This window comes from Camellia sinensis, chromosome 5 (assembly GCF_055761805.1).
Source record: "Camellia sinensis isolate YWXY chromosome 5, ASM5576180v1, whole genome shotgun sequence".
Taxonomy (NCBI): Eukaryota; Viridiplantae; Streptophyta; class Magnoliopsida; order Ericales; family Theaceae; genus Camellia; species Camellia sinensis.
This window is the reverse complement of record NC_138965.1, coordinates 82,830,682-82,902,770: the sequence shown is the minus strand read 5'-3', so window position 1 is coordinate 82,902,770 and position 72,089 is coordinate 82,830,682. Positions and strand designations below refer to the sequence as shown.

The 72,089-nt window shown below is 35.3% G+C and overlaps 2 protein-coding genes across 10 annotated transcripts; one reads left to right on the top strand and one right to left on the bottom strand.

Annotated features, from left to right (window-relative positions):
• Nucleotides 1-36,661: 36,661 nt before the first annotated feature.
• Nucleotides 36,662-46,576, bottom strand: LOC145791497 (uncharacterized). The gene is made up of 5 exons (XM_082871852.1): nt 46,242-46,576; nt 38,125-38,269; nt 37,830-37,948; nt 37,240-37,635; nt 36,662-36,719 (listed from the first exon to the last, which is right to left on the bottom strand). Exons 1-5 carry the CDS (start codon nt 46,574-46,576, stop codon nt 36,662-36,664), a joined length of 1,053 nt encoding a protein of 350 aa, XP_082727978.1.
• Nucleotides 46,577-51,681: 5,105 nt separating this feature from the next.
• LOC114293530 (agamous-like MADS-box protein AGL62) lies at nt 51,682-62,349 on the top strand. Of its 9 annotated transcripts, none has more exons than XM_082869165.1 (5): nt 51,693-52,321; nt 52,651-52,817; nt 52,916-52,970; nt 55,256-55,321; nt 61,563-62,349. In XM_082869165.1, exon 5 carries the CDS (start codon nt 61,565-61,567, stop codon nt 62,222-62,224), a length of 660 nt encoding a protein of 219 aa, XP_082725291.1. In that variant the 5' UTR covers nt 51,693-52,321; nt 52,651-52,817; nt 52,916-52,970; nt 55,256-55,321; nt 61,563-61,564; the 3' UTR covers nt 62,225-62,349. The 9 variants fall into 9 exon arrangements, 7 of the variants coding, with proteins under 7 accessions (XP_082725290.1, XP_082725291.1, XP_082725293.1 ...); XR_014329696.1 differs by lacking the exon at nt 61,563-62,349 and adding an exon at nt 56,300-56,609 and having other exon boundaries at nt 51,704-52,321; nt 52,719-52,817; XM_082869166.1 differs by having other exon boundaries at nt 52,198-52,321; nt 52,719-52,817.
• The last annotated feature ends 9,740 nt before the right edge of the window (nt 62,350-72,089 follow it).

Here is a 72,089-nt window from a genome sequence, read left to right as displayed (position 1 = left end):
ATTTTATTATTTTTTAAGACTCTATCCAAACAAATACATATAATAATAATAATAATAATAATAATAATAATAATAACAAAAAAAAATTTTCTTTCACTTTCTATATTCTCTGTCTAGCCAAACTGAGCCTAATTGAGAAATTGGATAAATATTTTACAAAAGAAATTATAATTTAGTGAGAAAATGACATAAATATGTACTAAAGGTTGAGAATCTTCTCAAAGTGTAATTTTTGTTGTATTTTTTTACACCAAAAGATTTGTGCCCCATGTATTTGTAATTATTTTTTTATCATGTGTATAACATGATATATGTATAACATGCTTTCTTTGATAGTTTAAATCGGAACATTTATAAAAATATAAAAATATATATATCGGAAAATTATGAAAAACCTGACTTTTTAATTATTTCAATTTTGAAATAGTGTCAATTCTAGCCATTCATATGTATTCGTTAATTTTTCTAATTGCAAAAGAAATTTGTTGTATACATGGCGTTTGATAATTCACTCATTTAGGGAAAAGGAGAGAGAGTGGCTATGAACAGGGAGGATATTTTTCAAATACTAATTTCTTATGACACTATCATGCATTGTAACACTTGTACATTAAGAATAAAGTTTTGTACAAAATTAGTGTAATGAGAAAATTATTGTACAAATAAAATAGAAGGAAAAAATGTAGTTAAATTATCAAAATTGTCCATTTTCCGTTTGTATAACTACGGATATAGACAGATAGTTAGAATTGCTATCATTTCAAAAGTTGGGTGTTTAAATTGAAACAATAAAAAAATCGAGATTTGATTTGTTACTAGGGTCAAAACCTGAGGATTTTCTTGTAATTTCTCCAAAATATACATTCATTTGGATTTTATTATTAAATTTAAATAGTCCTCATGTAATAGTCCTCCTAAATTCATATAATTAATAATTCCTACATATATTGAATCAACTGAACAAAATTAAATTAAATTTTGTTTTTTTTTAAATGGAGTTTAAAATGAATAAATTAACTTTAATGTGAAATGGGACCAAATTTCCCCGTATATAATCTTTCTATATAATGGAAACTGGACTAGTAATCAAATCCCATAGAGATGCTTTACCCTCAAATTGGACACCACTAAAAATGTCAATAGAAATAGGAAGTGGGGACGCCGCTGCACAGCTTGCGGTAAAATGGGTCCATTTTGGAGCTTAGTTTGATAATTTAAACCGTTTATATTTTAGAATACATTAAGTAGAAGATGCCTGTAAAAAATTCAGTTAATCGGATATCGTTTACCCATTTATCCACTCACATTTGTATCTAAAAAAATTAATAATTGTGATTTAAAGAATTAAAATAAATATAAATATGAGTGGATGAATATATAAATGATATCTAATTAAATTAATTTTTTGTAAGCATCTTCTTCTTAATATATTTTAAAATATGAACAATTTAAATTATAAAAATAAACTCCAAAATAAATCCATTTTACCGCACAGCAATCGCTACTACACCAGCTATGCAGCAACGTCCCCACTTCCATAGAAATAATAGCAACCACTCATCCAAATCCGAAAGTTGAGGGGTGAGGTCTCATCTCTTGCCAAAATATCATATAGAAATAATTGCAACCACATAATAATATAATACTAATAATACGTTATACCCAAATCCTAAAAAATTGAGGTGACGCTCTCATTAGTTGCCATCATCAACCACAAAAAGAGAGAGAGAGAGCCTTTTGGAATTGTCCGAGCCAAAGCTATAATATACATAATTTGAATAAATATTTTAGAAAGTATTTGCTAAGAACATCATTTTTTTTTTTTTTGATAATTCAGGTATCCCCAATCCGTTGATTTTAAGGGAAGCCAGGACTAATCCTGAGGGCCCTGAAGTTAACGACCGGGCAAACCTCCAGTGGCCCCAAGGGGTGACTCGAACTCGAGACCTGTGGATTTTATCCTCCAGACTTTACCATTCGGCCACTTGCCTTGGGGTTTGCTAAGAACATCATTGTCAAGTTTATTAGAACATTTCCTTAGTTATTTTGTAATACAATCATAGAAACATACTTTATCAAATTCAATTCTTGACTAGTTACTTTGGTTCCACTACCTCCATGTAATTAGGGAAAAATGATTCAGCAACTGATTTTAAATAATAAAATATTTAATACATTATATTTGTTTATTATATTTTATTTACTATTTAATCAATTATTACTCTATACTAATAATAAACACGAGTGGTGAAATCATTTAACTAATGCAATTGTAATACATGAGATAAAAAAAAAACGCACACACACAATTTGATAAATTAAGAAAATTTATTTATAAACAAAATTTGTATAAAAAAACTAAATCAAAATGATATAATTGTGTTATTTTTTAAAATATAAGTTAGAATAATAAGTATTTTAAATTGAGATGAACAGAGTACAAAGTGTCAAATCATTTTGAATTTTAAATTGAGATGGACAGAGCATAAATTGAGATGAATTGAGATGAACGGATACAACAAACCATACATTTTGAGATAATTAAATCAACCTCTTTATTAGTAAGCTTAAAAGGATCAGAATGAATATAGGTTAGTTTTTAGACTTAAAGATAAATAAAATAAAATAAATATTCTAACATAAAAAAGATGACAACAATCACTTTTTTCATCCATAAAATAAAACTAACAAATTATAGAGAAAAATTGATTAACTATTACGTAAATTAAAACCTTAAAGGAGTATTATTAAGTGTTACTTTATTGTATTTCTTCAAATTTTAAGAGATGTGAATGTAATTTATTATATTATTTATATATCACTATTCTGAATAAATGTGATCATTTATTATTTTAATTCTCTTTTAAATATTAAATTTGAAATTAGAAAATAATAAAATAAAAATAGAATAGAGTAAAAAGTAGAGAATTGTTGGAGAATATATTTAAAAAAATAATTAATTAAAATAGAAAATTAAATTTTTATTTAACATTTAATTAAAATTTTAACTAGTTTGATGGAGATTCTGGGTAAATAAACCCCACTGATTTTTATGATTGCTTACGGCCATACCCAACACGTAAAACTTGAGTGCAACCCCAAAAATGTTATCGCTTTAAGACTTCAAAAATTTTAATTTGATCAAAGTCTCGGTCAAAATTTGTCATCTTATGCATAAATTTTCATAACTCAAATCCACCCAAATTCAGTTATTACTTTCTCCGTTTTAAAATATTAATTTTTTATTTTTTATTTTATTATTTTAAAATATTAATTTCTTTTCAAAAATAAAAAATTAAAATAACATGAATTTTTTATTTTGTCATTCTTTTAAATCTATTAACATTAATATTTTTAAAGTGTAATAATTATACTACTAAAAGATAATTTTAGAAAGTTAATATTTTTCAAGTATAATATTTGTACTACCAAAAAAAATTTCCAAAAGGAACAAATATTTTGAGACGGATGGAGTATTACATAAGATAAATTATAAATACACTCCTTCAAATTTGCTTAAAATACAAATTATCTTTTATAATTTTAAAAATTACAAATACCCCCCTTTGTTAGAATTTTTTATTTAACAGAATTAACAGAAAAAAAAATTCTAACTATTCTCATACACAATAATAAAATTACCTAAATTGTTAATTGAAATAAATTTCTGACATCATTAAAAACTGAAAAATGTTTAAAACCCTAATAAAACCCCCCTCAATTTCACCCATAATGATGTTGAATGATAAGTATCAACTTTTAATTTGTGACATGTTGATGGAATTCATGGATGTAGCTGGTGTCATATAGAAATAATTGCAACTACATAATAATATAATAATTTTCCGGCAACATGTCAATAAAATAAAATATCACATCTAATTCATAACCATTTTACTTTTTCTTTTCCAATCATCAAATTAATTATATATATTTAAAAAAATTATAAAAATAAAAAATAAAAAAAACCTGCCATCCCAAATATAACTTTCTTAATCAAACTAAAAAAAATCAAAATGTCAAATAGATAATTAAGATAACTTATTCTCAAATGGGATGTTAATATCAACTTGAACACATTTTAAAACACTATACACTTGGTTCAAGAAACTTATATGCACTCTTTAACTCTACATGGAAAATCAAACTCAAACTGGAGTGAAACTCGCTCAAAACAACAAACTAAACTTTCACATATTTTGAAAGTCAGTTATTCTTTTAAACTAAGCTAAGCCAAGCCCATTAGCAGGGATGGACTTAAGATTTGATCATCAGGGGGGCCAATAAATAAATAAAAATGGAAAGACAAGTAGGGTTAAGGGCAATGGATTTTCATGCAATTAACACTTGTGATTTTTCAAGCTATTAATTGGAAATGGATAAACTTTGTTAAATATTTGATATAACAGTAATACCACTAATCAATAAGAGTTCTTACATTACAATAGTAAGAAATAATGATTGGCTTAGTGAGATAAAAATTGTCTATCTAGTTTTATTAATCATTTTTTATCGGCTGAGATACTACTATTCTCATTTAAGTCTTCTATATTTTATAAAGTGAATAATATAATTATAAATATATTTTAGAATATAATATGTTAGGGAGTTGTTATGGTGTGTACACTTCAAGTGCATTTCGTATACACATTGTCACAATATGTATAACATAACTATAACAAATTGTAATTTTTTTCACCAAATAGTTCATAACAATTTGCACCACAATGGTTGTAACATTTACACTATACTATCCATGACATAACTACAATAATTCATAACTTTCAGTTTAGAGATGTCCACTATAAATTCAACTTTACCACAAAATAATACTACAAATATTTTAACTTTCATTGCAAAAATTTATATAGCATTCTTCTTTTATATTATAAAGAGATGTTAAAAAAAATATTAAAAACATGAGAATTAAATGGGAGGAGGTCCCATGTAGGAGAAGAAGTTGCTGGTATTGAACCAATTCTATACATAACAACCAAGCTTCTTGCACAAAGCAGGGGGGCCACGACCCCTGTAGGCCTACACTAAGTTCCGTCCTTGAATATATAGCTACTAGTATAATTAAAAGAAATTGAGGATAGGCACGTGCCTGTCCTGGTCTCTTCTTCCCTCCATCCTTGGGGGTGAGTATTGACACTCACCTGATAATAATCTCATTTATTCTAAGTAAACATGCAAGTGTAGAGTCAATTAAAAACATGCAATGACGTGCCCAATTTATGGATTAACTTACTTAAATCTTATTAAGTTCATCTTATTTATCAACCTTAAAAAAATGGTTCATCTTGTTTAATTAACTAATACCATAATAATTAAATAAATGAAATAATACTCATCAAGCTCACTTTATTTTATTATGTCACACAATATAATTAAATAAAATAAATAATACATGTCAAGTCCACTTTATTTAATTAACTCACACAATATAATTTAATAAAAGAAATAATGCTTATTCAATCTACTTTATTAATTAACTCATGCAGTATTGTAGACACCCCATTTTTGACCGTCCTCAAGACTTGGACGTCACCGTTTGAACACTCAGTGATCATCCTTGTTTGTGTTCGTCTTGAGTTCCCGGAGGTCTCGGCTACGCGCCTTGCTTCAGGATCTCTCAACTCGATTGTTTTGTGTCTGGTTTTGCACCAAACACTTGTGTTTTTGCTTTGGAGGGCAGGGAGTGGCTTGTTGGCCATCCCCACACCTCACCGGCCATGGCTTGAGGCTACCAGCCATTGGTTTGTTGCCATTGGCCAAATGTTTGGCCGACCGGCACTCTTTGTGGTCGACCGGCCATCTTTTTTGGTCAAATAGCATTTTTGGCTGGCTGACCACTGTACATCTGCTTTTGCAGATATTTTTATGCCAGTTGTGCTAGCTGGCATACACTTTGCTCCCCTCCATACACGTGTATGGAGGGATCTCCCTCTTGACTAGCTTACTTGAGAAGCTTTGCCAGAGTGAGCTCTACAAGAGGGAGCCTCTTCTCCCTCCATTAGGGTTAGACAAAAAAAATACGGAGGGAGCTCTGAGTTAGGGTTAGTTCATAGTTGTAGCTATTCTATCTCTATATCTCTCTCTTTAGTGCATAAATGTGTGTTTTAGTCTTACTATTGCACATAAACACATAGAGTTACACCTTCTCTTGGTTTCTGAGGGGCCAGAGAGCTGTTCTTGGTGTTCTTGAGTAGATTCAAGCTTGAAGAACCAACTGGAACATTGTTTGTGACGAGGGTCATCAAGGGTAAGAACTTCACCCTTTATTCCCCATTTTTGCATAGCTTTTTAACCAATCTTGCAACTGTTTTTAGACTTTGTACATAACTAATAAAAGTCTTGATTTTGAGTTCTTAACATAGTTGTTTAAGGTTGCTTTGTCGTTTGGGGGTGTTTGACCCCTCTTAGGCCTTGTTTGGCCTTATTTTTGTGCTATTTTGGTGAGCTCCAGGACCACTTTGTTTGGGCCTCCTCACCACTGAAATCTTGAGGGATTTCAGTGGTGAGGATGGTGCCTTAAGGTCCTAAGAAGGAGAGGGCCACCCCCTCTCCTTGTTATCATTGAAAATGGTCATTTTAGCCTCATGTGTGAGCACCATTTTTAAGTGCATTTTGGCCATGTCTTAGTTGTTATTTGTGCTTATTTTGTCATAATATAGCACTGTTTTTACTTGGTTTAGACACACCATGCTTGCCTTGCATACATGTCTTGTAATGCTATGATTTGCCTTAACATGTGCCTAGCATTTAGCCTATTATGCTTACTTGTTTTGGCCTAGCTTTGTGAAGCTTTTGTGCTTGTTTTAGCATACTTAAGTTCTGTTTTTGGTTGTTTTGGTCGACCATGACATGCTTAGTATAGCCACCTTGCATTTTAGCTTGTTAGTCTTAGGTGTGTGAGTGTGGAGCATGCTTTACTTGCCTTGTTTCAGTGGTTTGGAACCATTTGCCATGTCATTTCAGTCCTCATGGTATGCTTGAATGCTTACATTTGATGCCCCTTTAATGTGTTAAGAGGTTGGTGTTTCATGCTTCATGTTTGTGCTATTGTGTATGCCTCTAGGATTAGGTCATTTAGATGCCATCTAAGTGGTTCTTAGGGCTTACTTTTGTATGATTTAGCACTGTTTTGGTTCATTTTGGTCATTTGCTTCATGTGTCATATGATCATGTTTTAGGTCCTTGGGCTTGGTTGCATGCCTAGCTTGCATTGGTAGGTTGATTTGGCATCATTTCCTACATGTTCTCAGAGCTTATTATGTATGCCATATGTCCATGGTTATTCCCTTTTAAGTGTGCTTAAAAGATGCTTCTTGATGCTTAAGTGTTTAGGCTTTAACATATGCATGCTTGTGTGTGTTTTGCCTCTCATTTCCATAACATTTGGCCACTGTTTTGGGCCTAATAAAGAGCTGTCCAAATTAGTGTAAGTCCCTCCTTTGCATGTTGTGGCATGCTTACCTTGTGTGTTGATTGCATACTTGACTTACCATGTATTGTTGTTGCATGTTTAAGTGACACTTGCATTTGGCACGCATTTCCTTGACTAGGTTGCATAACATGTTGCATGCCTTACACATTTGCATGATTAGGTTACATCTTACATGTTGATCATTAGCATAGTTATTACATGCTTGCGTGCTTGCTAGCTTAGGTTGTGTGCCTAGCATACTCGTCTTCATGTTCATATTGCATGCCTAGTTCGCATGCCTAGGTTGCATTGCATTGGCATGCATGCCTTGCCTCTTGATCAAGTGATAGAGGTTGGGCCATTTGTTTGTTTAAGTGCATTTCATTCGACATTGAAATGGCACACTTGGTTTCTTGGGCCGTCACGCATTGAAATGCACGATTGATGGTCCGAGGATCGAGGACCATCCTCCTTTGAGTCATAAACATGATAAGGAGTGTGGTTGGTGCAAACATTGCTTAAAATGCATTGCCATGCCATATTTTGCCCTCTGCTGCTGTCAAAACAAGTTTCTGCAGGAAGCTTTGGCCGGCCGGCCATCTATACTGTCGACCGACCAAATATTTATGGCCGAGAGCTCAACAAATGGTCGATGACCATCCGGACATGGTCGGTGGGGTTTCCACTAGGTCAGTGGTGATCCACAGTGTCCATGGAGCATACCTTGGGAGTTGTGCAATTTTCAGAGGAGCAGAGCAGGGGAAACAGAGGCAAACTTGTGCATGGTGGTGGGTTTCCGAGCGGAACCGAGCGCGCATACATTGGGCCCTCTTCCCGATGCTACTTTTACTACTTAATTAGCTTAGTTAATTTGCTTAACTAGTTACTTGTCTGTAATATTTAGTTAGCTTGATAGTTAGTTAAATTGTATTATTTTTTTGGTCCCTCCGAGCGAGGGCAAATTTGTAATAAGTGTGGGTGTGTATGTGCATGTCTTCCAACCCCCATTTCTTTCTCCCTTTTACTTACTTGCTTTGATGGTTAGTACTAGGGCATATTTAATTTAGCATCCTTATGCTATGCATGCGTGCATCATTCATCGGTATTGCATGCACTGGGTTCGGCGCATCATACTAACTGCATAGTATTTCAAATCAAACTTGAATACATGCTATTTGTCGCATCTCACATGCCATTCATAGATTAGCCGAGCTTATTCTAGTGACATTTTGTATGAGATACATTAGCCACCTTAACATGAATTAGGATCATGCATATGATTACTAACTAGTTCACTGTTTTGGCACGGAGTACGATGTAAGTATTTATGCTTTAGCATCTCGCATGAGTGTGAATGTTAACATGATAGCATGCTTACCATGTGGCTATATGCTTATGTGATATAACTGCATGAATGCCTATGGGTGAAGGTTGGATTGTTTGAATTGGGATAATTCATCGAAATCCGTATTTTAGTCTACTCGTGAGTAGCAAAATTCAAACCATTTTCCAAACAAACGGAAATGCGATGCTTTGTTCCGACTTAAGCAATTTAGTCTATACTTGTTTTGCTGTACGCATCACATAGTAATTCTAGGCTAATAACCAGTATAAGAATACATAATGTTTTCAAAATAAGATATCATGGTTAGTAGAGGCCGATCTTCGGATTGGGCGAGAGGGGGTGCTCATAGCTGACCTTCCCCAATCGTACCCAAGTTCCCGAGCCAAGGCAACTTTGGTGATGACGGACACGTGGCCTTAGGCAAACGAGTCAGGGTTTCCTAAATTCCCCCATAAAAAATATTTAGGTGGCGACTCTGTATCTGGCAAAGCAGTCCATGTTTGGCACTTCCTTTCTAAAAATCTGTTTTCCAAAACGATTTGTCGGATTTAGACTCTTTGGTTCAGATTTAGAACCGTGACGATTTGAGAGTCCGAACTGTAGTGAGCCCAAAACGAACAGAACGGGACCTATCCTCCCGGGGCGTTCGGGGACGTCTACAAGTATAATTAAATAAAAGAAACAATTCGAAAACCAAATAAGTACTTGCCAACAGGGCCTCAAATTCTAGTTTATTTAATTAACTATGTTCGGTTAACTTAAAAAATAGCTTTAAAATATAATAACTACCAACAGGGCATACAATACTTGTCTTAAAGGTTGTAGGCGTCCTAGGGGTACGATAGTGCGCTCGATAGTTCAGACTTCCAATATTCGATATAGTCTCACTTAGGGCAGTGTAAAATAGAAAATGAGAGTCCAGATCCGAAAACTTTTATAGAAAATCCATTTTATTGCAAAACATTTGTTAGAAATATGCTACATTGTCAAATCTCAGAGTCGTCACCTAATCTTTTGAGAAAACTAGAAAACTCATGACTCGTGCCAAAGGCCAGCATCGGTCATAACCAAATTGTCTTGATTCGAGAAATTAGGTATGAAGGGGGAATGTCATGAATTGAGCACCCCTGCTCAACCGATCAGAAGATTGGCCTTTACTAAACCATGATATAAGTTTTATAGAGAATATATGCTTATATTTTGGTTATTTTGATAATGCTAACATTATTATGTAAAGCAAGCGAGTATAGATTGTGTCACTCAATTTAGTTACACTTTGATTTTATACATTTTGAAAGACCTTTGGCACAACTCAAACAAAAGTGAGTTCAGAAGCATAAGAATCAATATCATTCGAACTCAAGCAACACAACCTTCATCCACTGGTAGTCATGGAGATATATCACTGTAGACACACCATTTTTGACCGTCCACAAGACTTGAACGTCACCGTTTGAACGCTCGGTGATCATCCATGTTCGTTCGTTTTGAGTTCCCGGAGGCCTCGGGCGCGCGCCTTGTCTCAGGATCTCTTAACTTGCCTGTTCTGTGCTTGGTTTTGCACCAAGGACTTATGTTTTGTGCTTCTGAGGGTGGGAAGAGGCTTGTTAGCCATCCCTGAAACTCACCGGCCGTGGCATGATGCCACCGGCCTTGATTTTTTTTTTCTACCGACCAAATGTTTGGTCAGTCGGTATTTTCATAGGTGTATCGGCCTTTTTATGAGGTCGGCCGACCATTTATTTGGCCGGTTGTCTCTTTTTTTGGCCGATACCTCCTTTTTACCTTTTTCAGGCATTGTGCATGCCAGTTGTGCCAGCTGGAGTGCACAGACCTGTCCTCCATACACGTGTATGGAGGAATTTGCACCCTTTGCACCCTTTTGGTCTAGCTTCTTGAGGAAGCTTGGACCTTTGTCTTAGCTTCCTCAAGAAGCTTGGACCCCTGTCTCAGCTTCTTCGGGAAGCCTTGGCCCCTTAGCCTTAGCTTCTTTAAGAAGCCTTGACCCCTTTTGTTTTAGCTTCTCTTGGAAGCTTAGGCCTTTGCCTTGTTTATATAAGGAGACCTCTCTTCTCCTTTGAGAGGTGCAGCAAAAATCAGAGTTATATAGCATATATACACCACACTCTCTCTATACCTTCCTCTCTCTCTCTTCATTTATGTGTGTTAGAGGGCCTAAAAGGGTGTTTTGTTCTTAGTTTTGCACTAAGGCACCTAGTATTACACCATACTTGGGTTATTGGGGTCTTGAGAGTTTGTTCTTGGATTTTTGAGTTGATTTTGATCAGAAGAAGGGGCCTGAGGTTGCTGTTCTTCAAGTGTTCTTCAAGGGTGAGCATAGCTACTTTATATTCCCCATTCTTGCACTAGCTTTTGACCCACTTTGCATGCTGTTTTGAGCTTTGTGTATAACTGATAAAAAATCTGATTTTTCATGCTTAAGATGTTTCATTAAGGTCACTTTGGTGTTGGGGGTCGACCTCCCCCTCTTTGGCCTTGTTTGCCCCTTTTTTGTGCCTTCTTTGTTGAGCCTTTTAAACTTTCGTGTATTGGCCTTCTCACCACTGAAATCCAGAGGATTTTCAGTGATGAAGAAGAGGTTTTGAGGTCTTGCATAGGGGAGGGACACCCCTCTCCCTTTGTGTCTCATTTGTTTATGTTTTTGGCTCATAAGGGTAGCATGCATGCCTAGCTTTGTTTGGTCTTATTTCAGAGGTTATTTGGTGTTTTTTTAACATGTTTTACCTCTGTTCCATGGTGTTTTGTTGACCCCTTGCATGCATAATACACTTGCCTTGCATTCTTCCATGTTGTCTAGAAGTGCATCTTACGTTTGGACTACCATGCATGCATGCTTTGGCTTAACTTCATGAAGCTTTTGGTCATATTTCATCATGCTTGAGGTCTGTTGGGTACTGATTTGGTCATATTTTCCATGTTTGGTATAGCCTCTTTGCATTTTGGCTTGTGAGCCTTGAGTGTGTGAGTCATTAGCTTGCATTACCTAGGCTATTTCAGTGATTTGGAATCATTTACCATGCCATTTCAGTCCATATTTTGTGCTTACATGCTTGCATTTGTTACCCTTTCAATGCCTTGAAGAGTTATGGACTTGTGCTCCATGTTTGGGCCTTGGTGTATGCTTCTTTGTTCAAATCATTTAGAGGTCATCTAAGTGGGTTTTGGGGGTTATTTTGGCATATTATAACTTTATTTTTCATCACATAATCCATGCCATGTTTGGTTGGGGTGGGTGTAGAGCAATGCTCGCTTTCGTGGCTTTGAATGCCCTTTGTTTTGGGCCCATTTCTTGGCATGTTTTGATCATGTTCTATGCATGCTTTAGTCTTGTTTTGGAGTGCCTTTGGACTGTTTTAAGCCATTTTGGTCCTTTGGGGTTTGGTTGACATAGCTATGGTTTGGACCCCTTTGTTGGCGTCAAGTTTTGGTCATTATTGCATGCCTTACTTGCATAACATGGTTGATTTGGCATCATCCTCTATGCATTTTTCAGAGTTTAACATGTTGGTCTAATGTCCATGTTTATCATCTTTTGAGTGTTCTTGAAAGTTACCTTTTGTGCCTTAACTTTAGGCCCATTGGTGTGCATGTTTGCATGAGCATTTGTCCATTATTTGCATCATCTTTGGCCACTGTTTATGGCAAGGCTGAGGTCTACCCTTTGCGGTTTAAGTCCACCATTGCATGTTTTGACGTGTTGCATTACTTTGGTTTCATGCTTGCATTGTCTCATCTTTGCACGTTTGCATGTTGTTTAGCTAGTTGCATTTCATATCCTAGCTTACATGATAGGTTGCATTGCATTGTATCTTGCATGTTTGGCACATTGCACTTGGCATGTTTGTTACCTTAGCCTCATATTGCATGCTTGAGACACGTTGCATACTTGAGTCACATTGCATACTTGCATTACATTTTGCTTGGTTTGGGGTGTCAAACCAAGCGTGAGGAATGAGGGGCGTTCGTACTCAAAGTGACGTAACGCGACTCAATCCTCGGTCGCCGATGTCCTTGATCTCAACATGATAGGGCGTGTAGCACTCATGTGTTTTGTTGCATTCATTCACATTGAAATGCATACTTGACTTCTTGGACCATCACGCATTGAAATGTGCGATTGGTGGTCCGAGGGTCGAGTACCAAACTCCCTTCAGCCCATAGCATGATAGGGAGAGTGGCCATGCACACATTGCTTTGAAAATTCCATACCATGCACTGTCTGTCCTCTGCTACTGTCAAAACAGGGCTCTGCAGGAAGAAATGGCCGGCCGACCACTTTTGGTGCCGACCGACCATCAGTGTCCAGCTGGTGGTTCAATATTTGGTCGATAAGCCTATTCCCATGGCCGGTGGATTTGAATTGTGGCCGGTGACATTCCACAACACTCAGGAAGTGATTCAGAAGGATTCTGGAAACTTTCATAAATTTCAGAGGAGCAAGGCAGTGTAAACAGAGGCAACAGTGGCATGGTACCGGGTTTCCAGACGAGACGAACCGAGCATGCATCATCCCATCATTCCAAGGCGCGGCTGCGGCTACTTTCCTTCTGTATTTAATTTGTTAATTAATTAGAAGCTTTGTAATATTTAATTAGCTAGAGTAGTTAATTATTTGTTTAATTTGTATTATTCTTTTGATCCCTCCGGGTGAGGGCAATTTTGTAATAAGTGTGCGTGAGTGTGTGTATGTCTTCCAACCCCACGTCTTTCTCCCTTTTATTTACTAGCTTATGATGGTTAGTACTAGGGCATATTTAATTTAGCATACCTTATGCTATGCATGCGTGCATTCATTCATCAGTATTGCATGCACCGGGCTCGGCACACATACTAACTGCATTGTATTTCAATTCCAAGTTGAATACGTGTTAGTTGTAGCATTATCATATGCCATCTTAGAATAGCCGAGCCTATTGTAGTTGCATCTTGCATGTGTTGCATTAGCCATCTTAACATGAACTAGGATCATGCATATGATTATTAACTAGTTTCTGTTTTAGCTTGGAGTACTCGGTAAGCATTTATGTTTTAGCATCCTTGCATGAGTGTAAGTGTTAACATAACAGCATGCTTACCATGTGGCTATATGCTTATGTGATATATCTGCTTGAATGCCTGTGGGTGAAGGTTGGATTGTTTGAGTTGGAACAACTCGTCGAAATCCATGTTTTAGCCTACTTGCGAGTAGCAAATTTCAAACCGATTTCCAAACAAACGGATATGCGATACTTTGTTCCAAATTAGGCGATCTAGTCTATACTTGTTTTGCTGTGCGCATTACGTAGTAATTCTAGGCTAATAAACCGGAATAAGAGCACATAATGTTTTCAAAAATCGATATCATGGTTAGTAGAGGCCAATCTTTGATCGGGCGAGCGGGGGTGCTTATAGCTGACCTTCCCCAATCGTACCCAAGTTCCCGAGCCGAGGCAACTTTATTGATGACGGACACGTGGCCTTAGGCAACGAGTCAGGGTTTCCTAAATTCTCCCAAAAAAAATATTTAGGTGGCGACTCTGTATCTGGCAAAACAGTCCATGTTTGGCACTTCTTTACAAAAAATCTATTTTCTCAAAACGATTTGCCGGATTTGGACTCTTTGGTGATTTATCAATCTCACATTGCACATTGTGAGATCAGATTAAGAACCATGACAATTTGAGTCCGAATTGTAGTAAGCCCAAAAGACCGAAACGGGATTCCCTCCCGGGACGTTCGGGGGGACGTCTACAATCACTTAAGCATGTAGCCACATGTTAAGATGCTAGACATAGTAACGACATATACAATCGGGATGTTGAAATTAGAAGTGCTCACCTAGTATTCATTCATGCTAAGCCAAAAAATAATATGCTATAGACATATGCATGATCCTATATGCAAATAGCTAATGTAATACATACACAAAATGCAACTAAAGATCTGGCTACTAATACGTGACATGTGAATGATCTCAAGGCATGAGGTAACGCACAAAATCATGTTTCAAATGATAAATCCCACAAATGCAGATGGGCCGAATCCAGATGAATGAAAAATGGATGCAAAGCATGGGTATGATAAATAAAACATAATGTTTATCAAAAGGCATAGAAAGCATAAAAATAAAAGGGATAGAAATACATGGGGTTGGAAGTTGTTACAAAAATGAATGAATTGAATAGAACGACGTGGGATTGGAAGTTATTACAATAATGAATTGATTCAGCCAAATAAAGATGAATCTAACAAATCATAAGGGAATATAAAGCAAATTATAACCACAAATGCCTAGGAGATCACCGTTGTCACGCCCTAGATTTACAAGGTCCGGCCCACGTGAGTAAACCACCCAACAATAGACGATCACTAATAACACTCATGCAGATGTATATAATATAAGCACACAGTACATGTGTTATTCCAATTTTAAACATTCTTAGATACAACATCTAAGTCAAATGGATGCTCCATAATAAAAACATACAAAGATGTTATAAATCAAATTAAGATGCCCAAAGGCTTACATCATATACAAAGGGTATAACCTTTGCAAGAATGGCACACGGCCAACAAATACATAAATGGCCCTTGGCCAACAAATAAAGAAACCACCTTACACGATTCCAAACACAACTTCAACGTCTCAGTCTACGTCCGTATAAGCATACCTGAAAAATATTTTCAGCCACGTAAGGTGAGCATAAAGCCCAGTAGAAAATATTTCAAAAAACTAAATATGCTCCACTAGTGTAAATGATCATGAATGCAACACATACATATATAATATGCTCAATGCATTCTCAAATCCACTTGCTTTCTCAATAAAAGCCCTTTCTTTCCAGGCTTCCAAATCTTTCGTTTATTCAAAACGTACATTAGTTTGATATAAAATCCATTTCCACAAATCAATCTAGGTATCTCAATACCAACTAGCAATTTCATTGCCAATTCCAATACGAATACATCGTTAACCAATAGCAAATATATTGCTAAAACCGTTTAAAATCATTTCTTTCCAAAACCAAAAATGATAATAAATAAAATGAGTAAATCTCTAAAACCAATACAACCTTTCACGAAAATTTCATCCGTAGGAAACCATCAAATGGGACCTATGTAAATGTAGACTATATAAGCACTACAATTTCCATTTTACGAAAATTTCATCTGCGGGATCGGCACCTATGTATACAAGCGATTTTCGGTACTTTTACCCTGGACACACAGGCCAATTTAATTCAATGGAGTTCATCCCCTTTCTTCTTCTAAACATGGAGTACATCCTTTTTCTCGTCCCAAACATGAACCATTTCTCAAATTTACCATTTTATTTACTCTTTCCAAATAGCACAATACATGTGATCCACAATATGATTTTCAAAATAAAACAAATGCCCTTAAAACATAACATAAGAGTTTCCCAAATCTCTTTCCAAAACATACAGTTTAAATCCTCAAAATCCATTTCATGCTCCATGATATGCATGATTTATAAACAGTCCAATTTGCCTAGTCCACATGCAATTTCTACAACAATCATAGCTATCCTTCACCGATAGCCCAAAACAAATATGTCTAACCAAATAAATAAATTCCATTTAAGATACACTTTTTTAAAATCTCAAATGGGAGTGATATTACATATCCAATTCCACCATCATCATTAATCATCACTTCAATTTCACATTTTTCAACATTTATTCCATTTCCTCTTTACAATCTCAAAAATTACATTTTAGGGCATAACTTCCTTCCTCTTTGAAAATTCATTTCAATGCAAGAAATAGCTCATTTCAACATATATTAACTTCAATTTCATAATCACAACCTTTTTCAAGAAAACATTTGAAAACCCCTCATTTATATTTTGATTTAATAACCCAACAATTTCCCAAAATATCAACATTTTAGGGTTTCTCCAAATTAGGGCTTTTTACATTTAAAAACTCATATACATTCTTTGTAAGTGGAAAATAAAATTTTATAGCTAAACCATAGCTTAACAATCCCATTTGGAACAAATCCTAACTTACAAACAAATTATCAAAAATCAATCCAAGAACAATGGGATCCATATATTTAAAATACACCACAAATACACTGCCGAACTCATACTGAGTTTAAGAAATAGACCCTACCTCTTGAAAGAAGAAGGAAACAAGTCGAAAAAATCACCCGTGACGAAACAACGATCCGTTGAGATTAAATGGAAGGCCTCGTCATGCTCTACGTTTTGATATATGGAACTAGGGGTCAAAGATATATAGAAATAGATGAAATCAAGCCTAAAAAGCTTGGGAAAACAAAAATGGCAGAAGGCAAGAGAGAGAAGGGAGTGAAAAGTGAAGTGGTTTGATCCAAAAAAGTGACTTTTAAATATCTGATTTTGCATTGTACGCTCGAGCGTCGAAAGTTGCGCTCGAGCACATTATGCTCACAACACAGATTTGCAAATTTCAAACAGGTATATCTCTCGGCCGGACTCCGTTTAGGGTCATTCTTGTTTCCAAATTGAAGCCCCAGAAGTAAGCTTTCCAATGGTTCTAGCCTCACATCAAGCTTCAAAGTATGGAAAGAGAAAATGATAAAAGAGTGAAGACTACTCAATAACAACTATTCTAATTTGGAGTTTTTGATTCAATCTCACCCAACCACTATGGCAACACCTCAACCAAGGCTCAAATATCGACTAAGAAGGTCCAAAATCAAGATAATCAAAGAGTCAAATATAATTTCATTATAATAGGAAGTACATAGTGCTACAACCGTGCATAAGATGCCCTATTTTGCCTGGAGAAAGGTTGGCCGACCGGATAAAAGATTTACTGGCCAGATTGTTTTCCTGGCCGGCCAGATAAAAGATCCGAGGGAACTCCATTTTGTGTAGCACAACCAAACCAGAACACCAAAACACCTTCTAAAGGATGTTCATCCTTTCTACCTCTTCCTCTTACAGAGACACTCAATGAAGAAGTAGATAGGCCTCAACCCTCAATTAACAACACCAGAAACTAAACAACATGATATGTATGACAATTTATCAAATGAAATAGAAATTGAGATTGGAAAAAATCAAGTCGAATAAATAAATGGAAACCTACATTCATCTTTTTGTGGATAAGGGTAAATTAATACCCAAATCCATGCTATTAATTGGAGAGTAGAGTGCCGCCATTTCTTGGTGGAAGCCTTGTTTTGAAAGTAAGAGATTCATCAAAGGTAATTGAAGACTCCTCTTTCCACTCATGGAATAAGGATGTGGCATCCCTTTTCATGCCCAACTTGGATTGAGAAGAGAGTTTTCAACACATTTGACCTAAAAGCTCTTACTTTGCTTTTGAGAAAATATCAACAACAATGAAAGCCAACAACTTTCTCAACACCAAACCTCAAGAATCGTCCAACTAGCTGCATGCAACAATCATAACTACTCATTAAAGTTGAGTATGAATACATGAACTAACATGCTTAGATGATGAGGAAAGTGATGAGAAAGTGTATGAAAATGAAAGAAATTACACTACATAATCAAACTTATGGATGGGTCTAACTCCCTCCACATCCACAAGGTTTCAATCACATGATTATAACACAACAATAGTGAAGTATGAAACTTGAGAATGAAGAAAGAGGGAGAGAGAATGAGAAATTGTCAAAAGTTTACCTCTTGAAAAGAGATTGAACTTCTTGGCTGTCAAACTTTTTCCTAGCATTCTCAAGGTCCTTGGAAATGGATTGAACACTTAGTAAGGAGCCTCAAGATCAAGCTTTGATGATGTTTATGTCGTAGGTATATCAAGGAAAGAGGTGGAAGTTTGAGAAGATAAAGGTTGAATAGTGGTGTGGTGCACAAGCTTTGGAAATTGCTCTCTAAGCCTCATGAAAATTTCTCAACCCTTTCAAATGAGCCCGAGAGGTGCATTTATAGATTGTTGGAGACGTGAAACTTATAGAGGATGCTGAATTTTTCTAAAAATGCTCTGTACCCCGAATAATTCATTCGGCCAGATAAAAATCATTCAACCAGATGTTTTTTGTACAGCTAAATGAAAAATCATTTGGCTAGATGATTTTTTGTATAGCCTAATTAATTTTTTGAAGGGGAAAACATGATTTTTTTTTTTCTAGAGAATATTCATTCCACTTATCCCCACCTTTTCCTTGCTCAATTTTCTAAAAAGTATAACACTTGGAGTTTAAAATACGAAACTCTGAACATTGTATGGATGTTTGGATCAACACGACAAAAATATTTTGAGAAAGGTTTTTGAATAGGTCAAAAGATAGTTTGGCCGAAAACAGGTGTAAGGTTGGGATTAAAGCTTGAACCCGATTTTCCTGCTGAGGAATTAGTAAAATAACACACTCTAGCTTTCATCATTGGATCTTAGGAAGCAAGCACTAAGTCTTAGGGCCGGTCAAAGTGGGGTGTCTACAGTTGCCCCTCTTTGAAAAAAACTCAATGTGTCATTTCATGACGTGAGTGAATGTGAAAGCTCGAGGGTGACCTTTTTGACGAGGTCATAAGACTTGGGCACACAAAATATAGATGTAGTTGGTTGAACCTAAGGATTGCCTACATATCCGCTTTGCAAAGTATCAAACTAACGTCTTTCATGGTTAAGATGCAAATGATATGCTCAAAATGCAATTTGAAAGTTGGACTTACTTGTTTCCTCAGCCGGATTGAGAGTTGGAGTTACATGTTTCCACAGCCGAATTGAGAGTTGGATTTATGTGAGCTAGTTTAAGAGTTGGACTTACATGTTTTCACAGTCGATTGAGAGTTGGTCTTACGTATTTTCGCAGTTGGTTTCAGAGTTGGACTTACGTGTTTCCACAGCCGGATTGAGTGTTGGACTTATGTGTTTCCACAACCAGATTGAGAGTTGGACTTACGTGTTTCCATAACTGGTTGAGAGTTGGACTTACATGTTTTCATAGTCAGTTGAGAGTTAGACTTGTTTCCATAGTCGGATTGAGAATTGGACTTACATGTTTCTACAACCGGTTAAGAGTTAGACTATTATGCAATGCAATGATAACAAAGATGCAAAGATGGAAATATGTGTCACACCCCAAACCCGGGTATGACTGGCCGTGGCCCACAGGGACTTAGCCTAAAGCACGCGTAAGCCTATACATGAACCCAAAATCACAAAGAATAAATGTGATGATAGCCCATAACTAAATAAATCAAAACCCACCAGTGACAAGTCATAAGTATAAATGGTAAAACCAACCATAACCAACTTCTAAAAATATATACTAAATGAAACACAAATCGCCCATAAAATAAAATAATTCTAAATAAAATCCCACCACAATTTATGCACAAAACCGACATAACAAACTAAAACAAAATAATGATGTCCTAGAGGTCCATGCAATTGAGTCCCCACTATGTCATGAGTCTACTCTAAGTCCTTCTAACACTTGGAAATGATAAACAACTAAGACAGCTGATAGCTCAGTGAGTAGCAACATGTATAGTAAATACAGTTTTGAAAACAGGGTTCAATTCCAAAATAAGATATATATCACAGAAACTAGATTGACATACAGTTTGGTAAAGAGAATCTATTTCAAAAAGAAGGTTCCACAGTACAATAGTTAAAATACTCATGTCTCTCAAGAACATGATAAATGACATTTTCCACTTAAAACAGATTACAACATGAACACCAATAATTTTCTGGGTACCAAGAAATAATAAATAATATGTCACACAGTTCTCAAGCCTATAAGCCCCGTTGGATCCAATACCGAACTAAGAGTCATCCTCAGGGTGGCAACCTGGGTCTTTTCTCTAAGACGATTTGATTGAAGGTCACCTAACTTAACGTAGGTCTTTTCCTTACAATCGTTGAGCACTAGAGTCATCACGGCCCAACCCGGATCTATTCCCTAGTGGCCAAAGTCACTACACATAGTGGAATAATTTCTCTGGACTAAAATATACAAATGGTCCCAATAATCAATACACATTAGTTTCGCAAAACATGGTAGTTCACCATTATAAACATGAGACCAAAACAAATAGTTTACAGTATGTCAAGTTCACACATGTTTCAGAAATAATTTGATTCCATTGATAATATAATAATTTACCAAAACAGTTTAGTCCTGAAACAATAATTAAATTTTCCACCAATTCAAGGTAGGGGAACATTTATAAAAATATGTAGCATGAAACTACTCACTTAGAAACGGAATAATGTAATCCTCAAATAGAGTATAAAAGTCCAACTAGTACCCTGAACCAAGTATGAAAACTACACGTCACTACTAATTTAAAAGTACTAAAGAATAAGAAACTAAGTAACCCCAAACTAAAGCGCACTAACACGGCTCAACCCAACTCACCGTTACTCTTAAACATTACCTAAGCTCATGTTCTTAAAGGTCTAAAATCACCAAAGACATGGGTTCAAATCGAAACTTAATTAAAAGTAACTTTAAGATAAAACAGAATTTTAAACAAACTTTCCCAATCTATTCGTTAACTTTGAAAATTACAAAACTCACTCCACGCTGTTTGAAAAATTACAAAACCCTCCAGATATCAACTAATATATCCTAAGTTTCAAACTCAATTGGTTTCACTTGATTTTCTTATCAAAATAATTATTTACAACTAATTACACCTAAACAGGTTGTTTTCTGTAGTACTTTAAAGAAATTAATAGTTCTCTTAGTATACACGAGCAATCAACACAAGGCCAAAAATGTAAGAAACCAGACTCGTAACCGGTTCTAATGACGCTGATTTGATAATTTTCGAATTTATACCCAAAGAGAACGACACTTTCGAAGTTACTGTTTTAAATCAGTTTTCTGGACAGATTTGAACGCACCAGTTAATATAGATTTCGACTCCCAAAAGTTATGAGAAAATTTAGATATGCAATTCAATATGTAATTAATCTACAGTAAAAATTTTAGTTCAAAATTCATTCGTTTGATATGGTTTCTCGATTTTTAAAGTTTGTGCTATTGTGCAAAATTTTTATCCAACGACTTTAGCTCCTTAATTCGCTTTAAAATTTTGCATGATAATAATATACACAAAACACTATCTCAATCAACCAAACCGTTCCTTTTTCTTCCAACAACTCACAACACCCACAAGCACCATAACTATGTAAACAACATATTATAATAGAACAAGAATAGATTGATTATTACCTTAGAGAGTTGTTGAGACACAAGGGTACCGGAAATTTCTTTCTCTGCCTCTCTTTTCTCTCTCTCTCTCTCTCTCTCTCTCTCTCTCTCCCCCCCCCTCTCTCCCTCCTGTGGCTGCTATATGTTGAAAGTGTTGTGGAAAACAATTATAATAAGGGTTAGGGTTTTTGTTAGGAAAACTAGGGTTGTTTTTTATATATCTAAACAAAAGATTTTAAATTATTATCTTTATATTATTTTATTTTCTCTCCATTAATTTAAATAAAATACCAATATTATTAGATCAAAATATGCTTACAAATTTGTCAATTAATTTTTTTTAAATTTTTTTTTAAATAATAAATCTTGCCTCTAAATTAAAGACTTGCACCATAAATTTATTTTAGGTTTTAAAATTAATTAAAAGACCTTCCAAATATTTAATTTGCACTTTAGGATTCACCACCAAAATATTTGAGATTGTAATATTATTATTATTTAATTATTTGCTTAATTTTTTATTCGGGTTCTCATAATATGTGAGGCAAGCCTAGTGCAAATGATATGAAACATAACAAAAGATGCAGATATGAAGAATGCAATCTTCTTGTGTTTCGTACGCATGAAGGGGGTGAACAAATATAGCAAAGTGATCAATAAAGTTCATCGCATACAAATGTGTTTCACACTAACGGAAAAAGAGGCACATCACCTACAAATGCATTTCACACAAATGAAAAGAGGGTGCATGATGCATTTCTTAAGACATAGATGGCATGGAAAACAATGCATGATGGATGATATGAGATATGCATGGTATGTGGAGCAACACGTGATACAGCTTATCAGATAAGTAGTATGGAGAGTGGTGCATCACATATCTCATGAAATGAATGGTATGGAGGACGGTGCATCATATACCTCATGAAATGAATGTAGTGCAGTGTGAAAGTCACACCACATTATGCAACAAAACATGACAACTTGTGCAACTTATTAAAGTAAAACCAACTCAAGAAAACCAACTCCATGGGTTAAACCTAAACACAAATCAAGGTGACTCAATGCAACTCAATTATTGATATTTACAATTACAGAACAAAGTCGAGAGTTACAGCAAAAAATCATGTAGTTCAAATAAACCAGAATGTGTGAGCATACACGTATAAACCAAAGCACATATGTCAATCAGTGGGAAAAGAGCAACCAAAGAAAGTCTTGAATTGGTCAGGGATAATTTTCAAAGGCTAAATCATATCAGAATCATCATGGGGGTGAGGTCACCCTAACCTAGGGAAAAGTTCTTGATAGATAGCTTGAGTAGACTGAGAGAAAATTATGGTTCATGCCCCTTGTTTAATTGATAACCCAGTCAGATGTACTATTGCCCTTAGTGTCTAGTCACTGTTCACATTTTTCAACATAATGCAGGAGCCTATGATGGAGATCATTGGATCATAGAATAGTTCCTAGCCAAGCAGGCTCATGCTTCTCCCATGTCCCAGAGTATTAAGAACTTATTCTAGTCCATGAAATAAGGATGGATTTGTCCCATAGACTTTGCAATGATCATGGACTTGATGCCCCGTGCGTAGGCACTTTCTATTTGTTCATGACTCTCACACCTGAACTCGTTTTGAATTTGGAGTGAAGATTCATGTATGGAATTTTGGCCACACCACTCTATTGAACTTTGAACCATGCACACACTAATAGACACAAGAGAGACTCGATGAGCGCCGATTGAGACACACACTCGACATGAAAACAACAAAACTCACAACGGACACCAAACAATAAAGAAGAAGAGAAAAGACTCAAATTGACTTATCATTCATCATGCCCTTAGTATTTTCCATGCTCACTCATTATTCAAGAATCATCTTTAGAAATAGATTTTGTAAAAGGTCATGTTTTAATTCCCTTTGGGTTCATGTTGAAGATTTTACTGATAAGTTCAAGTATTGAAAACTTCTCCACATGTCGATTCAAACTAGTTCTTCCTCACCCAACGTAAATATGCTATGTACAGTAGTGAAACTTGCTTCGTAATATTTGCAGTGAATTCAATCAACAATCATCCTTACCTAACAATGAAACTTGCTTCGTCTTTATTCAAGCTTGGCTCTCCCTTGACTGAAACAACTTCCCTTTGAAATTTCTCACACCATGCCCCTAGTTTAGAAGCTTATTTCCAAGTGCTTTCAACAATTGCTCTTGGTTGATCTTGAGACTCATCTTCCAACCATTATTGCTGGCACTAGTTAAGGGAGCCTCCCGCTTTACTCCAACACTACTAAAGTTGAGCTCGTCAAGATTGAGTAAACCTTCCACTTCTTCAAAGTTTTGTTCATTTTGCTCTTCTTTCTTAAAATTTTTGATAAGGTAGAGATTTGAAGATTTAGGAATGAACCCCATGGGTTTGGGCTCATTAGTAGGTATGATATACTAGCTAGGGTCAAAGTTGATTATTGGAAAAACATGGATGGAATTTATGTTGTGGAGTGGTAATCTATCATGGTCAGGGAAAGGATTGTCAGCGACTTTGGGATTTTTGGGTGGGGTGATGACCTTGTTGTCAATCAAGTCTTAAATTTCATGGCAAATGTGAAAGTAATGGTCAGCATCATGACCATATTACTGATCAAAGGCACAATACTAGGTAGGGTTAAGTCTAGTTGGGAGTGGACATGTGAGCGGCTTTGGTTCAAGAGGATTGAGATGGCCTTTTTCTGTGAGGATTTGAAGAGCTTTGGACATAGCCATGTAGAGGTGATCAAAGGTGCGGTTTTGGAAGCAGCGAGCACCAGCCCTAGAAGTATTGGCAAAGGGACCAGTGGGTGTTGATTGGGTTCTCATGGGAAGGACTCCTATATGTTTGGGATTAGAGTTAGGATGAGTATTTCTGGTAAAGCATCTCTCTCCATGGATTGGCCTTCCTTTGTTTGTTGTTTCCTAATTCAAAATTCCCTCAACCTGGCTTCTCTCACTGATTTCACTTGCGATACCCTTCACTTGGGCATTAGTGTATTGAGTGGCAAAAGTTTCATCCATAATCTTCTCAACAACTGCAAGAACTTGTTGTTTGTTTAGGCCTTTGATCTTCAAAGTCTCAATAACCCATCAGAGATATGCACAAGGATCAATACTTGCCCCAGACCCATTCTTAGTGCTTGCTTCAACCTTGTCAAGGAATTAGATGGCTATATCTGGGTAAGGCCCATTTGTTGTTGACATAGTATCACCCAAGCTTGAGATATCTTCGAATAAAGTATCCAATTAGGCTACCCTTCTACAATCACCATCAACCTTCATCACAATTTTGACTTTAGGTTGGCCCATTTCATTTTTTACTTGCCTGAAGCTTGGAGGGCTCTTGGATGTGAAATTCCCAACATGGGATGTAGTTGATGACGGGGCCAAAACCCCGAAGGTTAAATCTTTCATAGTTCTCTAAAGGTCTTTAATTATTCTCAACATATCAGAAGTAGTGGGTTTGGCCATTAGTAAATTTGGTGTATCTGAATTGGATTGGTCTAGATGGATTGATTGAGCTCGGCTTTTCAGAGTTGACTGGACTTGTACTGAATTGAACTGGCATTTTCTAAATGGGCTTTTTGGGATTGGATGGACTGGAGTGTTTCAGAGATGGATTTTTTTGGGATTAGATGGACCGGAGTGTTTCGGATATGGCTTTTGCAGCTTTGAATGGACCGGAATGTTTTTGACTTGGATAGGTTATAGCGACCCCGGTCTTTTCCCACTTGATTATTGTATCTGGACTTAGGTTCCGTAGATTCTGTCATTGTATAATTGTTGTTGTTGTCCCTTATTTTCTCATTTGGAATTATAGGGTGTGTTGGGCAGGTTTGTTTCAGGTTGGTTGGGTTTAGAAACCAAGTGTTGCTGTCCAGGTTTTTGGTTCTTTGCTCGAGCGAGGAGTTGTTCGCTCGAGCGAGTGGTTGCGTTTGATTTGGACCTGTAGATGTGCATTCTTGGCTCGAGCGAGATTTTCTTCGCTCGAGCGAGTTAGTTCGTCCTTCGCTCGAGCAATAGTTCCTTCGCTCGAGCGTGTGTCTTGTTGCAGACCTGAGGGTTTGAGTTCTTCGCTCGATCGAGCTTTCTTTCGCTCGAGCGAGCTTTTGAGTTGTTGGCTCGAGCAAGGCTTCCTTGGCTCGAGCGTAGTTTCTCTGTGTCTGGTCGCTCGAGCGACCAAGTCTTCGCTCGAGCGAGCCTGTCCAGTTTATATACGCAGCAGCGGGTTTTGATCAGTCTTTTCTTATTCTTTTTTGTTCTAAACCCTAGGTCCGACTTCTCTCCCTCAAAACTCATCTTCTCTTTAGGTGTTCATCTACTTCTAGTGTGAATCCATCTTAAGTTCTTTGTAAGAAAGATAGAGGGCGGCTTGGGCTTCATTCTAATCTGAACATTTGGTGATTTGGAGCACATTGGAATTTGGGCATTCATCTCTATCTTCTCCATTCGTGTTATTTTCTTCAAGGTAGGGATTTCCTACTCCATTTTATAGGTTTTGTTCTAAGCTTTGGTAATTTGATATGTTGGGGTTACTTTGGTAAATTTTGGGAAAAACCCTAGTTGTATTATTGAATTAATTTGTATAAGTAATTCATGGAATTGGGAAAAGATGGTTAAATTCATGGAATTGGGGAATTCATTGGTTAAATAGCGTAATTGGGTAATTGGAATTATTTGTCTATTGAATTGTTGACATAGTTATTTTCAGTTTAAAAATAACTGTTTTGGGCTATCGGTGGAGGATAGTCGTGATTGTTGTAGACATTGCATGTGGATTAGGAATAACTGAAACTAATCACATTGGTTAAGTCATTAATTTTGACTATGGCATTGATACAGAAAATATGTGTATTGATTGAGCATTGCATTTGCATACATTGTTTTGTGTGTGGGAGGAGATAGGGGATGTACTCCACGGTTTAGGGGAAGATAGGGGATGGACCTCTAAACCGGATTTTGTTTGGGAGGAGATAGGGGATGGACTCCATTAGCATCACTTTTATGTGTGCTTATTTATATAGAAGTGTTTTATTGATACAACACTAAAATGTGTATCAATTTGGAAGTATGAAGTGTTTGATTTGAGCTTGAGTCTCATTTGTTTGTTGATATTGGAAGGATGTGAATATGATATATGTGATTCACTGTTATAAGTTTGGCCAGGTTCTGAGCCATGTTGATAAAATTGGAAAGTAAAACGTATCTTTGGCAATAGTGTCATGAGACTGTAAAATGAAGTAATTGATTATTTTGGTTAACCATCTGTTGAATGCTATTGCTTTATTCATTGCTTATATGTGGTTTAGAATATTTCTACTGGGCTGTGGCTCACCCTTTATGGGAACATCATTTTCAGGTTCAGGTGATAAACTACCTCCAAGGACTTAGCTTGGGAGGGTTTGGTTTCTGGATTGAAGAAGACTACCTTTAGTTAATAGTTTTTATTTATTAGTACATGTAAACATTCAAGCCTAGGGCATTTCTTGTATTGAGATTAGAACTCATATTTTGAATCCAAGTGTTGGCTTGGAAAGATGTAAGCCTGTAAGGCATTTTATTCGATGTTACATGTAATGCTTAATTTAGTAATACTCTGATGAATGAATTAATAAATTGTCTTCTTTAAATAATGCATGTCAATGATATATAATGGGTTAATTTTTAGGGCGTTACATAGGTTGGATTTATACGGAATGGGATGGGTTAAGCCTTATCTGAGTTGGATTGGATTAATTTTTTATTTTTTATTTTCTAAGTTGGGTATGGTTTCTCCTGGGTGGCCCACCAAAGTATGTAAGACCAAGCTCTCTTGACCTCAGCGAATCCTAGCATCAAAACAAATACCCCATCAGATCATGGTATTGGACATGTCAAACAAAACAAAGCAAGACACAATTTTTGATTTCCTAGTTCTTATCTTGCTGTAAATTCACTCATCCAAACACAATTAAAAAAGTTTTGATCCTCTATCAAAAACCACCCCTAGATTTTGACCCAAATTCTAATTTTGATATGACCTTAAATTTTGAAAGAAATTCCCTTTAAATTCCAAGGATTGAGTGCTCTTTTGTCCTAAAGATTTTACATTCACATAGCAAGCATTTCACATTCACACATAACCAAGCATTTCAAACACCCCTAGAGGTTAGGATTTTCTTGTCTTAGCTTTGAAAAGATTTGTAATTTCACTATTCAAACAAAGGCATCACAACATCTTAAAAATGAGAGAATCTTCTGTCCTAAGTTGGAAAGTTGTCATAGCATATTATATGAACTAGGTCAATCTAGTAAAAAAGGGTACCTCAGCAAGACACCGATATACCTACCCTACCTAGCACCTATAAGTGAAGGGAGGATCAAGCAGTATGTTGGTGATCCAGATCCAATGCTTGTGTTCCCACTATGACAGAGCCCATGTCCGGCAAGCCGTTTAGGATATCAGATGGCGAACACAGTGACTTAAGCGTGGCATGCATGTTAATGCAATGAACATATATATGTAAATAAATTCCATATCATGGAGTTCAAGTCAAGATCTCTTAGTGTCTTGAGCAGAGTCATCAAAAACTATAAGCGTCTCGGGGATACCCCAAGCACGCCCGATAGTTCAAACTCCGGATCTTCAATCTAATCTCACTAGTGTTGTGTGAAACAGAAAATGAGAGTCCAGATCCAGGAACTTTTATAGAAAATCATTTTAGTGCAAAAGATTTTCCTGAAATGGACTACATCACCAGATCTCAGAGTCGCCATCTAATCTTTTGAGAAAACTAGGAAACCCATGACTCGTGCCAAAGACTACCATCCGTCATAACTAAATTGTCTTGATTCAGGAACTTAGGTTTGAAGGGGAAAGGTCATGAATTGAGCAACCCTGTTTACCAGATCAAAAGATCGACCTCTATTAAACCATGATATGCATTTTTATAGACAATATATGCCCATGTTCCGGCTATTTTAATAAAGCTAACATTCCTATGTGAAGCAAGCGAGTATAGAGTGTGTCACTTATTTTGGTTATGCTTTAATTTTATACATTTTGAAAGTCCTTTTCGCACAACTCAAACAAAAGTGAGTTTAGAAGCATAAGAATCAATATCATTTGAACCCAAGCAACACAACCTTCATCCACTGGTAGTCATGGAGATATATCACTTAAGCATGTAACCACATGTTAAGATGCTAGATATAGTAATGACATATACAACCAGGATGCTAAAATTAGAAATACTCACTTGGTATTCATCCATGATAAACCGAAAAATAATATGGTATAGACATATACATGATCCTATATCCAAATAGCTAATACAATACATGCAGAAAATGCAACTAAAGATTTAGCTAATAATACGTGACATGTGGATCATCTTAAGACATGAGGTAGCACACAAAATCACGTTTCAAATGACAAATCCCTCAAATGCAAATGAGTTCGGATGTATGAAAAGTGGATACAAAATATGGATATGATAAATAAAACATGATGTTTATCAAAAGGCACAGAAAGCATAGAAATAAAAGGTATAGAAAGACATAGGGTTAGAAGTTATTACAACAATGAATGAATTGAATATAAAGATGTGGGTGGGAAATTATTACAACAATGAATTGATTCATCCAAATAAAGTTGAATCTAACAAATCATAAGGAAATAGAAAGCAAATTATAACCACAAATGCCTAGGAGATCACTATGCATAAGCTACCCTGTTTTGTTTTGTTCTACGTGAAGAAAGGTTAGCTGGCCGGATAAAAGATTTGCTGGCCAAATTGTTTTCCTGGCCGGCTAGATAAAAAATCTAAAAGAAGTCTGTTTTGTGCACCAGAGCCAAAACAGAATAACAAAATACCTTCTAAAGGATGTTCATCATTTTTACCTCTTCCTTCCACAGAGACACTCAAGGAAGAGGTAAATAGGCCTTAACCCTCAATTAACAACATAAAAAGCTAAACAATATGATATGTATGACAATTTATCAAATGAAATAGAAATTGAGAATGGAAAAAATAAGCCCAAGAAATAAATAGAAACCTACATTCATCTCTTTGTAGATATTGACAAATTAATACCCAAATCCATGCTATTAATTGGAGAGTAGATTCCCATCATTTCTTGGGGGAAACCTTGTTTTGAAAGTAAGAGATTCATCAAAGGTAATTGAAGACACTTCTTCCCACTCATGGAATAAGGATGTAACATCCCTTTCCATACTCAACATGGATTAAGAAAATAGTTTTCAAAACCTTTGACCTAAAAGCTCTTACTTTGCTTCTGAGAAAATATCAACAACAATGAAAGCCAACAACTTTCTCAACCTCAAGAATCATCCAACTAGCTCCATGCAACAATCACAACTACCACTACAAGAAATTGTATTTTTCGCAACGCAACAAAATATGTTTCTTAAAGGGAAAACTCGTCGGCAAAAAGTTTCGCTAATACACGAAGCTACGTCAGTAACCCGTAGGTAAAAGTGAGTTGGTAAAACTTTTTACTGATGAAACTATCATTGCGTTGGTAAAAGTAATGTTTTTAGCAACAAACATAGTCGTCGGTAAAAGCCTTTATCCATTATCGGCAATTTACCTTGCGTTGGTAAAAGTAGTTCAAATATGATGATTGTGTGGCACTTTTCCCGAAACAAATTTGCGTCGGCAAAAAATATAATTTTAGCAACATAATATGAGTCAGCAAAAGTATAGTTTTGGCGACACATTTATGTAGGTGAATGTTGCCATTTGCCGATGATTTGTTTGTCGAGAAAGCTTTACTTTTGGCAATAACAAATTTGCATTGGCAAAAAAAACACTTCTAGCAACACAATATGAGTCGGCAAAAGTAAACTTTCGGCAACATATTTACCAACAAGTTTTTTGTCGAGAAAGCTTTACTTTTTGGCAACGATTAATTTGCATTGGCAAAAATAATTGAAAATTATTTATATTTTTTTATAAGATTTACAAATTTACAAAAGGCATCCCTTAGGCACAATAGGCCTATTGACAACAAAACACAAGAAAACAAAAGTTAAATAAGGCACCGGAGCCTAATAACTAAACAACACTTCCCACCAGCTCCAGCAGCACAATAGCAAACTAGCAACAGCACCTGTTTAAACAGCAAACCAACAAACCAGCACCAAAAACACACTAACCTGTTCAAGTGCCACACTTCACTTTTTTTTTTTTTTTGGTGAATAAGTCATAAAATAAAACGATAAAATATACAAGCTTACAAGGGCATTCCCCAAGCCTTGCATTACCAACAATATAAATAAAATAAAGAAAACCCAAACAATACACAAAACTAACCAAGGAACATAACAAAATACAAATATAAAGATCATTGTCCAGCCCACAAAGGAGCAACAAAAATAAAATAAATGATTAAAACTTGCTGAAGCAAAGGATTGACCAATACAGAACTAGAGTCCCATCAACAGCTATAGCCATAGCCTTAGCTACATTACAGTAGCTGGATCCCAGCTCATACCAAAACAGAGCCAGGGACAGAACCATTGTAGCAACAACATTGCAGTAGACTAGCATCTAGTAGCAGCAGCCTCACAGCAACATTACAACAGCAACAACAGCCCAACAAGCACCAACCACCAAGGCAGTAGTAGCAGTAGACCAGCAGCTGTAGCAGACTAGCAAACAATAACCATTATCCACCAGTAACATCAGACTAGTAAGGCATCACCATTGCTCCAGCAGCTATTCGACCAACTGTCAAACAACACCAGCACCTCCTAGCAACATCCAAAAAAATAACACTAGCTGGGCAATGACAGACAAAAACAACAAAAAACCATGTAGCAAGAATTTAATCTGTCAAGTGGAGAACACTAGAGCAACTTGATCACTTTATCTGCCAGGTGGTGAACCTCAACAATGATACATATTAGAATAAGATATAACACACTCAAATTATATGCTAACCTTCACTAACCTGTTCAAGAACCACATACAATAATATCACTACAAGAAAAAGCATCCTTGGCGACTAAAAAAGCACATTTGGTCACTGAAAGTATAGGTTTTGGCGACTAAAAATAATTTAGTAGCCAAAAGTAAAATTTTTGGCAACTAAAAAAATTTAGTAGCCAAAAGTATAGGTTTTGGAGACTAACAATCTGTTTGGTTGCCAATATAAGGCTTTTACCGACTAAAAATAATTTAGTAGCCAAAAGTGAGGCATTGGGCGACTAAAAAGATATTTAGTAGCCAAATGTGATGCTTTTACCGACAAATAAAATTTTAGTAGCCAAAAGTGAGGCTTTTTGGTGACTAAAAATAATTTAGTAGCCAAATGTGAGGCTTTTTGGCGACTAAAAAGAAGTTTAGTCGCCAAAAGTAGTAATTTTAGCGCGGGAATTAAATTTTTTAGCGACTAAAAAAATTAGTAGCCAAAAGTATAGAATTGGCGACTAAAAAGAAATTTAGTCGCCAAAAGTGGTCCCTTTTTTTTTCTAATAAATAATTTATTTTTACATAAATTATGTTCAATAAAAAATAATTATATTTATATATATACTTGTATATTAATACGAGTCTATGTACTATATAAATAATATATGTTGCATATATAATCATATGGTGTTATAGAGGCGTAGTGAAAAGAGTGTGTTGCATAAGGTTTATGGTGTGGGAGGTTCATGGTTTGAATCTGCACAAGAGCAGATGAGAAGCTAGTGAGTATAATTTTTTTTTTTCACGAATGACCTTTTGGCGACTAAAATGTTTGGTCGCCGATTCCTTGAGGTCGATAAATGTATAATTTTAAAAAATAAAATTGACTATTGGCGATCAATAATTTAGTAGCCAAAACATTTATTTTTGCCGACCAAATAAAATTTAGTAGCTAAAAGGTAACATTGTCGACTAAAAAAAATAGTAGCCAAATGTTGCACTTTCAGCGACCAAGCGGGTTTTTAGTCGCTAAAACATTCGCTGACAGGGTTTAGGCGACTAACTTGGCGACAAAACAATTTAGTCGCTAAATGGTATCAACGACTAAAAATCCGACCTTTGACGACTAATATTTTGGTCGGCAAAACTGTTATTCCTTGTAGGGTATGGATGTCTAGAACAGGCCCAAACAGGGCAAATAAACCACTTGGGAAATGGAAACTCAACCAATGTTGTTACAAACAAAAACAATAACCATGCAAGCCATCACAAAAGAAGCCCATGTTCAACTCACATGGGAGAGCAAATCAAAATAATTACAATATCAAACACAAGCACTAACATTTAGAAGGAGCCACCAAGAAACATGAGGATAATCCAATTTCTCTATAACTTGTATTTCTTTGTAAAACATACAAAAAAAATCTATATATAACAAATAATACAAACTAAACTTAACACAACATCATAACAATTCGTAATGTAACCAAATTAATATCAAATGCAATTCAATATCCCAAATTTTATTCAAATATCCAATAATACTAAACATAAGAATGCTAAAATGTGTCTAACTACATCCAACAATCCCAAACATAATAATTCCAAAAAGTATCTAAATATTCAACAAAATAACCTATAAAATGAAACAAAGAAAAATAAAATTAATGCCTACGTGCGAAACGACAAATTATCATATCTTTAATGATCATATATATCAGTACTGAACCACGAACATCCATCACCAACCTGTGAACAAAAGAATAAAAACATAAGTATTTTATCAATGCATTAACTTCAAAAATAATATACAAATACAGTTAAAATTAATTGAATTAATTAAACTTATTTCCTTTTTAAGTGTAAAAACATGAGTATTTTATCTTTTTTTGAATTAGTTAAAATTGAGCCTAATTTCCAAACCGAAAGTTCCGTGCTTATATCGTAAGTTTCTACAAGTCATTTTTGTCCTTAATAAGGTGTTCAAACCAATTCCTGGGCATTTTCATGATTATTACATGGTTTTCTCTATTTTAAAGTTGAAGAGTTCAAAAAATGCAAGTTTGAACTTAATTTTGAAATCGGAAATCGAGTGCTTGTTCCGTGAGTTTGTATAAGTCACTTTGGTCCTTACTAAGTTTTTGAACTGATTATTGGGTATTTCTATGGCTAATTCAAATTTTTGGTGATTTTCTTCACAAAGTTTTGTATCCTATTTTTAAACCTGAAGTGTTTTGTTTTAGATTGTTACAGAAATGTATTGCATGTTGTAAGTTTATATAATTTTAGATTGTTGACACATGTTATTCAAGTTATATAAAATAAATCAGTTTAATGAGGTGTCAAATTTACCTTTATTTCAACCGAGAGAAGTTTCATCCTCTCTTACACCCGATGCATCCTCCCCGACACTGTTGCTTGGAACTAACCCCAAAATACTTGCTAGATCTATCCCATCTTTTGCAGCCAACATTTGAATAACAACTTGCATTGTACTCATGTTTTTTAGCCTGGTCAAGTAACAGTTTTCCCTGGTCAGCTAATTGTTGTCGCTGGTCAATTAACTGCTGTCGAAGAACAATCACCTCAGAATTAGGAGCCTCAAAATGTGTGGAAGATGAACTAGTGTCCTTGTGGACTCCATATCCCTTCAAGTAGACTGACCTCTTCCCAAGTACTTCCCTGGATATTTGCTCCTTAGATAATGGATGTGTGACACTAGGTTGAGACTACTCAGTGATCTTTGAAACCATAGTGGCCTATGAATGAAATATAAGTAAGCTTAAAACATAATATCAAAATGCAGACATATATTATTGAAATTGAAATAGTTATGGTTACATGATGTTCCTCAGCCGTGCTATTTATCCACACTCCCCCAGTCGGTGACGTTTGTGGGTGTCCTCGAATAGTTTCGTAATAGTCGGTTTGCTTCCTTGTACCTTTCATTTCATTAGATTTTATAGTCAAACAATAATTATGTATTTATAATTTAGTATGTTCAAATTTGTAAATCTACATTTACAAGCATAAATGCTCACAATGCGAATGATCTTGAGCTGCTCGTATGATTATACTTCACACAACCTCTTACTTTCATCGCATTCTTTGACTTTTCCTACAAATAAAAACAAAAATAGGTAACATTAATTAATGTACAAGGAGGATATTATTTTAGTAAATATTTTTATAAATACCATCCAATTGTCAGTTTCCCACAGATTGTCAGCCATCCATTTCCAATCATCCTGTGTACAAGGATATAATATATGACTTTTGAGATCAGATACTTTGTCTTCTTTAAGGGATTTGTCGTGCATGTGTAATTTACTTTTCCATTCAGTGTATAAAGTTTGGCACTTCTGATCAATAATACATCTCACATCCGCATCATTATTGTAGTCCCCAAAGTCAAAAGTTTGATGCAATTGGCAACAATAAAATTCAATATATTTTATATATCATCGCGATTAAGATAAATAACATGTTGAATATATAATACGTATAATTCAAATTGCCCTAACTCTTGTAACAATGGACTCTATTAACCCAAATTCAATGGCTATCCATCCATCATTTCGGACTTGGGCATGAACTCGAATTTGTTGACCAAGAGCAGCTACGAACGGTGTGGCGTAATCCCCTTCTATTGCTTTAGTCAAACGGTTAAGTGTAACAGGTATTCAATTACCACGTTCCTTTCTAAACTTCTCTGTGTTCTTTTCTCGAGTTGGTCCTCGTACACGCTTCTTGTCCAAAACTGGAATTGATGCTATTATGACCAAAATTTTATTCAAGTTAGTCGACATAAAACATGAATGCACTAAATAAATATTGAGATAAGAAATTATCATTTCATTTAAGTGGTCATTTATTTCTCACCTCCACTATTAGTGACAGTACATGGGCTCAAAAGGTGGTCATGTTGAGTGGCTAAGGTAGGGAGCTTATCAGGCCTAGTATATAAGGCGGGAAGATGGATTGGTTAGGTCGACACCTCAGGTGTGCTCTCTGAATGAGTAACTTGTGCTGCTAAAGGTCGTCTCGAAAGAGTAAATGTATCTTCATCAGGAGTACTTCTCTCTTCCCTATGTGTTTGTGATGCTATTAGGCGAGTTGCAGCCCTACTTGTTTTTCTTACTGGGACCCATATGAATATCCTGACATAATATAAAAATGAATTGTGAGCACATTTTCAATAATTTAAAGATGCTTATTTAAAAAAAAAAAAAATTGAAATAACTAGACATAACACAAGTAATATAACAAGTGAAAAAAAAAATAGAGAAATTACTTTTTATACACATATATTACCTCAATCACTTGAGAATCAAATAGCTCGTCATCATCACTTGAAGAACTCAGTCCTTCATCATCATCAAGTGGTTGATAGTCCTCGCCATTATCACGTTCACCCACCTCTCTCTTTCCCACCCTAGAACTTTTATTATTGTCCTTTTGAATAGAACCAAACATTGAATTCTTGAGGGTCTTTATCCCTAGAACATCAAATTTGATTTTATTTTTTTGAATTGTTTTTTTCTGTTCTTCTCATATTTCGTCATCTTCTAGAGCAAGCCGCTGGGATTCAAAAATAATTTACCGTTTGTGGACATCTTTACAACTATAGATATGGCATAAAATGAAATGAAATGAAATGTAATGTGAAACAATGCTATGAAATTTGAAAAACAATGCCATGAAATGTAAACCAAGCAATTTATTATAAAATTATAACACTTTGTCCATATAATAAAAAAACAAACACTACATATCATAATCTATATCAAGATCTATATCAGGATCTACATCAACATCAGGTTGTCTATGTTGTTCAACATCTTCATCATAATGATTATCTTTCGATTGGGTACATCCATCGATATTGCACCGGTCTAGCAAACATGGCCTCATGTGGCAAGTGAACACCCAAATGGACCATCACATCAAAGAAAGCTGGAGGAAAAATTTTCTCCAACTTGCAAAGTATGAGCACAATTTGTTTCTCCATTTTTTTCCAAATCACTCTGCCTTAATGTTTTTGAGCATAGTTCATGGAAGAAATTGCCCAACTTAAATAGTGCTGTAGAGATCTCATTGTTCACAAAACCATGCATGCCAATTGGAAGAAGCCACTGAAGCAGGACATGACAATCATGGCTTTTCATGCCTAATAATCTTCCATTTTTAGAAGTCACACATCTTGAGTTGTTGCATAGCCACCTGGATAACTAATAGACTTCAAGAATTCACAAAAACCATCTATTTGTCGAGCATCCAATGTGTAGACTGCTCGAGGCTTGACAACGGATCCGTTATCTTTCCTATGTAGATGCATTTCTTACCTTATGCCCATTTCTTGCAAATTATCATGTGCTTTGTATGTGTCCTTGTTTTTCCCGTCTATGGCCAACATCATCCCATAAAAGTTTTCACAAATATTCTTCTCAATGTGCATGACATCAAGATTGTGTCGGAGCTTTAGTTTCTTCCAATATGGTAGCTTCCACATTATGCTTTTCTTTGTCCGATTCAATTCTTCAGATTCTCGTGGTCTTTTCTTATTGGTAGGATCTTTTCCAAAATTGACTTCCCTCAATTGATCCAATTGAGCTATTACTTTTTCAACCGGTAAATCCAAGGATTTCTTCCTAAGCTTATTTAAACCATCAAAATTCTTGTCCTTCCTCCAACGATGGTTATCAGGCAAGTAAGCTCGATGACCCACCCACCCGATTTTACTGATTAACCCATGTGATAACGGATTATCATTACAACGAGGGCAAGCCAAATAACCTTTAGCTCTCTATCTGGATAAGTCACCATATGCAGGGAAGTCATTTATGGTCCACATTACAGCTGCATGCATCCAGAAGGCCTATTCAGTGGTGGCATCGTAAGTTATCACGCCATTCTCTCACAACTCCTTCTTAACCTAGGTATCAATGGGAAGTAACGTAATATCTTGTGAGGGATTTTCTTACCCTTGCTATCATTTACTCTATACCTAGATGCTCGACATGTGGGACATTTTTCCAAGTGAGCATTCTCCGTCTAGAATAGTACACAATCACGTTTACATGCATCAATGAGCTCGTATCCTAAGCCCAAGTCATGTAGTAACTTCTTGCACTCATAAATTGACCCTGGCACCACGTGGCCTTCTGGTAGGAATCGCCTTGTATCTCCAAAACCTTGTCAAAAGACTTATTGCTCCATCTATTTTCTACCTTCACATGTAGCATCTGAATAATGAATGATAACAAAGTATCTGAGTTTTTGTAACCTGGGTACAAGCGACATTGGAATGCATCTAAGAATTTATGCAAGTTGCGTACATCCTCTCTTTCTAGAGTATCACCCTCCCTACAATTCCTGTAATGACCCAATTTTTTTTTTAAATAGTCAGTACATAAATTAATTGAGTAATAATTGGATTGGAGTGTTGTGTAAAGTTATGCGCGGAAATGGTTCAATTTTGTAATAATAATTTTTTTTAAATATAATTTTTGAACTAAGAAAATATGAAATTTTTATTATGTTGTTCTTATAAGAGTCTAGCATGTTGGATAAAAATTTCAGAATTTAATGGTGAGTATTTATTTTATGAAAATTCACAGACTGATTGGTGTTCAGTTTAATTTATAACAGAAATTGAAAATGAGTTTTGTGTGTTTGGACCAAGACTTGAGACTAGTTTGTTGGGTCTACTTTGATATGTAATTGGGTGATGTTTAGCTTATGGGTGGGAATTTAATTCAAGATCCATAATTTAGATTTAATTTAATTTAAGTTTGTTTAATGACTCATGTTTAACTGTTTGACCCTTTTAATTATGTGATTGGTAGTAACCACATTGGGAGTTGTTATTATTTATTATATACAACTATAATAAATATTTGATAATTGGTTTTATGGTGTGTACCATATGGTGAAAAATTATATAATCTTATAGTGAATAACATGGGTGTATATTTTATAGTGAGCAAAAGATTACATTTTATGGTGTATAAGAATATTATGTTTTGTGATGAGAAAAAATTATATTATTCTTATAATTTATCTTACAAAATTTTGAGATATTTTATAATGTATTTTATATTAATTTTTGGTGTTGGATTGAGTGAGGAGCCTTAGGAAGGCAACCCACGTGGGCTGCTCCCCCTTTCTTGTCCCGTCCTTCTTCCCTTCCATTTCAATTTTTTTTTTGCTGATAGAGGGTTCTCTCTCTCTCTCTCTCTCTCTCTCTCTCTCTCTCTCTCTCTCTCTTTATTTCTCCATCGTTGGCTCAACCTTTGAACTTCAAATGGGAGTGCTTAAAGTGAGATTTTGCAAAAGTTTTGTAAATGATAGTTGAAGAGCTCGTCGTGATCTTCGGAATGGTGGTCTCGGATTCATGATCGGGTAATGTTTGCATTTTCGGATTTGCTTGTGTTCATATTTGAGGCACCTTCTTCATATTATTACATTAAAGCTATGTTAGGGATATTTTGAGAAAACATATCATTATAGGAAACTTTGTATATATGTATTTCTCATATTTTTGTTTGGTTAATTTTTGGTAGAAAAATTATGTGAAATGTTAAAAATATTGTTATTTTGAACTTGATTTGGGGAAATCATCTTGTGTTGGTAATTTTGTAAAAAAAATCCAAAAAATAAAATTAAAAGTTGTATAGGTTGTGTCTACATCATATTATGATTAGAAAATTTATTTTGAGTAATATAAAGTTGAAATATTTTTTTTCATCATTGATTAATGTTGATGAATATTAAGTAAATGCTTAAGTTGGAATTATAGAGTTGTTTTGGGATTAAAAATTCTAAAAATGTTATATTGATGATATTTTATGAAAGATGATATGTTGATGATTTAGAGCATCTCCAACGGTAGTAGGCATTTTATTTTGCCTATCAACTGTTTTAACCATGCTCTTTATTTTATTTTGCCTATCAACTGTTTTAACCATGCTCTTTATTTTAGCTATTTATCCAAATACTATTAATTTTATAGAATGCCACGTCAACAACAAAGATGGAGGGAAATGGTCCTAATGATTGAATACATTTTGCCTAGCGTTGAAGGCTAGCTACATGTAGCTAGTGAATATGAGTTGAGCCAAAATGCCTAATCATATGCCTAGTGCATTGGAATTGAAAAAAGTGAATCACACTAGGCATTTTAACTAACAAGTATTATATGCTTAGTGCATTGGTAGTAGGCATTTTACCTATCTAAATGTTACTATAAAGTATATATTTTATTTTGCCTATTGACTGTTTTATGTTTTTACTCCAACCATGCTCTTTATTTTAGCTATTTATCCAAATATTATTAATTTTATAGAATGCCACGTCAACAACAAAGATGGAGGGAAATGATCCTAATGATTGAATACATTTTGCCTAGCATTGAAGGCTAGCTACATGTAGCTAGTGAATATGAGTTGAGGCAAAATGCCTAATCATATGCCTAGTGCATTGGAATTGAAAAAAGTGAATCACACTAGGCATTTTAACTAACAAGTATTATATGCCTAGTGCATTGGAGATGCTCTGAAGCCCTCTTGGCTGTTGCCCTCTGGCAAACTCAAACTTCGAAGCACTTTTAGCTGAAGCCCTCTGGCAAGTTGTAGCCCTCTGGCTAATGCCTTCTGTGCAAACTCAAATTCTGAAGCCCTCGTGGCTGTTGCTCTCTAGCAAGTTGTAGCCCTCTGGCTAATGCATTCTTTGCAAGCCTAAATTTTCTCATGCTCTCTAGCAAGATGAAGCCCTCTGGCTGAACTCAAACTCGTGCCCTCTGGCAATGGGTAACCCTCTGGCTGGATATTTACGTATAACCCAAAACTTCAATGCTCTTATAGAAGTGTAGCCCTCTGGCTGAAATGAAGCCCATTGGCTTTGCTCAACTCGTGCCCTCTGGCAAAGTGTAGCCTACTGGCTGAATCTCATGCTCGTGCCCTCTGGCAAGCCCTCTGTCTGGACTTATGTCTTCTGGCTAGAATTTAACTCATGCTGCCCAGTATCTCGGCCACTGCCTTCACTCGAGTCAGCTATCTCGATCAAGCTCAATGATTTCGCCTTTCAAAGGCTCGCCACTCCTGCCACCCACAAAACGAGCCATTTCAACAAAGCTGCTCAAAACGGTGCGCTGATCCTGGCACCAAACTCATGTCTTGACTTTGCAATCCCGCTACATGGTTGTCCTCCAACAACGATGATTTCATCCATCACCCCGCTCTCTAGCAAGCATGTACACTCGGTGCCTCTGCACACGGGAGTCAAGAACTCAAATTTTATCTTGAAATTTTTCCGAACAAACCCTCTAAGAGTCAACAACCATGCGTCTGAAGATGCAAAACCACTGACAAGCACAAGTTGCAGATGCCACCCCGAACGGTCGAAACATAGGCCCCCTGAAGCAAACCAGTGATAATGCCATAGCACGTGCACGGCTGCCAACGAAAATCCGTCTCTAAGGCTCAATAGCTGAAGATCACATGCCCACAATCTGATACAAGCATTCCACAAGTCCAAACTGTAGTAGAGATCCCCATGTAGCTAACAAAGTAACAAAATCATGCCAACCCTGCTGGTTAGGAAGCAACTCGTCCACAAATGTAGCTTACTCGCGCCACAGTGTGCCCACAGTGTAGAAATGCTCACCAAGTCCACAAAGCGGGAGGGAAACACCAAGTTAGCAAGGAAACACTAGATGCCACAATGCTGCTCAATTCGCACCCTCGAGAACGGTTGCTGCGTTCAAGGCATCGATGAAGAATAGCACAATAAGCATGGATACCCCAAGACATCACCAATCAGCTCCCACAGTTCAAACCTGACCAGAAAACCAACGGCGGTCTTGTTTAGAGTCTAGGATGTCAAGCACGTCCCCCAGGATGAGTTTCATGCCTACTCCTTCAAACAGCTGCATCGAGGTCCACGGAAGAATGATATCACAAAGTAGCTGCATGTCCGCTCTAGATCGAACTCACCCAAAATGAGTGATCTAGCTCTGATACCAACTGTCACAGGCCGACTCCTTTAGAGGCGCAGCGGATCAATTTTTGCCTGTGTGGCGCTCAAACTCCACCAAGTTTAAGCCCGCCATTGCTCGTTGACAAATCGAGTGTTGATGATCTTACCCGTTTGAACATTAGGTCCCAATACTTTGTCAAGCAAAACAACTCCACATGGAAGCTCCGTCTTCACCCGGATGCCACAAGTAGGCCTGACGCCTCAAGTGCACCAAGCACGGCATAAGTCGCTTCATAGCGCCAAGCTTACTTCAAGCAAGGTGCTCGCCCAACTTCGGTTTATGTCATCAAGGTGCCTAGCTACACAATAATGTGCTAGCGAAGGTCCTCAACTTAGCCGACAAGCCAACGTTGCATGTTGGGTCTTTAGCAGCATCTCAAAGTGTCACTGGGTCAAGCATGCCTCAATAGATGCATATTGGGTGGCCACTTGGTCATGCGAAGCCCACAAGCCACCGAGGGCCAATCTCGTGCCCATGGCGTAGTCCTCGTGCCAACACGCGTGCTAGATTCCGCCTAAGGCCATTGCGCACCTTAGCGTTGCACCAACGTGTAGCATGAGTAAGGCGACGTCTCAATCCGTAGCTTGCTCGTAGCATAATGTAGTCCCTCAATGGACGTAGTCGTTGCATAGCTTGATGCCTTCATTTGATAGCCCACATATGCGGCGTCGCCTTCCAACCGCTTAGCTTAAGCCACGGGATCCCCTCGTGCAAGGTCGAACCCAAACCAAGCACTAGAGTTGGCACACGAGGCCTCTAGTGGTGCCTCGATAGCCCATTCGGTCCAAAACGAGTCCCAAAGATACCATATTGCGTGGCATAATGGAAACAACGTAGTGGACCTCTCACTCAGGAGAGACGCGCAGTGCCTACATCTTCGCACCGTCCACGGGGCTCCCAAACCCACATGGAGACTCTAGACACCCCTCTGGATGCCTACAGCCCGCCCTTGAGTTGCCCCAAGGTTGCTCACTTCAAGTCCAGTTTGGACGGGGAGGTTGGTAGGCAGCATACCATACCCCCTTATAGTAGCTTGTTAAGCCCTTTTTCATCTGGCAGGAGGAAACATCATACATGTCTGAGGAGTCATAATGACTTATATGGGCTGTGGCTTTGTCTTGTGTTGGCTATTGGTGGCATACATGCCTTGGGCTACTTGGGGCCAATGTTAGGCCACGTTGGGGCACTTCCAATGGCCACTCTTGAGCACTCAAATGGCCACACCACCGCGAGCGAAACGTCACGGAGTTGGCCTTGCAAGGCAACCCGTGACACTCTCCTCCACTTCAACCATCAACGTCCTCGTTGATGTAGCACAAAGCTGATGCTGCAGTGCGTGTACCGGCTCCTCTGATGAGTCCAACACCTCTGTGTTGATGGCCTACCTTCAACGTCTAACTCTCTTAGCCAAGCTCCCCTCATTGTTCTCTACTCAAACCCAGCTGAACTGCACTCCACCTGTTGCACCCTCTGCTGGTTGCACCCTCTGCTGGTGACTTCTCTCAAATGGCCTCTGCCAAAGCTCCTCTGAGCGTCTCTAAACTCTGCCCTTTGCCAATACTCTTGAAATGCCAAGCCCTCTTCTCAAATAGCCTCTACCAATGCTCCTCCGAACAAACTCAAGCTCCTCCGAGCAAACTCAAGCTCCTCTGAGCTGACTCAAGCTCCTCTGAGCTGACTCCTGTAGACGATGTTCCTCTAAACTCAGGCTCCTCTGAGCTAACTCAAAATGGTCTCTCTGCCAATGCTCCTCCGAGCAATGCCCCTCTGAGCCCTCTTCTCGAATGGCCTCTCTGCCAATGCTCCTCCGAGCAAACTCAAGCTCCTCTGAGCAAACTCACAGTGGGTTGTCGCATCGTGACTTCCTCCTCCACTCGAGTTGTCGACGCCCTCGTCGACTCAATGCAAATCATCAATTGCTCCTCAAAATGATTCAAACAATGCCCTTCGGCAAGCTTTTTTTTTTTGTGAAAATAAAAATGTGAAATGTGGACTGTCGAACTCATAACCTTGAAAATGTTACTCTTGGGCATATTTCATAACTTTTTATGTAAATATCATGTTGGTTAGATAATTTTAGAAAAAATTGTGAAATTGTTACTGGTAGAGAATTTGGGAAAAATATTACCTCTTTAAGTAGCTTGGCATGAAAAATGGTTATGTTGAAATATGGTTATATTTGAGGGATGAGACATGTGAGATTAAGTTTGGTGTTATTAATTTGGAAGATGGTGAATATAATGAACTTACTAATTTGATGAATTAAATTAGTTTGGTTAATATTTTAAATCCTTTGTAATTAAAGGGGTGTTATTGGGTTTAATTTCTTACTTTAATATTATGAGATTAAAAGTGACGAAGTTGACCAAGTATGAGGTTTGAAGAAATAAGCGAGATTAAGTTGATGTGGTATGGTATTGGGTTCCTAGTTTTACTAGTTAAGTAATGTTATAATAATAATTTCATACTTCAAAATTTTTATGACATATTTGAATTGTTTGGCGGTTTTTGACAAGAAAAAAATAGAATGTGATTTTAGCTCGTTTGGAGCAAAATGGATGAACTGGATTAAAGCAAAAATGAGTTATCAAAAATTTTATTTATTTATTATTTTTCCTTGGTTTAATTTGATGGGGTAGATGTTGATAATTGGAAAGTGAACACTCGTGTTTTATTTCATAATTATCGTCAAGAGAAGATTTTGGTATAATTGATTAAGTGTTGGGATATTCACTTATGCTTATTGAGAATTATGATTGAACTTGCAAATCTCGAAATTTCACTTGCATGACAAAAATGAGAATTTGATTCTATTTAATGTTTGGGATGGGGATGAGCTTTGGAAAGATTGTAATTACATTTCATTGATAAAGTATGTGAGTTAGAAATTGATGAAACCTGAACCCGCCATGGTGTTATATGTTTTTGCTAATGATGAACCTATCGTTTAAAAGTTTTGGTTTTGGTAACCGGTAGAGGATTTCCATGCTGGTATTTAAAAGAGATTCTTGGAAAGATAGGAAAATGTTTGATTTTGGAAGTTTGTTGTGTATAAAGAATGTTGTTGAATTGTCTTGAAAAGAAGTTGGAAGTTGTCGATTTACATGTGGTAAATACATGAACATTGACATTATTATATTATTTCTTGAGATTGTATCATGGTATTACATTGATAGAGAAATAGAAATTGATCACAATGGAACATTGTGTGGTGGAATTGAAATTGTAATTATTCTAATGCATTGTTACATATTGCATTGCCATTTCATTTCATTGTTATCATGGATTTCGAATTGCAATTGAAAACTATTGTTTTGAGAAAGTAATTGTTTTTGTGAAACAAGATCATTTGGATTTGTTTTGGGTAAATGCGTTGGTAAGTCCGAATAAGGGGGTGTAGTTTGATATTGGTTTAAGTTGGTCTAAGTATCCATGATGAAAGACCAAAAACACGCACGGTTGAGGTACCACGTGCCTTCGGTGAGAGACCGGTAAAGTGAGGATTTGGTAGTGCTCGATATGCCTACTTGCAGACATCAGCCTAGGAATTACTTGAGTCGTATTTACCAACTTGGAATTTTATTGAAATTGTTAGATTAATGTGTTTTCAAATTGACATTATACACAAGATTTTCAAAAAATGAGAAAAATATTTTGAACATGACATGTCATATGCATTCATCTCATAAGATTGTATAAAATGTATTTGATGCTTTGTTAGATGTCATTATGAATTGTTTAATTATTTGATTCAATTGATAATGGGGTAATTGAATAAATTGAAAGGGAAGTCATGTTGCTATTGAGGCATGCTTATTTATTTAAGTTAATTAGTTATGGTTAATTAAGATAAATTAGATTTAAGAGGTTATGTAATAAAATCATATGGTTTTGACATGATATGATTTCACGTATATGTATGAGTATTTTGTACCCGCATATCTTCTAATGTTATAATATGGGATTGTTTGGTGAGCTAGTGGTTGCTCACCCCCTAACTGTACATGTGTACAAAGAATGTTTTCGGATTTGAGGATCAAACAACTTGGCATGGTTATAAAGTGGTGATGAGTCGTAGTGCTTTTTTAATTGTTTCTTTGGTTGAGTTCTATGCTTTGTAAAGGGCAACACTCTCTTATTTATTACAAGCCTTAGGGTATTTCTTTTATTTGTATGTAAATGTCTTTGTTGTATAACGAGAGGGAATATGTATATTTAATTATTCATCATTTCATCAAATGATGAATTGTCATTTGTAGATAGACTTCATTAATGAATATTGGTAATGCTATCCGAGTAATAAAATACGAGGTGTGACAATTCCCTCTCTGATAGTCCTCTATCAGTTCATCATATTCATCTTGATCCTCATCATATTCACCATTGCTTTCATTAAGGTTATTGTGTTCTGGAAGTTCACAATGTTCTAACCAAGTGGTGTATGATACTATCATCCCACTTATGAGCAAATGAGCCTTCACAATATCATACTCCTGGTTATAAAAGTTACAACAATTGATGCATGGGCACTTAACCTCCCTAGCCTCACCCAAATGAGCCTTTGCAAATTCAATGAATGAGTTCACCCCATCTACATATGGCTGACTAAATTTGTCAGAAATTAACATCCAACTCCTGTCCATCTCTGATCATAAGATAGTAGTTAATACCAATGGGGCACAACCTTTATTTGTTATTATTATTATTGTTATTTATTTTTCTTAACATAAAGACAAAGTAGTTAATATTATTGTAGAGTGACACATCATCGCCAGTAAAGGTGCATATACCTATAGGCTTATTTAAATTTGTATCAAGGTTTCGACCAACAAATCCTTTAAAATTCTATTCTATCTACATATATTATGTATTACGTTTAAAATGTTTTTTTTTTATTTAACATTTATCAACAGAAAAAAAATTAAGTGTTTTTTATTTTACATTCCTAAACTTAGTGATGAATTGGATAGGTGTCAAAAGGAAAGTGAAATAACATAGCAAGCCTAAGCCTATGTTGTGGACAAAAAAATGAAACCTTAACAAAACAACACAAAGAATTAAAAGAAAATTGTTGCCCCTAAAGCACCAGAACAACCACAGAACAAAAGCAACAAACAACAAGACAAACTCAAAAAATAAATACATGGTCTATTTGGTTTGGATTTTCAAATAAATTTTATAATTTGATGGTTTAAAAGAGTGCAAAATTTGAAATTTTGTTTGATTGCATATTTTGAAAATAGTTTTTATAAATTTGAAATTCTTTTTTTTTTTTGTGTTGGTTTTGGAGTTTCAAAAAAAAAATTAAAAATTTTAAACTTAAATTAAATGAAACCATTAAAAACCTACAAAAAAGACCCCATATATTAAACCCATATATAGTGTATCACTTATTTTTGAGTGGGGAGCATTCAAACTATTTGGAAGCAATGCAAAATGAGAACAATAATGCTTATCTAAGTTGAATTTCCTTGTGGATTTAAAGATGAATTCATCTAAGTTGAAGGAGGTGCTTTCCTCCTTTCATGCTTATCTGCATTCAAATTGAAGAGCTATATAGGACTGAACTTGGATCTGGAACCCTTGGATTATCAAATTATGGCCCTAGTAATTCCTAAATGTTGTTGCAAGTCAATAGCATGCATGGTTTGCTCTGTCACATGTATGTTATTTAGCCCAAGTCTGTTTTACATTGATAGCACCCATCTTTATTAGTAATAGACAATGAATGAGTCACTTCAGATGTCTTATAAATTTTCAATTATCAGAAAACACCACTAAAATAATATCATATGATTTTCAAACTACCTAATAATTTTACATTTCGAATTGCATAACAGTTTAAAAAAAAAAAAAAAAAAAAAAAAAAAAAACAGCAACAACAACAATCAAATTACACCACAAACACAGACCCTATGCTAGCACATGACCCTTGTGGAAAAAGAAACCATCAAAGATTACTTGACTTCAGCCTTTCAGCCAAACAAAAAAAGCAACCAAACCCAACACACACAGCAGCAACAACCAGCAAGAAACCCAACATATAGTTGTCGTGTCTCCAAAGCAAACTAGCAAGAACAGAGCATACCAAGTTCAGGAGAACGTTCCAAAAAAACAAAACGCACAATTGGTGAGACCAGCACACAAATGAATAAAATACATAAAAACATTACAGCGAATTGAAAACAAAGAAACAAAAACCACCTAATCCCTATCTATATTTTCCCCACACTTGGATTATCAAATTATGGCACTGGTAATTCCTAAATGTTCTGGCAAGTCAATAGGCTATGTTTATGAGGTGGTGGAAAGATTGCATTTTATGGCAGTTGTTGTATCCTATGTAGGCTTTGTTTAGGTAATTGATGGGGGGTATCAGTTGGTGTTTTGGTTGGAGCTTGGAAGTCTAGCTTGGGGCTTAGAAGTCTAGGAGTGTAACCAAGTTGCTATTGCTACTAGATGTTGCTAATGTTCACAGATATGTTGCTGCTGCCAGTAGATGATAGTTGCTGTTGCCATTTGTTGCTGCTACTGCTACAGAGCTACTGCTAGTTGCTGCTGCTGCTGCTACAGAGCTGTGTTGGGCCTTGGATGTTTATTTGTAGCTTTGGGGATTATTTTACTTTGGTGATATTCTGTTATTTCTACTGTTTTATTTCTCTTTATTGGCTAGTTGATTGGACCCTATCCAATCTTGAGTTAAGTGTTGGTATATGATTGAGCTAGCTTTTCGGTACCAACCTAATTGGGATTGTTGAGTTTAGTTATGATGCTTGATGCACTTCCTTGCTTTATTGATGTAATTTCTTCGCTTGTATATAACTTTTTCATCAATAAAGTTTCCTTTTTGTTCATAAAAAAAAAAAGAAAAAAACAGAAAGAGCAACCAAACTCAACACACACAACAGTAACAACCAGTAAGAAACCCAGCATATAGCTGCCATGTCCCCAAAGCAAACTAGCAAGAACAGAGCATACCAAGTTCAGGAGAACATTCCCAAAAAACCAAATGCACAGCTGGTGAGACTAGCACACAAATGAATAAAATACATAAAAACACTATAGCAAATTAAAAACAAAGAAACAAAAAAACCACCCAATCCCTATCTACATTTTCCCCACTCTTGGATTATCAAATTATGGCCCTGGTAATTCCTACATGTTGTTGGAAGTCAATAGCATGAATGGTTTGCTTTGTCACATGTATGTTATTTAGCCAAAGTTTGTTTCACATTGATAGCACCCACCTTTATTAGTAATAGACAATGAATGAGTCATTTCAGATGTCTTATGAATTTTCAATAATTAGAAACACCCACTAAAATAATATCATATGATTTTCAAACTACCTAATAATTTTACATTTCAAATTGCGTAAAAAAAAGAAAAAAAGAAAAAACCAACAACAACAACAACAACAATAACAACAATCAAATTACAAAAAGAAATAGATTCTATACTAGCACATGACCCTTGAGGAAAAAGAAACCATCAGAGATTACTTGACTTTAGCCTTTCCGCCAAACAAAAAAGCAACCAAACTCAACACACACAGTAGCAACAACCAACAAGAAACCCAACATGTTGCTGCCTTTCTCCAAAGCAAACTAGAGATACAAAACCAAAAACCAAAAATCTATAGTTGAAAAGTTTGAATGGCTTTGAATTTATTGGTAACACTTATTCAAACTTAGATTGTATGCCTTGAATCCAAAAATACTAGGACTCTAACAGGAAAGGAAAAAAAAAAAAAAAAACCCTAACCATGCTGAAAAAAGACCTAACCAATTGAGCGTCTTTAAAATGTTCTTTAGATGATGAGATCCAAATGAGAGAAAAGAACCAAGAGGCTCTCAATCTTTACAAGAAATAACAATAACCCAAAAGACTTTTCAAGTTTCTTAACTAAAAGAGCAGTCACAAAACTCATAGATAGATATAGTAGTAGAGGAAGAGAAAATTGACAAACTTAGATTCAGTTAAGAAATTGAGAGAGAGAAGTAGGGGAAGTCAGATACAAAGCAAAAAGGGAATAAACAAATATGGGTAGATTGAAGCACTGATGGTCTCGCATAGCAGCTGCAAACAGCCGAAACCCAACGATCAACAAACGTCTATACGAATGTGCGATTGTGAGGGGGAGAGACCTACCAATTGTGCGTGAAGGCTGTGCAAGAGTGAAAATTGTGGAGAGCGATGAGGGGGTTTACCTTTCCTAGGAAAAAAAAGAAGGGAATTTGAGAGGGAAACTTTACACAATATTTGTTTTTTTGGAAGGGAACAACAATTTGTAGAGGCATATTGAAAAAATTAAAATTAATTTCAGAAAAATAAAAATAAAAAATATATTTTAAAATTTTAAAAAATTATTTATGACCTCTAAAAAGATAAAATTATACAAAAATAATAAATATTTTTTTTAAATTTTTTCATCAAATTATCTTTTAGTTTTTTAGAAAAAAAAATTTCTGAAATAATTTTCTAAAAATAAAATCAAACATATTGAAATTGATAATCTAACCACATTTTTTGGTAAAGTTTACATTATCTCAAATTAGCCATCTCAATTTAAGAGTGTGTTTGGACTTAATGGGTTCATTTTGCGATCTAATTCGATGATCACTTTAATTTTAAAATTCAATAATTAGAATATTTAAAATTCTTTGAAAAGTTATAATATAAACACAAATTACAAAATCACCTTGTTTCACTAGCAAAATTTTTATCGATGAATAGTGTTGTCATCGCTAAATGTCACTATAACAAAATTGAGTTTTTACGGCTTCACATTAACGACATACAGTACATACAAGTCATAGTTTCTCACTTTTATGACTTACTTTTTTTGCATGTCGTAAATAATTTTTCAACCACGACGTGTCTATTGCGTATGTTGTGAATGCTAATAACGATTATTTTTTTACAGTTTGTAATATTAGCCGTAAATAATAAAACTTTCTATGACGTAGATATGGCATGCCATTAATACATCAACTATACATAACACGCGTATACCAGTTGTTAAAAATATTGAACATTTCACGGCGCACAAAAAGCCAAGTGTTAAAAATTACGCGTTCCATGATGCACGAAAAGCAAGCAGTTTAAAATATTGCAATTTTCACGACACGCAATTGTTGTGGTGAAGGATATGACCAAAAAAAAAAAAAATGGTGCCAAAATAAAAATTTCAAACGCCAAACACCAAAAAATTTTAAAAAAATTCAAAAATCCCAACTCTTCAACCCCAATATGAATCTAAAAAAAAAAAATTTGGATTTCATCATCCAAACATCCCGATACACACAGTGAAGAACAATAGTATGTTTGTTTCCAGTTTTTTAAAAATATTTTTTCAAAAAATTCTATTTTTTTATTTGTCGTATTATTTTTTGTTATTACCGATTTTTTTAATATTTTAAGTAATTTATTTTATTTTATATTTTTAGACAGACCTAACATAAATATACTTAAAAAGTATAATTTTCGTGAAAAAAATATTTAAAAAATTCACTAAATATCAAAAATACAAAAAATTAGTATATTTTTCTTATTTTTATATATTTATTAATTTTTTAAAATATTTTTTCACAAATATTTTATTTTTTAAATATATCTAATTAAAATATATTTAAAAAAATAAAAAATATATTTAAAATTTTAAAAATATTCACTAAACATAAAAAAAACATGAAAAAAAAAACCAACTTTCAAAAAATTAAATTCAAAAAACTAAAACCAAAATTTTGCCTTTTGTTTGATCGCTCTCTGCCACACTCTCCTTCTCTCTGTGCTGTCATCATCTCTTGAAAGAACATTAACATGGAAAATACTCTCCAAACCCTCACTCTCTCTACCTCTCTCTCTATCAAACTCCAAACCCAAACCCAAACCCAAACCCAAACCCAAATCGACATCAAGAGCTCCAAGAAGCAAAAGCCTCTTCAAGTTGAACACAATCGTGGGAAGCTATTGACTCAGTTAGAAAGTTGTAATGAAACAAAAAAAAGTTAGATGGGTTAGAGAGAGAATGTCTGCCTTCTCTCTAGAAACATCTCGTTTCTAGGGTTTCATCAATCTCTCATTGATTATGGCTGATTCTCTTAATCCTCGTGGGGTCGATTCTTCTAGAAGCGAAGTAGATGTAGTGGAAGGAAAAAAGGGATCGGAGTTCATGAAGGTGTCTAATGAGGTTTTGGGGATTCTTCTAGAGGCGAAGTAGATGTACTGCGGGGTTCTTGTTGGGCAACGGACTTGGTAAATCAAAGCGAGCAAGGGGAGTGTAATGATGCTGCCAACTCTGTCCCAGTGGCGAACCCAGTTGTGCCCGAGAAGAGGACCTGGGCGTCGGTGGTAGCTACAAATCAGAGATCTGCTGTGAAACTAAGGTATTTTCCACCTGATAGCAATACTGACGTTGTTGATCCTCCCACCTTGGGAAAACATTGAAAAGTGGGAAGCTTGTTTGGTTGGCCATTTTTTAGATTGAAATCTAAACTTCAACTATGTCAAAACATATGCATTTAATCTGTGGAGGGGAAAGGGTCCGAGGGAGGTAATTTCTACTAATAATGGTGTCCCAATAAATTCTTGAAAAATAGTATGTGACAAATGTTAATTTCTAGTTTTCTTGAAGGAATGAGATTCAAATTTTGTAAACTAACTATAATTTTTATTTTCTATTTTTTATTTTTTTGGGGCTAACACTCAAATGTAGTTGTATTCGTGATTTATTCATAAAGAAACTACACACATGGAACGTTTGTAAAAACAATACTGTTACAGAATGATTCATCCTCATACACCCACGGAACAATTGCTTCACACTGGCTCCTACACCCGCATAGGCCTTTTGCAAAGTTTTGACTCTTTAAAGCTTTATATGTATGTAAATGACTTATTGCTGTTTTGATAATCTTTTTTTTTTTTTTTTTTTTTTTTGGTGTTGATATACTGATTGGGATTTATGGAAAATATTATAGGGTTTTGAAGGTCTTTGGATTCAACAGCTAATATTGATGCGTTTGATTTGATGAGGTGAGTATTGTGTTTATCTCTGTAGAATTTGGTTATTAAGTTAGTTTGATGAATATTGTGAATATTGTGTGTATGCGAATCTATATCTATGTAGTAATTCGACTGTAAGAACTAAATATTATGTTCGTTTTAGTTATGAATTAAGTGAACTTTTCCACATATGAAGCAAATTGGTTGGAATAATCTGATACCACATTAGTAGGTTTACTGATATATACGGACTGGCTGGAATTATATGTATTTACCCACTAACAGAACTTTTGGATTAGGACCATGTATGTTAGTCTAGTTTTCACTTTCATCTTCTTCTTCTTCACCTGTTTGCCCTTTTCTTTTTTTTTTTGGTTAGTAGGAAAAATAAGTTTGTTTTTCTGTTTTCTCTACACTCAAACAAAGGATTTTTAGCTCTCTTTAATAACATTTCCCAAAAATTTGTTGTAACCTTGGTTAGCCCCAATCTCATATCTATCCAAGAAAAGCTTCATAACCATCCAAACAGGGGGGGAAAAAAGAAAAAAAAAAAAAAAAACTGAAAAACCCCATCCATAAAAAGTTCAAAACTAATGCAATCTATGCTATTGTTCCTAAGCCATCGACATCTGATTAATGCTTCATGTGTTTGGTTATATCTGGGTGGTAGGGAAATGGAGAGGTCTTACTCATTTTTTATTCACCTACCTTTCTCTCTCTCTCTCTCTCTATATATATATATATATATGCTCAAATAAGTTGTGCACAATTTTATTTTATTTTTTTGTGTTTTCCCTTCTTTTAGCATGGATTCCAATGCTTCAAAGGGAGAACACCATTTTAGTGTTTTCCTTATTTTGAAGTTGTCCATATCTAATTTAACTGTTGATCAAGTAAGAAACCAAAGTTATAGCTTATTTATTTTAATTGGATTGCATCGAATATGTTGGGGCTTTTTTTTTTTATATTATTTTTGTGTGTTTGAATTGATCATGACATGTTAAAGAAAAGGTAAATTTGGTTGTGTTGGAAATAACTGGATTTGGCATAATTAGGACTTTTGGTCTTATTAAATTGTGGAATCTAAATTTTTTCTTTTCATATGATCACTAGTTTTTCCTAATTTGTAGATTGTTGCTCCCTTGCTCTCAATGTTTGTAATTTGTGAATTTCTTTGATTTCTTCATTTGAGTTTCTACTCTTTATACTTTTATCGTGGAGACATTATTGCATTCTACTGTGGGTAATTATTAAACTAAAATTTGTGAAAGAGTACAATTATTAATTTGCAAAATTCAATGTGATGGGCCTTCGAGCAAAAATCAGTTGGGCATTGACTTATTTAGGTTTTTTGTTTTTAATTTTTTGTTTAAACTTGAGTTTTGCTTGGTTATGAGTGATTTGGGGTGGAAGAGAAGGGAAGATAGAGGATGAGGTCTTATGGGTCACATTCAAAAAACAACCACACCTTCGTGTTGACAAACATTTTCACGCTTCAATTTTATAGCCCTTGGATATTAACAACATTTATGCGAGACTCATTACACCAACGATAGTGACTAGTGCCTAATCAAATGGGATATGAAAATGGTAAACATAGTATTGTTCTAATTGTGTCACCAAACAAAATGGATGTTGACTTCTCAAGAAGTAATTTGCCATTCTATGGTTATAGAATGTGTCCAATTTGGTTGGGCTTTGATCTGGACACTTGGTGCCAATCAAAACAAAAAAAAAAAGAATGTGTCCAATTCATCTATCAAGCAAAGATCTAATTTCAACACAAGTTAAGTTAACCTCAGATCTCCATCAACTAATTAGTGATAATGAGCCCAGATCACAAGTAGTAGGTACCACTTTCTAGCTATATAGGTACTACCTTAGTATTCTTGGCTGTCTTGTGCATTAAGGGTTTTTTTTTGGAATTGGCTTTTTTAGTGGGCTTTTTTGACTTTTCTACGAACAGACCTGCAAAAAAAAAAAAAAAAAAAAAAACAGAGAGAAGAGTTAGTTGACTTTTTGTAATGACTTTTTTTCCTTTTAACTAAAATTTATACTTCCCAAAAACCCTAAATTAATGCAGTTCACAATTTAACTTATTTGAACTTTAGAAATTAATATAGACATAATGAGCCTTTTCAATGAGTACATTATTTCAGCACTTCTTTTGTTCCTAACTATCGGAAAGGAAAACATGCATTGCAAATGGATTTAAATCTTCAGTTTTTATTTATTTATTTATTTTTTATTTATTTTTTATTTTACCAAAGAGTTATTATAGGCTGATTTTTTATTTTTCTTTTTCTTTTGAGAAGGTTACAAATTTAAACAAACATGCTAACATGGGACCAAAGATCAAGGATGTGAGGATACGAATCCAGGTAAAAGAATACTCTTTCAACTTAATTTGGCTACTGATAATAATAATGTCAATTGGGGTAGTGGGTTTTTCTTCATTTCAAATGGGTTTTGTTGTGGTCTAATTATGTCAATTAAAGTTGTCAGGTTATTCTTATTTTTTTCCCAATCTTATCTGTTAGGGGTGGTTTGACATGACAATAGACTAATTCCTTCTTGATGGTAAACTATTTTTCGGAAAATTGTGATTCTACTGTCTGATTTTTGGTTTATTTTAGTAAGAAATTTCCGCTACTCGTGCTTTCAAAAACACTTTACTAAAGAAAGAGTTTTTTTTTTCCTAATACCTTTCTTCACTCACTAAAAGCAACATTATATATAGTTAAATTGTTTGACACATTGATTTGAATATGCAAATAGTCCCTTATTCCTCCCTTGCCTACAAATTCTTCGATAGAATGTAAAGTCTTTTGGTCATGCTTGGGTTGTGTTATGAAAGATTTGTTTGGTTGCTTATGGAGGTTTTTTTTAGGAAGATTGCATTGTTTTTTTAGCTTCAATGGGGGATATGATATCAGTACTCCTCAACTCTTAATTGTTATCTACTTGTTACCGAGTGAAATGCTTCCTAGATTTGTTTTTGAATATATAGCTTTGGCAGCACTTAACATTTTCATTTTATTTATTTAATATATAACATTTTCAGTCCATGAATAGTTATAGTTAGTACTCAGTTTCCTTGTTTCAAATATTTGAGTTGTGATTGGACTAGTAGTGATGCTACGAATATATTTTGATCATCTCATTTAGACAAAGAAAGTAAAACCCTCTCATTTGTCAGCTTTCTTGTTTTGTAATCCCCTTCTGTTGCAATATTAGCTTTGTGGTTTGATACTGATCTTCACCGACATAGTCCTATCATTTGTATTTCTATAGTTTCTGATTACAACACTTTACAAATGTGGTGTTTCCATTTATGTTTCTTGTACTCATTCTCGCAGATTGTGAGACTTCCAAGTCAAGCTTGCTCATACCCTTTTGGGAATTGGTACAATTAAATCTTGATCTAATCACGAGTCACTTAAGTTTTTCAATTTCTAAATATAAAACAATCGCACAACTCAACCAAATCAAATCATCTTTATAACTACGATATTTAATCACCTTATTAGCCCAACTACATTATTTTTCCCAAATTTTCAATATTGTCAAGATTTAACAAAAATCTAAAGTTATTCCAAAAAATCATATCCTTTACATCAAGAATCATAGAATATGGCATAGATAACACTTTTTGAGATTTAAGCACAAAAAAAAAAAAAAATCCAAAAATTCATATCCTTTACATCAAGAATCTTAGAATATGGCATAGATAATACTTTTTGAGATTTAAGCACAAATTTATTCAACATTGTGTTTCACGAATTTAAATAAAACATGGCCACATTATACTCCAAATTCATGAAACCCACCAACTAAGTAACTTTTCAAGTCTAAAATACATAAATATAACTATAACCCAAAAATTAGTTTCAAGTGTCATAAACAACATGTATCACATAGATTTAAACGAGACAATTTAAATCATGCTTTTCGTATCAAATCATTTAAATCATGCTCTTAAATCATGCTCTTCATCTATGTTACATGGACTCGGATACGAGTGTTAGATGCGGATATGTATCTAGAGGTCAGACTCATCAAATCATAAATTTAAGGGTATGTGGACTCAGCAAAAAAATGTCATATTTTTATATTTTTAATCTAATATGTGAGATAAAATGATATTATATGTAACTTACAGTGTCAAAATGACATTTATAGCAATTATACAACAATATGTACATATAATAATAGTGTTATATAAAATTATATAAAAAGTATCCGTTGAAAAGTATCCGACACATATCCCATACCCTTGTCCGAGTGACGGGTGTCCGACACGGGTATTTGATTTGTTTTGAAAAGTCTTTGTAACATAGCTCTTCATACCAAATCATGCCATACCTTTATGAAATTTTTTTTTTTAAAAAAAAAAAAAAAAAAAAATTAACTTGAAATCATCCTAACATGTCGTTCTAAGGAGAATTGAGAAAATCCCTACCTCTTTGAAGCTTTAAACACTTAGAAATGGAGGGCAAGAAGTAGAAAATGAATGATGCGCCAAACACTCAAGTTGTTCTTCCAAATGATCTTCAACTCCAAGCTTCAAGCGGTGTACTTGGATACGCGAGTGTCTCTCCTCAGTTTCAGTCTTAGTTCTTGTAAACGGTTCTACCTCCTCCAAATTTGTCATGATCAAAGGCCTCCGACAAGGGAACCCTCTCTCCCCCTTTCTCTTCTTGATTGTGGCCGAAGGACTTAATTGTCTTCTTGATTTAGGGGGTTGCTGTTGGTACTAATGGGTTGGTAATCTCACCTCCAATTTGCCAATTACACATTGCTGTTTGCATCTGCTGATTTGGAGGAGCTCAATCAAGTCAAGAACATCCTAATCAGTTTTGAGCTAATGTCTGGGTTAAAAGTAAACTTTAACAATAGCCCCATTTGTGGAATTGGAGTTGAAAATAGTTTCATGCATTAGGCCTCAGAGCTTCTTGGCTGTAAAATTGCGAATCTTCCACTAGCCTACATAGGCCTTCCAATTGGAGTCAATCAAAGGTCAGTCTTGGTGTGGCAACCAATTAGCAATAGATTCAAGTCTCGTTTATCCTCTTGGAAGCAGAAGTATCTATCCTTGGAAGGACGATTAACTATGCTTAATGCATCTCTTGCCAACGTTCCAATCTATTTTATCTCTTTATAAGATGCCAGTCAGCGTTTGTTCTGAACATGAAAAATTACAGAGAAAGTTCCTTTGGGGTGGGTGTGGCGAAAAAAGAGGAATTCACCTTGCAAGTTGGAAAGCTATAACTATGGAGAAGGTTTGGCGGCTCGCTGTTCAATCTCTAAAGTTAAAAAATGATGCCTTCATGCAAAATGGTGGCGGCGTTATGGTTCTGAAAAGCATGCACTCTGGAGAAAAGTGATAGTTAATAAATTTGAAGTCAAGAGCCAATAGTTGGTTCCCCTATGATATGCAAGCATCTTCCTTCTCTAAGATTTGGAATGAAATCTGTGAGGTTGGTTGGGGAGGTGACGGATTTAGTGACTTCCTCTTGAATAATCTGGTTTTGAAGCTTGGTTCAGGATTGACATCTTCTTTTGGTCTGATGTATGGATCTTAACTAGACCTCTTTCTCAGGCTTTCCCCAGATTGTTCTCCATTTTCACCAAGAAAGATAATACGGTTGCTGAAATCTTCTCACACTCTAGTGAGTGAGCAATTTGGAATCTACAATTTAGACGTCATCTTTGCCATTGGGAATATGATCTCTTGAGGGATCTTCTTCACTTACTCTTTGGTGTCATGCCACTCCATCGTCAAAATGACTCCCTCCATTGTTTGGCTGACAAACATGGTCTATTTACTCTTAAACCTCTTATCTCTCATTGCCATCTACCTCTTGGCGAGGACAGCAACAACTGCAAACTTTTATGGCGAAGTATTGCCCCTCCCAAAGTAAAATGTAACACCCCAATATTTTAATCATTTATAGTTATCAACCCTTTTATTCTTATTTCCATTTCATAATAGAAGTTAGTGTTTAATAAAGATATAAATAGAATCTAAAAATACTTTTCTTTCTGCTTGAATTTCCCAACAAATTACATGTTCACAATACATTAATATCTTTCCAAAACACAAATAATTATACTAGTAGTTCAAAGAGCTAGAGAGATACAAATAAGGATGCCTTAATAGCTTACATCTTTCAAGACAAGGGTCTTGATTACACAAAATAGAATATTATCTTTACAATTTAGCTCGGTAGCTGTATTGCACGAGTAGCAAATCAAAATGAGCGTCCATGCTCCATCAAAATATCCCCATCATCTAGTCAACGAGGTATAACTCCATAATCTTGGCTTGAAAGTGTTAATTATGATAGGAATAAGCAAGATTACCCAATATAAATGCATATAACGAGATATATAAACATTTGATATAAGTATGATCATGCCAATGCAATATCCTGTCCAAAATTCATCTCTTTGTTCTATGCAAAAGAATGATACATTAATTCACCTTTATTAAAGCAAACCACTATCAAGAATGGGGCGGTAATGCACTAGAATCCCAAAGTGTGAGCCAAATACATACATATACATACATATATATATATATATATATAACAATAGCCCCACATTTACTGTCATCAACAGTTTTTCACATTTTTTGGCATCAAGTACTGAAGGGCAATTGAGCACCTTGAAAACATCATTTCGTACATTAATCCAGCATCAAGCATGCGATAAGGCAATTGGACACATTGATTGCCCGCACGAATACCAATGTAGTACTCCACATTTTTCAAAAACCGATTCACTATTCGGATTATTATGCCGTTTGCCCCCTTTCCAATATTCCAACATCCAAAATAATGGACCAGTAAGAAAATGCAATGCAATGCAATGTACGAGTTTGCAAAATATAATAATTTGCCTAAAGTTCTCTTTAATTTCATTAGAAATAAACATTTTAATCCATAGAAAAAAGGAATCACAATTATATAATTTCTCGAAACTATTTTTTTTTTTTTTTTAAATTTTGTAATTTCACAATTCATTTGTCAAATAATTACTCAACCACATCAATTTTCCATGATATAGGGATCAAAACCACTCACAATTACAGAATTTACAAAGCTAAACAATTTTAAAATAAAATTATGAAATTTCAACTATTGAACTATTTAGCTTTATAGAAAAATATTTCATATAAACAATTTTAAAATAAAATTATGAAATTTTATGAGGTTGGTTACAATTACATATTAAAGGATTTAAAACTCCTAATAACACTAATGGGATAAATGGAAGTGTTCCTTGCAAATTAGGCCCCCAAGAAGTTTTTTTTATTTATTTTATTTGATTTCTTTTTTTTTAGTGCTGCTATATCATCAAAATATTTCACTAATAATTTTTTTAAAATTTATATGTGGATTTTAATATGACATGATCGGTTCCATAATTTTTTTAAAATACGATGGGTCTAATGTATACATAATTAAGAGTTACAAATTTAGAGGCCTTCTTAAATAAAGAGCCTTAATTGGCTTGTTAGATTTATCTCACATTGTTTTAGGCTTGGTTTGGGAACATGTTATTTTAGTAATTTTTTGACTTTTTATAAAAAGATGTAAAAAAAAAAAAAATAGAGTGATATGACAACTTATAATGATAACTTATAATGACTTTGACTTTTTGACTAAAACTTCAAGTTGCCATACGATGCCTAATATACTCTAGAGTCCCCTCCACTATTGCCCACGTGAGTTTATTCTCTCGTATTTTATCTTTCTGTCACTTCCATATATAGCCGAGTTATTTGTGATTGCACGACTCAAAATTACAAAGGATTTAACTACAAAAACACGATTAAAATGCGGTAAAACAAAATAATTAACATGGTAATATGTAGTAATGTAACCATAATAAATTTATGCACTTTTTATATGTGCGTGTGGTTTTCTTCTCTTAATTTTCTTTTTTCCAATAAAGGAAGCTTAAGGAAAATGAAGTGGAAATGTTTACGGACTTGACATTGTTCGATTTGTTTCCTCCTGTTAATTCACCATCTTTTGTATCACATTCTATTTGGCAATTTATGGCCATAAATACGAGTCTATTGGGTATAACAGATGTATTACAACGATATTAATTTGCAAAAAAAAATTATATTGCATTTAAGTATATACTTGGATTAGTGATAAACATTTAAGTATTATGATTGATTGCATTTGTATAAAGAAGGAAAAAAATAAATAATTTGGCAATGTATGAGGCCCCAAATACAATCTAATTTTGAGAGAACAAAATTGCATGCTTTCGCTATCCTTTTAAGTTCCAACACTCATTTTTGTTTTGAGATCTATATCACATTGGGTAGTTGTCAGCGTACGAGAGTAAAAGAATATGGAAATTTTGAGACAGAGTAACTTGCCCCAAAGCATGTAATTAAATTAAATGGCATGTAAAATATAGTATTAAAACCTAAAAGGAAGGAAATATGCAATAACTTTGAGAGTAAATTAAATTTATATATATATGGAGTCACCCTATATATACTCATACTCTCAGGTTTCTCTCATTAGATAATCACCATTTCAATTTCCTATTTCTCTAATAATTTTTCTTTTCTTTTTTTCTCATCATTTGCAGCCATGGAAAGGAAGGGCAAAGGCCGTCAGAAGATCGCGATGACAAGAATGTCAAATGAAAGCAACCGAATGGTTACCTTCTCAAAGCGTCGTTCTGGGCTATTCAAGAAGGCAAGCGAACTCTGCACCCTATGTGGTGCTGAAATTGCTATCATCGTTTTCTCTCCTGGCGAAAAGGCCTTCTCTTTTGGCCACCCTTGTGTTGACACTGTTGTAGATTGTTTTCTCTCTCGAAACTCTCTACCCAATTCAAGCTCGCTCCAACTTGTCAAGGCTCGCTGCAATGCAAATGTTAGCAAGCTCAACTTGCAACTTACTGAAGCACTTGATATGTTGGAAGCAGAGAAGAAAAGAGGTGAAGAGCTTAACAAGATGAGGAAAGCTAGCCGAGACAAGTGTTGGTGGGAAGCACCGGTTAGCGAGCTTGGACTTCAGCAACTCGAGCAATTGAAGGTTGCAATGGAGGATCTAAAGAAGAATGTTGCGAAGCAAAGCGAGAAGATTCAGATGGAGGAATCGAACCCCTCGAGGTTTTTTGAAGCTGGGTCAAGTTCCATGGGAGGGCGTGTTGGAGGTGCTTCTGATGGTGTTAAGGTTTCAGGGCTACGTCTGTCCATGACTCCACATGGATATACCCTCGACTACGGACATGGATTTTTTTGATATTTTGTCGTTTGTCGTTTGTTGCTACGAAGAACTTGCGTGTTTGCTTATGATTTTGGGTTTAATTTGTTGGAATTTTAATAAAAATAAAATTAATTATTGCTATTTAATTTGTTTGACTGTTACAGGTGTTATTGCTATTTAATTTGTTTGACTGTTATGAACATTAATATTGATTTTAAAAATTTCGGTTACAAAGATATTATTAAGTTTTATTATTATAATTATGTAATGATTAAATGTTATGAGATTTTCACTTAGATATATTTCCGTGTTTTCTAAAGATGTATAATGGATAAAAAATTGCAAGGACTTTTAACGTAAGAGTATTTTATTTATTTTATAATTTTGTCATATGTTCTATGATAAATAATATTATAGGATATTTGAAATTTTTATTGTATATGCAATTGGTAGATTTTAGTCATTGGTGGTTAATATTGAGGATATTGTATTGCAATGTTAATGTTAAATAATTGTAAAGTCAAGGATTATAAATTAAAATAACTTGAAATGGAATATAATTGTTATCAAATATCATTTCGAATTTGTCGCTAAAGTAGTACGTGAAATAGTTGCATATTTAATTTATTGCTTAATCTTTGATTTACCGTTATTATATGTAAGTGATAGCATGTGACTATTGACTATTGAATATTAGTATTTGGATCTCAATGTAATTAAACGGAAATAAAGATTTATGAGAACAAATGTGTTATAAATTTTGTAACTGTTAAAAACGTAAAAATGTATTGTGATTTTTGAGACATGATAGAATGTATGCAACTCTGTGTGTGATAATAGGTTTGACATGAGTAGATAAATAATAAAAGTTTGAAAACATTAGATTACCTGATCTGTTTGTGATTTGTATTTGGTTCATAATTTACAAAATTAAGATTTGAATTATTTTGCAACTGCTAAAAATTTAAAATGTGTCATGAATTTTACAATTAGTGAATTAAAGGCCATTGGCCTTGTTGATGTTGTGCTTACAAATATTTTGAGGGTTTACTATATCCCGTAAATTATATTGTTCAATGTAGTGTGTGATTGGAAATTTATGTGGTTTCTTTTATTTAAAAAAAAAAAATAGAACAAATTATATGCGAGCAATGATGTTTGTAAATATGATTAGTCTTATATAATTTTGGTTAATGATTTTGGTCATATCACAGCCATACATGTATTTATGACTTATTTAGCTCTACTTTATATTGAATTTAGATGTTGTTTGATACATTTCATCAAATAGGATCCAAAAATCTAGATTTAATGAAACAAAAAATTTAAAACAAAATAAAAAGTAACAACCTGCCACTTCCTTGAACTTGTTTATGCACATATATCACTTTTTAACTAGATAATATGGTATTTCATTCAAGGGATGATAGCTCAAGGGATGATAGCTTAGACGTAATATTTTTGTTTTTGGGAAAATTAACTGCAGGTGGTAATTATAAAAAATTATTTCATGTGTGGAAAAGTTTATAATGTTAATTATTAATATCGATAAAATTTATTATTAATTTGTAATTATTATTCCATTTATACAGTGATTAGAAATTCATCTTTGTTTTTTTATTTTTTTATTTTTTTTAGACTTAATCTACAATATTTTCACAGTGAATATAACAAAATAGGAAAAATAACAAATCAGTGCAAGTTTGAAAAAACTAATTTTCAAATTAATGGTAAATTTTACAAATTTTAATAATTAAATTAATTTTTTTTTTGTGAATATATAATTATTTTGGAAAAATGTCTATGGTTTGTAATTTTTCCAAAAAAAATCCCATAAAACTATTAGTCCATCATGAACTTGGGACTTGAATAAAATTTCAGTATTATGATGATATTGATAACTTGAAATCACCAATCAAACTTACTTATGACGGGTGGACCCCATTTTCAATGAATATCTTACCACATAAACATAATAGAATAAATAATAACAAATTATTAAAAATAAAAATACTGATGGCATGGTATAACTGCTAGATTCAAATTTTTTGTTTTTATTTTTGTCCAGCGAGTTCCCATTTGTTTCTTAATATGATGTGGGTAATTGACTAGAGATTCTAGGAATTAAAACTTAAATCTTTTCAATAATAGGACAATCCCATTTGTTTCTTAATATGATGTGGGTAACTGACTAGAGATCTTAGGAATTAAAATTTAAATCTTCTGAATAATATGACAATTCCGAGAGGATCTTCAATGACAAATGTTATAATATTATTATTATTATTATTATAATAATAATTTGATAATGAATAGTACAAAATAGTAGAATTATAGCAATGTGTTCCAATGGTCAAATGTCATTTTGATAGAACCAAATACAGAAATTGGTGTGTTCCCCAACACACCAGTTTCTGTATTTAGTTCTGCAAAAATGACGATACTGTAAAAATTTATTTGTTTTGCTAGGAGGAAGGGAAGGACATAGGGAGAGAAATGGTTGGTTTTAGCTGAGTTAATGAATATGACAGCTGCCAAAACTTATATCAAATTTGGCACAAGTTTTAACATTTGTCAACTTTGATAGCTACCATATTCATCATTAGAGCACAACTGTTGTTATATTATAGCAATGGCAGCTCCAATGGCAAATCGTTGGAGACACTCTAACTAGGTACTCATATATCGGATTGGGTCGGATTACCTTTCATCTATCATCCATTTGAATTTAGGCAGATTTGAAAAATTCAATCTGCATTCGTCAGCTTAGTTAGCGGATGCGGATTGAGTGGACCATACGGATTGGCGGGTGGATGCGAATAGATTTGGCGATTTGGATTTTACTATTTTATGTTTTATTTTTTATTTTAGAGTAATTTTTTACTATTTTGGACTTTATTTGAATCTAAAAGACTTATTCTTCATTTTTTATAATTAAAATAAAGGTCAAATTTTCAAATTTTATAAATAACTAGTATTATTACTAAGTAAAATGTATTTTTTCAACATACAAAGTATAAAAACATAATATCATTTTCTTAAAGAGGGTTGGAGGATCGGCTTAGGTTGGGTGACCTATCATTCGCCATCCGTCCAAATATAAGGGAATTTTAAAAAAAAATTATTCGCACCCAGCTTCTCATACTATCAAAATTGCTTAAATGTGAGTGTATTGAATCGGTCGGTTGATCTTAACGAATCACTCAAGTTCATAAGGATCCCTAACCCTAACCATTCACCTTAAAAATTATGGAAATTTGTTAAAATTTTCTTATTAATGAATTACTTTTTTTTTTAATCAGCAAAAATAACACTTTATTGAATTAGAACCAAGGAAAAAATCTCTACATCTTACATCAATAAAGATAAAGATAAACAAAAGCAGTGCTAATAGTATCATAGTAAACCTTACTCATCCCAACCAGGTTGGCATAAGAAAGCCACCCAATCATGTGCTAGCACTAGCCAAAAGCTAGTTGGTGAGAAACCAACCAGCAGAAAACCAAAGCAGGCCAATACATCATATAACAACACAGCAGCAGCAGCAGCAGCAGCTAAACAACACAACAGTATAACAGCATAGAGCAGCAACAAACCAAGAGATAGACAGCATTAACACAAAGACGTAGACAGTATCAACCACACCTTAAAGCCCCCTAATAGATTTCAAATTATAAAGCAAATCATTAATTGAAAAAGCAACCCCCTTAGTATGATACTTAACCAAAAAAGCAATGTGCAACTTAATGGACTCACAGGCACCACACCAGTTAACATCTGAACCAACAAACTTGATTTCATTTCTAGCCTTCCACACATACCACATGACCACAGATCGTACTGCATTCCACGTACACTTAAGCATTTTCTTAAATTTATAACCACTCCACCAATCCAGAAGCTGAGTTATATTCTTAGGCACAACCCACACCAAACTCCACCACTTTACCACTTCAGACCGGCCACCTTTTGTGCTCTATTTTCTTTTTATTGCAGTAGGGCAGACCCCCAAAATAGTGGCAGGCCAGCCACCTGACCATCTGGCCGACCGGCTACCTTTTTTTGACCAAGCAATGCCATTTTCGTGGAAGAACAGAGCAAAGGCTGGGGAGAAAACAGAACAATTCTGGTAGCAAAACAGAGGGGTTTTTCGGGTAGAAATTCATGTTCATGCATATGCAATTCCTCGTCCTCCGCGGCTCGTGATATTAATGTTTTGATAGTAGTGTGTTGTAATTAGTTACTTAGATTCATTTGAACTTGTAATTATCAGTTAATCTAGCTTGCTAATTCATTCGGTTTGTAATAGTTAGTTGATTTAGGCGTTTGGACATTCGGACCCTCCTGCATGAGGGCAAATATGTAATAATGTGTGTATGTCTTCCAACCCCAATTTCTTTCTCCATTTTATTTCCCCGCTTACGATGGTTGAATGTTACATTCATGTTTTACATTTTCATTGCCATGACTTGTATCCGTTTTTACATGCATAACGGCTCTGTTCATCATACTAACCAATGTCAATTTCAAATTCCTTAATTGAATACATGTGCTATCCCTTGCTTTGAATTGATTCACATGCCATGCTAGTAGCCGAGCCTATTAATTGCACGTTGTATCTGTTGCATTAGTTATGATGCATTGTTTAGGATCATGCATTTTTTTTACTCATTGTTGTTTTTCTTGGCTTACCTCAGAGTATTAGGTGAGCGGTTTTTGCTTTAGCATATTGCATGCGTGTGATTGTTGCCATGTCAAGCATGATTACCATGAGACTAAGTGCTTAGTTGATATATCTCTTGAATGCCTATGGATAGAGGCTTTTCACTTAAGTTGGGATGGTTTGAATAAATGTACATATGAGATCACTTTTTTTGAGTGGACATATTCAAAATAATTTTCAAACAAACAAGAAATCAAAGCGTTTCAACTTTTTGTGAATTAGTCTATATTTGTTTGACATCACATAGTAACGATAGCATAATAATCGGAACAAGATCATATAATGTACATAAAAATCACATCATAATTAGTAGAGGCTGATCTTTGATCGGGTGAGTGCGGTGCTCAATTCATGACATTTCCTTCTCATACCTAAGTTCCCGAGCTGAGACACTTTGATGATGACGGACACGTGGCCTTTGGCACGAGTCACGGGTTTCCCAAATTTCCTAAAACAATTTAGGTAGCAACTCTGAAATCTGGCAAAACGGTCCATTTTTAGCATTTTTGATTCAAAATCGATTTTCTAAAAGATTTGCCGGATTTGGACTCATTTGTGTTTATCTATTTCACATTGCACTTGTGAATTCAGATTCAGAATCACGGGAGTCCGAGCTGTAGGGCTAATCGTATCCGGAGGAGCACGAAAAGCAAGCTACATCGTCGAAATGGCTGGTAACTGTCGAAGTAACCTCCACGATCATTAGACATGGCTCCAAGTAGTTTGCCTCCACTTAGTCAATCTTGTAGTTGGACTTCCCTTCTGAATTTGAATTTAAACTTTCAATAATCGTTTGGCCACGTCACCTTGCTCATCTTGATTATTCCAATTCTTCGTAGATCCATTGCCATTGAAATAATTTGCCACGTGTCCTTTGACAACTAGAGACCTTCACTAATTCCCCAAACTACCCCTAATGGATCACGTGTTAGGCTGTGGCTGGCTGATACAAAATATATGGCCAACATTAACCCCCTCACTAATATAACCAAGACTTGGTGATATTAGTGGATTGATGCACTACGCTTTTTTTGCGGCATACTACCCACGTTTTGGGACGTGCATGGTAATTAATTGTCGTATTACCGTCTTCAATCAATGTCCATAAACCAGAACATTGAACTTCTTTTTGCTTTAGAACTTCGCTTACACTAACTAAACAAACGAAGAGACTGATACCTCCTCTATGGCTAACCAACCTTTTTCCTTCATTGATCAAGCATATGAAGAGACACTAGACAATAATGGTTGTCCTCAAAAAAACTCTCATGCATTTATTAGCCACACTTACCCTCCTCTATTTATTCAAGTGATGAAGGCTTTCGCAGAGTACACATCTTTAGAACAAAAACTTACTTATATGGACCTCAAAGGCTCTTCATCTACTCCAAAGCTCTCTGCTTGGAATAAGGTTGTCTCTTCATCTATAAAAGCTACTGGTTGGGATACCTAGCCAAAACCGTCCCAACCTTAGACAAGGGAGCAAATTCATCATAGATTTGTTGAATTCGATGACCCCACTTTGGTTCTTCTTTCTTCTCGCAGCTCAGTGGTATAGTCTTACGTACAATTTGATCACCTTCGCTGCCTGGAAGACAACTTACTTTTAGCATGGTATACCTCCACTCTACCAACAAAAATAGTACGAAAAACTCCCAATCCAGTCGAAGCTCTAGAACTGAGTCCTTCGTACATGGCCAAGAAGGAAAAACTCTGCTCTTCTGACTGGCTAGAGTGTGTGAATGAGCCTAATTTTCACCTTCTTTTGGAATGGACCTAGCTGCACCTCCTCTTCCTTATAATCCTAATTAGATTGAGGAATTAAAACTCAGCCTCTTTGAAGGCCAACATTTTTCCCATACCAAGCCCCAGTTCCTCCCACTGCCTACTAGTAGTATAAAGCCCAAACTCTGCTTATTGCCTTTTCCCATATGACCTTCGAAGTGTTTCGAGACGACACTTCTCATAAAAACCTTTTGTGGGCTTATGATATAGTCTCTCGAAGTCACATTCTTAATCCAGTGACTCAGATAGAACTCTACACCTTCTTGGATCAATTCATTCTCCTGCTTAACTGGCATAAAAATGCCTTGGCCATTAGCGAATCATTGGAGGAAATTTCTGCCACTCATATCCAAACCCAGTCCGAAGCAGAGAATCTCCTTGAAGACTATGAAGACTTCAAGAACAATCACTCAGTATATGGAGAAGATGCTAACATAGATGGGATGGACAAGTGGAGAAGGCACTGAAGCAAACACAGTTTGAGATCAAGACCAAGCAGCTTTTCCATCAAGTGAGGGCACATCAGCTAGAATGGCCCCAATTAGATAAGATTGAGGAAAGGTTGGAGAGAGAACATACATTCATTGTATTTTGCTAGAATAAGTTCCATGACCTTGTAACCTTTTCGATTCCTTATTTTTATGAAATTGAGAATGTACTCAAGTAGGTCCTTCAATGTAATTATTTATTTACTTAATAAAATATGAGTTTCTTTCTTCCAACCACATGGTTCGTACTTGCTAATATGCATGTCTTCAATCAAACTTGTTAACATACTAGCAATACTGGCTTCGAAGCAACCCATTCATTTCGAGGCCAAGTCAAGCATTTCAAAGCACACTTTTCCTCTTCTAGAGGTAATAAAATGCTCCTTCAAAGGAAATTTCCTTGAGAGAAAGTCCAAAATGTACTCTCAAGACCTTCGAAATGTTAAATGGGTCCTAACCCCATATGGGTCAAATAAAACCCGAATAGCTTGGAACTACTTGACCCGTCAGATTCAGTGGACAACTTAGACAAGAAGGTATAAAGCCCTAATTTTTGCGCTCTTACTTATTTACTTGTTCACTTCTTACTCTTACTCCTACTCCTACTCAGCCTTGCTCTTATTTTAGCTCTTATTCATCCCTACCCTCACTTCTACTTCTTCAGTCCCTCTTTCAACTCTCATTAATGGCTTCTTCTTCCTCCAGAAATTTGCCAGTCATCGAACGCTTACGTCCCCCGGTGGCTTTAAGGAGATGCGTAGATGAAGAAATAACCAAGTTTAGAGAACCAGAGGGCCATAGTGCGACCGACGAAAGGTACTTTATCCATCGCCACCACGCAAAATGAGAGTATGTCCTTGGCCCTATTTTCACTAAGGCTCCTGCTGTACTTCTTCCATTGCACCCACGCTTGGAAGATCACTACCTTCTTTATGAAGGGAATCTCAACTGGGGATCTTGAAGGACCTCTCGACCCCATCGCTGCTGTCCCACATTGAAGACAGAATGAGAGGAATAGTATAATAGAGTCGTTGAAGCTAGGGAACAAGACCTAGAGGACCTTTGCATTCTTGATGCCCTTCGTCTTTCTAGGTTCATAATTTCTAAAGGCCCCTTTCTTGTTCCAGCTGCTCTTTGTTTCTAGAACTTTGCTTTTAATTTTTTTCAATTTTGGTGCGGTATGATGGCCCCCACCATTCTTGATATGTGTCATCTTCTAGGCTGTCACCTATTGATGATCCCTTCGGCCTTGATTACCTAGACCTTAAGGTCACTTTCTCTGTTCCTACTTCAAATCCTTCTTATAGTGAATTCATAGGAGCTAATAACAATAGAAAAGGTCTTGTGACAGATCGAGAATTCTTTTCTTTTATTCTTTACTAGCTTTGCAAGTTTCTTTTGTATATCTCTTCTAAAAAAAATAATGTCTGAATTTATCCCTCTTGCCAAGGCTTTGGCTTCAAAGAAGAGGATAGCCCTGACCCCTTATGTTCTACGCCATGTATATAGGGTTTGTTGCCAATTTTGTGAGAGGCCTCTTGAACCCAATCAAGGAGGCCCTATTTGGGTTCTTCAACTCTGAATTTTTTCTTACTTCACTGATTTCCACTATTGCTATTTGAAATTCTTGGTGCAAGAGCCCACTACTTACGGAAAGAAGTATGCCAAAGTTTCTTTGAACCCTTCCAATTTTGCTTACTATTTTTCTTACTTCCTCAACCTCCTTGCCTCTATTCACCCTTCATTCTTTTACCCCTTCGATGCTAACATAGGGCCAACATGGTTAAGGGCCTTCTTGGTTGATACCACCTTCTCCAGCCCTTACCCTATTTATAAGGAGATGTGGACCTCAATTTTGATCCCAATGGGGCTCTTTATTGGTACCCTAACCCCCGGGGCCTACAAATGCATTGTTGAGGCATATTGCCCTTCTCAATTTGCGAGGCAGCTTGGGCTTTCTCAGGGTATCCATGTCCCTCTCTACAGCCTCTTCAACTCTGATCTTGACACCAGAAATTTGAACATGCCAAAATCCAGACTGGATGAAGTAATAATCGAGGTTGTAAAGAATGTCTTCAGTTTTGAATTTGTACCCTTCATTGGCCATAATGGGGTTACGAAAAGGTTTCAAGATTGGTGGATGGCCAACATGGAGGTGCATCTTGCCACTCCCACCTTGGATTTACTGAAAGATTTGGATGTGTCATCTCAATGTGGGAAAGCCAAAACCAAAGAAGCCGGCATCACTATTGCTTCTACCCCTGCTGTTTCAGCCCCTTCACTCAGAATCACTAGGGTTGCCATTAAGAAAGGTACATGCTTCGCCTCTTCTTTTGCCTTTCTTTTCCTCTCTTTTATACTTTTCTTTACTCTTAGTATTTCTTTTTATTAGTACAAGGGCTTCGCAGGAGGCTTCACCTTAACGGGCATAAGCCCTAGTCACATTGAAAGGCAAACAACAGGAGTTGAAAAACAGAAAGACCTAACTAAAACTTGAGCCTATGGAGGAGGCACCTGGGGTTCCCTCAAAAGAAGAAGAGGAAAAGAAAGAAGAATCTCCCCTGAAAATGAGAAAGATGCCATCCTCTCCTACTGTCAGCCTCATCATGGACTTTGCTCACGAAGCAGCTGCCAAGGTAGTGGAGAAGGAATAGGCCAAAAAGGTCATTGTGTTCCAAAGATCAAAGAAGAAGAGGCAGTAGAAAATTTTAAAGGAGGAAGTTACTATTGCTGAGGCAGCACAAAAGAAGGCTGCAAGGAAAAGTAAAGTTGCTGAACATCACACTCTTCACAGCTCTTCAGTTACCACTACTGCAGCAGCTGGTAATTCTCCTAATCCCTTTATGATGCCTCTTGTTCTTATACCTTTTTGTGTTAGCATTGCCTTTATACTTCTTTTCTTTTG

What these genes read in the sequence shown, in the direction of transcription:
- LOC114293530 (XM_028237600.2), top strand. Translation starts at nt 58,708, where the DNA reads ATGCCACTCCATCGTCAAAATGACTCCCTCCATTGTTTGGCTGACAAA. An exon ending in TGCCCCTCCCAAAGTAAAAT is followed by an intron (nt 58,868 to 61,562) that starts GTAACACCCCAA and finishes CATCATTTGCAG; the next exon opens with CCATGGAAAGGAAGGGCAAA.
- LOC145791497 (XM_082871852.1), bottom strand. Translation starts at nt 46,576, where the DNA reads ATGGACAGGAGTTGGATGTTAATTTCTGACAAATTTAGTCAGCCATAT. An exon ending in TACTTCCCATTGATACCTAG is followed by an intron (nt 37,636 to 37,829) that starts GTTAAGAAGGAG and finishes TGGGTTAATCAG; the next exon opens with TAAAATCGGGTGGGTGGGTC. An exon ending in TTGCAAGAAATGGGCATAAG is followed by an intron (nt 36,720 to 37,239) that starts GTAAGAAATGCA and finishes TGAACAACATAG; the next exon opens with ACAACCTGATGTTGATGTAG.